The sequence below is a fragment of the Bufo bufo genome, chromosome 6 (genome assembly GCF_905171765.1).
Source record: "Bufo bufo chromosome 6, aBufBuf1.1, whole genome shotgun sequence".
NCBI classification, from domain to species: domain Eukaryota; kingdom Metazoa; phylum Chordata; class Amphibia; order Anura; family Bufonidae; genus Bufo; species Bufo bufo.
The window spans coordinates 363,191,590-363,263,678 of NC_053394.1; the positions used below are offsets into that span (position 1 = coordinate 363,191,590).

Here is a 72,089-nt window from a genome sequence, read left to right on the forward strand (position 1 = left end):
CGCAACTTTGGCCGAGATGAATTACTACGGTATTGCTATCTGCGTATTTAAAAACATTTTAAAATAGGAACCCCAAGTTTGGTACTGAGATACCAAACCTGACTTCAGATTCCTGTTTTTAAATACGCAGATAGGAATACCGAAGTCATTCACTCAAGTATTGCGCAACTTTGGCCGAGAGGAATTTTTCCTCCCTGGAGCCAATACATTTTAATGTTGTATGGAAACAGCATTTCCAACAAAGTTTTTGAATGACTCAACTTCAGATCTATGATCTGAAACTTGATTTGCTCAAGCCCATCATCTAACAAATTATACGTACCCTGAAATGCAGTGAACAAAATAACCATATACATTAAAATTCCTTAAAAGGGTGTCCTCTTGAAGGCAACTTCTCTAAATAACAGCCACCCTGTCAGGCAGCTGACCATCAGAGGTCCTGCTCCTGGGGCCACTGGTGATCAGCCATCATCACTAGATTACGTTTCACCCAGTCACTCATCATGCAGTAGAACCATAGTATTATATGGTGCCCATTTAAATGAATAGATGTACATGTAAATACATGGTTGGACAGAGTCTGCCAGAATAGGAGCAGCTTTTACTTAAAAGTTCTTCCGTCTTGCTGATACAGGGGAACGAACAACATTTATCTAAAAGGTAGATGATAAATGTATGGTCATTGAAGGATTGGCTGCAGGGACCCTCATCGGTCATGAAGATAGGGTTCCTGAGTCTCTTGTGTGAATGGAGTGATAGTGAGCATAGGTGACCACTGCTCTATTTATTTCTATGGGACTGATAGTTAGGCAGGTGCTTACCAGGCAGTCCAACAGACTGGAGCAGTGAACGGAGCAGTGGTCATGCATGCGCACTAACACTATACTCACATAGGAGGACTCGGGGACCCCTGTTCTTGTGAATGATGGGGGTCAGACCAAATAAGACTGCCAGCAATCATGGGAATGAGGGTTCAATGCATGAATATAGTGGTTAATTCTCTTCTATGGGACTTAGTTGGCAGTCCATAAGCAGTGAATTAAAAGAAATAAACCATCTAGGACATTTATGGCATATCGCTAGGATTGTGCAGGTCCCAGTAATATCTTCAGTAAGGAGCCCAGAATGAAAAGATAGTAGGCCGTACATGGGCAGTGCCCTCTCCATTCACTGCTATGGGACTCTCGATAACAGCTGAGTGAGCGCAATCGCTTATTTTTGTAAGTCCCATGATGGTGGTAAATGGAAAGTAAGCCGCACATGTGCAGCTTGTACTCACTTTACTTCAGGCCCTGTTCTGGAGATAGAAGTGGGTCCCAGCAACATGCCAAAAATACCACAAATGGGAAAACCCCTTTAAAAGGTGGAGGCGCATGCAGAGGTGTCTGGCAGCAGCTCATTCCCCTCTTATTATCGAGATCACAACCGTGTCCACAACATATACCTCAGACGTGGCACGCTCTTTTCATCCCACATTTACTGTGTAAACCGAGAATATACACAGGGTGCTATTACAGTCCTTTTGGGATATGTCTGACTAGCATGTGTCAGTATACCTTTACTCCAACTGTACCAGAAAGCATAGTCAACCATGCCTTCCAATACAAGGGAATAATGTGAAACCAAAAAAGTATAACTGGGGGGACCACACTAAATGTAGTGTGAACACAGCCTTACCATTTAAGACCGTGTGCTTAGCACCTTGTCCACGGGGACTGGGAAATATTGCTTAATGATATCTTTATTCTGCCCTTACTTTCCAGGGCTGGTTTCAAATACCATTGCCATTTGCTTGCCAAGGTTGTGGAGAGCAGAATCTGCTGTATTTCCAATGACAGAGCTATTACACATCACACAGCTCTCAGAATATCATTGTTTTTTATTTTTCCATTTGGTGTTACTGATATGGTAGTGGAAGATAATATGGGGACTCGTAGCACAAGTGATCTTCCATACTGTCGTCAGTACTTGTTTGCCATCCTGGAGAATGGTCGGGAGTGAGTGACTGACCAGAAGTTGCGTCGATTCTGCAGAGACTGGAATCCATTTTTGATTCTCCATCTGTCCCGTCGAAATTTGATCTTTTTTACCTAAAAAACAAACAAACGCATAAGCTAGAGTTAGGCTACTTTCATATCTGCGGCAGACAATGCCAGGAATTGGACGGACAAACAAGTTTTCAGCATATTTGCTGGCGAGTGGCTGGATCTCCTCCGGATTCCGTAACAGTCAATGTGGACCACAGACAGACGGCACTATCTGGCAATGCTGGATCAGGACGACTCCAGAAGGCTGTTCTCTGCCGGATAGCACTGCCGCACACTCCTTCTCCTATTACTTTTGCAGTAACTTTACTTAGCCACTTGAGTTAAAGGAGTTTTCCAGCCCTTCAAAAGTATATCTGTATCAGCATAACACATCTAGATCACCCACTTACTAATGTACATGGCATTGCCCAGATTCACAGGAAATCTGGTCACACGACTGCTGCTTTGCCACATTCATCCTATATATGTGACCCTTTGTATATTGATCACGGTCCCTGTTCCCACTTTGAATCCTCAAAATACAAAATGTCACATATCAGGAGGTAAGTCCTTTAGGCATGCTTGAAATCTGATCCAATCTCAAGCAGTGAGAGCTGCAGAGGACGGTGGGGCGATGCCAGTACCATCATTTGAGCTTAAGAGAGTGAACAGCAAAGAGGAAGGTAATGGGAGATGTCATATTCTATGCTCCACGACCCCATTAAAAGGGCCTCTAATGAATGAAATTTAATTAAATTAAAAAAAATAAAGAAGTCAGCTTTATTACCTTTCCCAAGTCAAATTCCTCATCCCAATCATCTATAACCGAGCTATATTTTGCCTCATCGGCATGGTTCTCAGCATCTTGGCCCACAGCAGACTCTTCGCCATTCCAAGTATGCACTGTGACAGAAAACACAACATCTAGTGAGGATTGTGTTCACACATTCTCCATATTAGTTATACCAATATACAGAAAACTACATTTCCTGAAATTGTTACGTTATCACATATGAGTATACAATGGTAGCATATCTTACCTCCTGTCCCGTATGCTTTATTACTGGAATTTTTCAGCAGTTCTTGGACAACAGTCGAATTCTTTGTCCCATCCCAAGCGGGGCGAGGTTTCTTTTCAGCACCGTTAGATGAATTATTTCGTTTGTATCCGCCTTTGATGTGGGTGTCCCATACAAACACGGAATCTAAGGAGGAAAAGAAGAATAGAGTATTTTACTAGATTCATTAAAGGGGTTCTCCAGGCTTTTAATATTGATGACCTATCCTCAGGACTATATCAGATCGGCAGGAGTCCTACACATGGCACCCCCGCCGATCAGCTGTATGAGGATATGGCGCCCATGCAACACTTTTGGTCCTTACCTGTGCACCATGAAACAAAAAACACGTGCCATTCAAGCAGATGTGTCCAATGACGTCTGACTAATTGTCAAAGGACTAAGCCACTTCCTGGTCCTGCAGGACCAGAAGTGGCCAGGAACAGGGTAGCAGTGTGGATATGGCAAGACCGCAAACAGGTGTGTTTTGTTTTATGGGGCACAAGTTAAGATCAAAGAGGTTGCCTGGTTCCTAGTTCTGGACAATCCCTTTAACCCTTTCAGGACTAGTTCCTTTTCCATTTTTGGGTTTCAGTTTTTTACTCCCTGCCTTTCCGGAGCCATAACCATATATTTTTTTTCCGTTCACTGAGCTGTATGAGGGGTTGTTTTTATTTGCAGGATAAGGCTAGTTTCACACCGGCATTGTGAAATCCGGCAGGCTGTTCCAGCAGACTGTGTTCCCGCGTCACCCCATTAAACTATAATTGTGACAACCCGGCAAATATGCAGAGAAGCAGCTGGATGAAACATATTTGCTGGGTTGCGGCCGCATATCCACCAGTGATATCACAACGCTGAAAAGTCTGAAACTAGCCTTAGTTGTACTTTCTAATGGCACCATTTATTATTGCATACAATGTAGTGGGAAGCTGGAGAAAAATTCCAATTGGAGTGGAATTGGGGAAAAAAATGCAATTCTGACAAGTTTTATAGGTTTTGTTTTTCTGGCGTTCCCTATGCAGTAATACTGACCAGTTCCCTTCATCCTCTGGGTCCTTAAGATTACAGCAATACCACATTTGTACAGTGGTCCTTCAGGATACAATATTGTCAACCTACAATGGTCTGCTCTGACCCATCGCAAGTTGAAACTAGACTCAACATACAATGTCTGAGACTCAGATCCAACCAATCAAGACCTCTTCTCTGGTAAAATAGCTGGATTAGTTGCTAGTTATCAGCTATAAGGACTTGTTTTATCTGTCTTAGTTATCTGCTTATTTTTCTTAAATCTTCATTTTCTCTAATCTTGGAGGACATTTTGGGCTTTGGAACAGATTACTCAACATACAATGGTTTCAACATAGAATGGTCGTCCTGGAACCAATTAATATTGTAACTTGAGGGACCACTGTATAATATTTCTTGTGTTTTAAATATCGAAAAAAAAAATAGAACTTTGGAACTTTTTTTTTTATAGTTTTATCGATGAGGGTTCTATTTTTGCAGGGCGATCTGTACTTTTTATTGACACCATTTTGGAGTGTGTATGACTTTTTTTATTCATTTTTTAGGGAGTTGAAGTGATGAAAAAATGGCGAAAGGAACTATTACTGTGGTGGAAGTCCGATTCTTTAGTGGGACCTAGCCTACCACAGCAAAGGTACGGCTTCCCCGATTGCAGACAATATCCCTGGTTAACAATAAGAGAGGTTCCAGCACTATAACATAAGTTTGTTGTAATTGCCTTTATTTACAGTTGTATATTGACACGTGGGGACACATCCTTTCACTCATGCACCGTTGGCGCGTTTCGAACAATCTCGTTCTTAATCGTAACTGTGTGCGGTGCCAAATACCCAGGTTTAAGTAAGGCCTCACCACCCACATGTAGTGGGGAGGGAGGAAAACTCACTCTTTCCTGCAGGGCGCTGCACACACCGTCATGTGCTACACCCTGTGATCAACATTCAATACCATCTTAAAATAAATAAAAATATATATATATCTGTGAGACCAAGCGGAAAACCATGTCTTCCAGGACAAGGGCACGATCCTTTTATATAAACCATAACATAGGTACATACCAAGACCTTGCATGTTACATATAAAGGCAATTACAACAAACTTATGTTATAGTGCTGGAACCTCTTTCTTATTATTGACGTCTGTTCCGTGTACGAGGGGTTATCAGGATACGGTGAGCTGGATTTTGTTTATATTAGCCCCTGTTTGTTTGACACAGCAGAAACCTAGCAGCTATGCCACCGGCTGCACTCGTGAGCGAGCACCTAAAAACAGCAGAAGCCCAGCAGCTATGGCACCTACTGCACTCATGAGCAGCACTATTTTTAAAGAACGGACTTCAGCTGTACATGTGTGGCGGTCCTGAAGGGGTTAAAGGGGTTATCCGAGTTATGGGAAAAAAAATAAAACCTAACAAAATTAATCAGGATATACATATACATTAGTCAAGCTTGATTTTTTTAAAAAAAAACGATCTTTACACCTTTTCTAGGTTCTGTTATTGCTGTGTTTACATGCAGCAGTAACAACAATGACTCATCTCTCCCTCATGAATATTTGTGGGAGGAGATCTGTGGATGGCACTGTTTAGGGGGGAGATCTGTGTGGATGGCACTGTTTAGGGGAGGGGGATCTGTGGTCTGTGGATGGCACTGTAGGGGGATCTGTGGATGGCACTGCCTGCCATCCACAGACAACAGATCCACCTACAGTGCCATCCACAGATCCCCCTCCCCGACGCTCACAGCAGCAGTACTAATCATTCACTTCATTTTTCTATGCAGAGCTATTTTATTATTATTTTGAAATCTATGAGTCTCTGACTCTTACTTTGCTGAGCTCCGGTAACAACAGCAGGCAGTGCAGGCAGCGTTCATTCACTGACGTCACGCGCCTGCTCCGCCTAGTGGGAGGAGCAGGCGCGTGACGTCAGTGACAGTGAGTGAGCGCCGCCCCCCGAACTGCCTGCTCTGCTATTACCGGAGTACAGAGGCAAGAATGCAAGTAAAGAGCTCACTACAGCTCCCTGTATATTCTAATCCCCAGGCAAGCGTCCCTGTCACCATGGGAACGCTTGGGGGTTAGAATATACAATCGGATTTGAGTTTTTTACGATCTCACTGAGCTCGAAAAACTCAGATCCGATGGTATATTCTAACCAGGCAAGCGTCCCCGTCACCATGGGAACGCCTGGGGGTTAGAATATTTTATACCATTGGATGGATCTTCTGACTGTCACTATGCTTGGCCAGCTCGGGGCCCCAACCAGTTCGGGGCCCCAAGCTATTGCTGGTTTTGCCTGACCTATTAGCCGAAGGGAGGAACTTTGAGGTAGCCGCGGCACAAGTGAGGATCGCGCATGCGCGATCAACTCACAGCCGCACGGACTGTAATCCAGAGAGGTGGGGGCGTGGCCAAGGCTGATGACGTTCCGTTTACATGGCTTAGTCACTCCGACAAGCAGAGAGCTCCATGTAAACGGAACGTCACAGCTGATGACGTGGGCGGTCACATGACTCTTTAGTGTAGCAGAGAAACGGCACAAGATAGGTACTGCAAGTTATTTAGGAAAACTAATGTATAGGGGAAATAAAGCCATAGAGAGAAATTAACTTAACTCGGATAACCCCTTTAAAGATTAGCTTGCAAATGCCCCATGACAGTTCTGCAGACCAGTGACAAAGCTCTTCTGATGAACTCATGAATTTCCTTGCATCCTTGGAGGTTATCAATGAAAAGCAAAAATCAGACTACAACAAGGTAAAGAATTGTCATTGATGAGGGGAATGGTAGCTTCCAGTTGTCAATTTAGTCACACATTTCTGTGAGGAGCAACAGAAAAATGGCACAAAGCAGAGGATTGTAGAAGAAGCATTTACTAAGACATGTGACCTAAGTATGCTACAGCAAGTACAACGCAATTCTCTGTGGCTAAAACAGTATTTCTCTAACAGAGATCCAAAGTAACATCTTACCAGAATTTTCTTCCCGAACCATCTGCTTCTGTTTACTAGATTCAGCTTCCATCTTAACACTGTTCTCTTCTTGAAGCTTCCTTTTCTTTGCTTTTCTAGCCACACGGTCCACTTCCTTGTCAACAATTGGATGGTCAGTGGTACTAAGAAGAGGTCAGTACATAAAATTAGTATATGTATTATAGCTGGGTTATAATTTCCTATTGACAATTTCAGGATATATTTTTGAAAAAAAAGTTTACATTTTGAAGTTTTTAGTATTCCAATGCAATGGATTTACATTTGCTCATTTATGCATTAATTTTAAAGTCACTGTATTTTCACACAATTCCATTTAATAGAGAATGGTGTAATTAGTACACTTTTATTTAAAAATGATTTTAATAACTTTATTTAAAATAATAATAATCTGCCTGCAACTACCTGAAAGAATTGCTGTAAAGTCATGGACACTAGGGGTCTCACTTCCACCTAATTTTCAGTCCACTGCCTGCTGTCAGGCAAGATCCGTCCCTGGTAACGTACAGTCAGAAGACGGTTCACAGGAAATGGGGGCGTATAAGAGCTAGCTGAAATCCTGTAGTTGATAAAACTGCATATGAAAAGCAGAGAAGCCCATGTGTCTGTAAGTCTGACCTCTCCCTCCTTAGCAGCTATCTGAGCTTCCTAGAAGAAAACAAACATAGTAGTAAGTAAGGTCACTACATACAGTCCCGGCAGATTCAACAGAAGCGAGACATCCACTGCTTCTGAATGAAATGCATCTAGCTGTGCAGCTGAATCAGGGAATAATAAGGCTGAAAAATTCTTTACAGAAGCCCAAAAAACACCAGTTCTTTCACAGTTATAATTGTACAAAGTAGCACAGCCTTTATGCTAACTGCAGAGCCCCTTGGTGAGGGAAGCTACACTGGCAATTTTATTGGGGCCTACAGGGGGGGGGAAATAAAAAAAAGGGGGACGACGTGAATGCTGGTGGATTATGGCAGATTTGGCGGTGTGCCGTACCTCCTTGCAATCTAATTGTAGGGAATGGGCAGCAGGTTTGATGACCTGCTGGTATCCCTCCTCGGTAGTGGGGAAACGGGGCTTCTAGCTCCTGTATTCCCAGGTGGAAGACCAAAAATTAAAAATAATAAAAAGGATAGCAGACCTGCCAGCAGGCATGTCTGCCTCCTAAGGACACTGAGCTAAAACTGATTAGCTCAATGTCTGCAGGAGGAGCTAACTTATTTTTTCCACTGTCGCCTCCTAATGGCATCATCTATACCCATGGTCTTCTGTGCCCCAATGACACGAGCAAGAAATCCAGCTTTAGATATATATATATATATATATATATATAAAATATATTTTTTAAGTAAAAAAAAAAAAAAAGTAGACTGTAAAAATTCTAAGTGTGAAAGTAGCTTCAGACGGATCCGTCCAGACTTTACATTGAAAGTCAATGGGGGACGGATCCGTTTGAAAATTGAGCCATATTGTGTCATCTTCAAACGGATCCGTCCCCATTGACTTACATTGTAACTGCAAGCAGCGTTCAGGTGTCTGCTTGCTGAGCGGAGCGGAGGCTGAACGCTGCCAGACTGATGCATTCTGAGCGGATCCGCATCCACTCAGAATGCATTGGTAGCTGGACGGATGTGTTCGGGGCCCGCTTGTGAGACTCTTCAAACGGAGCTCACAAGCGGAACCCCGACGCTAGTGTGAAAGTAGCCTAAGGCTTTCACACTGGCGTTTCTGGGTCCGCTTGTGAGACCCGTTTCAGGGCTCTCACAAGCGGCCCAAAATGGATCAGTTCAGCCCCAATGCATTCTGAATGGCTAAGGATCCGTTCAGAATGCATCAATTTGGCTGTGTTTGATCTCCGTTGCGTTTTTTAGACGGTCACTAAAATGCAGCTTGCAGCATTTTGGTGACAGTCTGACTATGCGGAGCCAAACGGATCCGTCCTGACTTACAATGTAAGTCAATGGGGACGGATCAGTTTTTCACTGACACAATATGGCACAATAGAAAACGGATCAGTCCCCCATTTACTTTCAATGTAAGTCAAGACGAATCCGTTTTGACATAGATTTTTTTTTTAATGAATAATGCAAACGGATCCGCTATGAACGGATACAAGCGTTTGCATTATTTGTGCGGATCAGTCTGTGCAGATACAAGACGGATCCGCACCAAACGCGAGTGTGAAAGTAGCCTTATATTTACATGTTCTAGGCCAATATAAATCCACAAGTGTAAAAATCTAGAAGAGCATGCTCTCAAAATCAGAGGTATGATTATTTTCAATTTTAGCTACACCATTTTGGTGTACATATCACTTTAACTTTTATTATTGCTAAATGGGAAGTAAAGCAGTTCTGCCATTGTTTTTTGCATTTTAAATGCAGAACGTTCACCGTGCAATACAATTAGCATGTAACTTTTATTGTACTGTCAGTATGATGATGGCGATAATATGCATAGTTTTTATTTTATTTTTCTAGTTTAGCACGATAATAGCATGCTTAACGCACAGACATTTTAGGGATGACGTGAGAGGACAAGTCGCTTCCTCCTCCTCCCTCTGTCCTGCCCTTGCATCGCTTTATCGCTTGCTGCGATCGGCTCTGTGACGCCTATGCTTTGGCCCTGCGTGTGAGCAGGGATCGGCGTGTGTAAACGCCGGCGTCCCTGCTGTTGGACTGTGGTCACGCTTCAGCGCCAGCCTCGTCCCTCCCTCGTCCCTGCCTCTTTCTCTTTTGCCCTCTGCTTTCTGCCTTCCGGTGCCACCTGGTCCTGCTCTCCGGTTGCGGTCACGATCTCCTGCCTGCCTTGCTGGAGGTGTGACGCCTCTGCACGTGGAAGCTGTGGCATTGATCTAACAAACCCCCAAGGACTTTGCTGTCATCCTGTATTAAATACAGAGAAAGAAGGAAAAAGGAAATAAAAGGAAGAGAAAAAAAAAAAAAAAACACAAGTATCAAGAAAGACCAAGAAAATAAAATCCAGGGACTTGTGATCCTCTGTACTTGGAGACTCTGGTGAGATCTACCCACATTGTTTTTTTTTTTTTCCTTTCATTTTTGTGTTTTGTCTCCCCCCCCCATGGTCCCTTTTATATTATTATTGTTATAACACTACATTGAGAAAAGGGGACAAAAAAAAAAAAGAGGCAGCTAAGGAGGAGAGAAGCGGAAGAAAAGTGAGTAAAAGAAAAAAGGAAGAGAAAGAGAGGGGAAAATGTCGCCAAAGCAAATTCGGCGCTCTACAGACCTCTCTAAAATAGGGCAGAAACCCGCAGATACTCTAAAAATTTATCAAAATTTGAAATCCCCTAGTGTAAGTACAAGAACTGCACAAAAAGGGAAGCAAGATGTAAATTCGAAAAAAAAATGCTATCGGTTTTGGACTGGAAGAGGCTGCGGCAGTTAATGATCATTCTCAGGAGGGAGAGAGGGCGGATGAACTTGAGGACCCTACAATGGAACTTTCTCCATTAGAATAAATTTGTCACGGTTAAAAATAACGGAAAATTGGTACAAAACATTGCTACTCAATTGGGGGCAGTTCAGTCTGATGTTGCGGTAACAAGAGACAGAAAAATCTGTGGGTTCCCTGGACTATGAAGTAGAATTACTAAAATCTGACCCTGCCACTTTAAGGACTGACCATAATTATTTAAAAAAAATAAAAATAAATTGTGGATTTGGAAGACAGGTCCAGACGATGCAACGTGAGATTTATGGTGTCACGGCCTATGGTGTACGCTGTGACACTGTTGCTGTGAGAGCATGCGTTGGCAGTGTCTTGGCCTTCTGGGTGATTGCCGTGACATGGTTGCCACGCATGCTGTTGCCGGTGGTTACATGTTTGGTATGCTTGTGTGTGCACTTCCCCTTTAAGTTGTAGCCTCCCTTTGTCTGGTGTTGTAAGGGTTACTCCCTGACTGGGTGTGGTCACTTGGCTTATATCTTCAGTGGTTTCCTGGCTGGAGTCAGTTGTACTTCAGCTTTGGTTGGTGCTGGAGCTCTGCTCCAGTCCAGGGTGTTCCATCTGTCCAGTGTGAGGGCCACCTAGAGGGACATCGATGTCTCCAGCGATGTCTTCCCATTCTATCCTCCATGTTCCCCTACCTTACCTGTGTGGATGTTTGGTGTCTCGTCTTGTTGTTACATGTCTGGTAAGTTGGCGTTTTATGTCCAGCATGTATGCAAGTCGTACCCTGTTAGTTGTGCCTCCGGAAGGGGGCTCCATGGTTTCCCGGAGGGGTGAACCAGAAGCCAAGTCTGGGTGCTGTTGCTGGAATGGCGGTTACTGTGTGTCAGTACGTACTGCATCCGCTTGGTGTTTGGATTGCAGTATGTTTGTATGGGTTCCAGTTTACCTTGGTGTGGTGTTTATCTGTCATTCCACTTGGCTTCCTTTCCCTGCTGCTAGGCCATTTGAGACTCCTGTTTATCCGTGTCTGGGAAGAACAGGTTGTCTCTCCCCTGCTCCTATGTGAGGGATTATCAAGGCAACTCAGGGCCAAAGGTATCCTGGGTATGAGCCGTCCTACCATCCAGTTCCGCTCATACGGTGAGGATTAGGGACGCTGTAGGAGGTGACCTGCTCCGTGATCCTAGCGTCCTGGCCTAGCTGCTTCCCTATTATACCTTACATTGTACGGTGGGGGGTTTCCCCCACTCCCCACCGTGACATATGGGCCTGCCTGAGTGTGCAGAGGAAAAGAATCCTGTTGGAATGTTACAGACGCTAATTTTTGATAATTTTGGAAAGGAGCACTTTTCTCCTTTTTTCTTGAAAAAGAGCACACCGAATCCCTGGGGGGGAAACCAATTCCTGGAAACCAACCACAGGTGCTTTTGGCAAAGATTCTTGTTTCCCAGGACAGAGACAGGATCTTAAAGCGGGCCAGGGAGTGCTCTCCAATAGTATATAATGGGAACAAATTATCTTTTTTCCAGATTTTTCAAAAGAAATTAGTTTTTTTGCTGTTAAAAAACTATTACAGAGCAAGGACATTAAGTATTCCTTTTTGTACCCATCTAAATTGCGTATTATTTTCAATGGAGTAACTTTTTTGATACTCCGGCTTGGCCACTGGATGGCTAGACCGGAATAATGTTGAAATTTTATGGCTTATTTTCTGTGCTACTGTGTGAGCAGGATTGGTGGGGAGGGATGGGCTAAGTGGAGAGGTCTGCTTCTGGATAGTAGTGGATAATGGGGTTTATGGGATGGGGGGGGGGGGGGGGAGGATTGTGGTGCGTTCTCTGGGGTTGATGGAGGTGTGGTAGGTAGGAGTTCAGATTTGGTGTGATTTATATTAGGTTATGTCGGTTAGGGTATTTACCTGAAATGTACAGGGACTAGGAGATAAATTAAAAAACAAGCTGTATTTGACTTAATTCAGAGACATTTACCAGCAGTGGTTTGTTTGGTGGAGACACACTTTACTGAGGAGGCGACACAACGGATCGGCAGGGGATGGGTCTCGCAGGCATTCCATTCTACATTTACTAGCTACTCCAGAGGAGTGTCAGTCTTCTTTCATAGAAGGGTTGACTTTGCCTGCAAGGCATCCTCTATCAATAGTCAGGGGAGATATGTTTTCCTTTATGGGAAACTTTATGGTAGATTATGTATTTTGGCATTTACATTCCCCCCTCCTTTTTTCTTTTTATGTACTGAATATCCTGCTGACCTTTATGGAGAAATGGCCAAAGCGCCCCACCTTGGTAAGTGGGGACTTTAACTGTGTCATGAATCCTAAGGGTGACAGGATTAGTACTGAAACTGATCCCCAAACTACTAATTCTCTTCAGGGATCTGAATCAGAGTCTGGTCTTCTAGATCTCTGGGAATTACTAGGTCGGGGGAAGAGGGCGTTTTCCTGTATAAGTAATTCTGGGAGATGTATGTCTAGGATTGGTTTAGCCTTAATAAATTTAAATTATATGGGTCTTGTGAAACAAATCAGATATGAAGCCAGGGCCCTGTCGGATCATGTATCCCTATTTGTAGAGATATGTATGAATCCCGAGAAAGACACAGACCACCCTTGACTCATCTCCTGTATCCGGAGAGGAGTCAAGCGGAAAGGAGCCCAGCACCGCCCCGCGTCCTCCGAATCTCCTCCTTGCTGGGCTGGCTGACGTCACAGAGCTGGAGCGCCGAAATCTCGCGATGCGCGAGCTAGCGCATGCGCAGTGTTGGCATCATGTTCATTCCCTGTACTGGCATCAGCACAGGGAACGAACTACGCATGCGCTAGCTCGCGCATCGCGAGATTTCGGCACTCCAGCTCTGTGACGCCAGCGAGGAGGAGATTCGGAGGACGCGGGGCGGTGCTGGGCTCCTTTCCGCTTGACTCATCTCCGGATACAGGACTCATATCAGGTCATTTGCATATTGATCAAAAAGGTTTTTTAACACAATAAAAGCGCAGAGAGCTGTGGGGACTGGGTATTGCAGATGTGCTAGCGGCCATCTAGCAGCCCATGTCCCCAGCTCTATGCACAAAATCCTGGTGACAGGTTTCCTTTAAGGACCAGTTCAGGCCTGAAGTCACTTTGTTGGGCGTACATAGTGGATACCCCCATAAATGACCCCATTGTAGAAACTACACCCCTCAAGTTACTTAAAACCGATTTTACAAACTGTTAACCCTTTAGGTGTTCCACAAGAATTAAAGGAAAATGGAGAACAAATTTATAAATTTCACTTTTTTGCCAGATTTTCCATTTTAAGCCAATTTTTTTCTTTACCACATCGATGGTTAACAGCCGAACAAAACTCAATATTTATTACCCAGATTCTGCGGTTTACAGAAACACCCCACATGTGGTCATAAACTGCTGTATGGGCACACGGCAGGGCACAGAAGAAAAGGAACTCCACATGGTTTTTAGATGCCATGTCCCATTTGAAGCCCCCCTGATGCACCCTTACAGTAGAAACTCCCAAGAAGTGATCCCATTTTGGAAACTAGGGGATAAGGTGCCAGTTTTATTGGTACTATTTTTGGGTACATATGATTTTTTGATCATTCATTATAACACTTTATGGGGCAAGGTGACCAAAAAATTGGTTGTTTTAGCACAGTTTTTATTTATTTTTACAGCGTTCACCTGAGGGGTTCAGTCAAGTGACATTTTTATAGAGCAGATTGTTACGGACGTGGCAATATCTAATATGTATACTTTCCTATTAAAGTTTTACACAATAATAACATTTTTGAAACAAAAAAATTATGTTTTAATGTGTCCATGTTCTGAGAGCTATAGTTTTTTTTTTGAGAGATTTTCTTATGTAGGGTCTAATTTTTTGCGGGATAAGGTGACTGTTTTATTGGTACCATTTTTTTTCTGGACATACACCTTTTTGATCACTTGGTGTTGCACTTTTTGTGGTAAAGGTGACAAAAATAGCTTTTTTTGACAGTAACTTCTTTTATTTTTCTGGTTATTGGACTGGGTCGATTGTGATATATTTATAGAGCCGACAGTCACGGACGCGGCAATACAAAATAGGTCTATTTTATTTTATTTTTTATTTTACACTTTTCGTTCCCCATAAAAGGTCATACAAGACCTCTGGGGGACATTTACTTCACTTTTTTTCATTTTTTTTTCCACTGTTGATTTCTCCTGTAACTGGGGCTGACATAGTAGCCCCAGTTACAGCTCAGAGTGCGCTGTGTATGCAGCGATCCAGAAGGCAGGGACACCTGGGCACTGTCTCTGCCCAACCCGATCAGCGTGCAGCTGCAGTTTCTGAACGGACGTTCTGGAACGTCCATTCAGAAATAGAGAACCACCTCCCAGTCGTTTATAGTCAACGTGCGGACGGGAGGTGGTTAATGGGAACCTGACCTCCACCTTCGTATTATCTAGAGGTACTAGACAAGGATGTCCACTCTCCCCATTATTATTTGACATCTATATTGAACCTTTAGCTGTCAGTGTGAGAGAAGATCCTCTAATTAAAAGGTTTGGACTATTGGGGGCGGAGGAACGTATCTCCCTATACGCAGATGATGTGTTATTTTTCATAGACCATTCTAATTCCATATGACTCTACCAAGAATAATTCAAGCAGTTAGTACATTTGGAGAAGTTTCTGGCTTCGATACTAATTGGTCAAAAACCAACCTGATGCTATTAGATAGATTTGATTTAGCTAGTGATGGGTCTTTAAGTATGATTAATGTTTCTGAGTCATTTGAGTACCTAGGGGTGAGTATTTCTTCCAAAGTTAAAGATTAAACAGGGGCGTACATAGAAATCATGGGGCCCCATAGCAAAACTCAGAATTGCCCCCCAATAAAAAGTCCAATTATTAAAGCTGATTAGTTAGGGTGCGGGGAACATTAGGGGTTAAATAAAAGGTTAGGCTGTGTTCACATCACGTTTTTTACCATACATTTTTATGTATATGTTGGGGGGGGAGTGCAGCACCCAACGCTTTTCTATCCTGCAGAGTCCAGTAGAAAAAACGTATACGTTAACATACATTTTTCTTTCAAACTATGATGAAGGATGCCACTGTATGTATACATGAAACGGATAGCAAAAATGGGATATGAACTCGGCCTTACCCTTTAAGTTTTATTTATTTTTAGATCTGTTTAAAGCAGAGGAGAGCCTATAGGGTTAATTGCTGCAGCAGTCTCTCCATTAATTTAAAGGGTTTCTGTCACCCCGCAAAACTCTTTTTTTTTTTTTGGGATAGTTAGATTCCTCATAGTGCGATATAGTAGAATATAATGCTCTTACTTAGGCCTCATGCACACGACCGTTGTGTGCATCCGTGGCCGTTGTGCCGTTTTCCGTTTTTTTTCGCGGACCCATTGACTTTCAATGGGTCCGTGGAAAAAACGGAAAATGCACCGTTTGGCAGCCGCATCCGTGAGCCGTGTTTCCTGGCCGTGAAAAAAATATGACCTGTCCTATTTTTTTTACGGCCAACGGTTCACGGACCCATTCAAGTCAATGGGTCCGTGAAAGAACACGGATGCACACAAGATTGGCATCCGTGTCCGTGATCCGTGGCCGTAGGTTAGTTTTTATACAGACGGATCCGAAGATCCGTCTGCCTAAAAGCTTTTTCAAAGCTGAGTTTTCACTTCGTGAAAACTCAGAACCGACAGTATATTCTAACACAGAAGCGTTCCCATGGTGATGGGGACGCTTCTAGTTAGAATACACTACAAACTGTACAAGACTGCCCCCTGCTGCCTGGCAGCATCCGATCTCTTACAGGGGGCCGTGATCAGCACAATTAACCCCTTCAGGTGCGGCACCTGAAGGGGTTAATTGTGCTGATCACGGCCCCCTGTAAGAGACCAGGGCTGCCAGGCAGCAGGGGGCAGACCCCCCCCCCCTCCCCAGTTTGAATATCATTGGTGGCCAGTGCGGGCCCCCCCCCCCTCCCTCTATTGTAATAATTCGTTGGTGGCACAGTGTGCGCCCCCCCCCCCCCCTCCCTCCCTCTATTGTAATAATTAGTTGGTGGCACAGTGTGCGCCCCCCATCGGCCCCCCCTCCCTCTATAGCATTAACAACATTGGTGGCCAGTGTGCGGCCTCCCATCTCCCCCCCCCCCCCCCCATCATTGGTGGCAGCGGAGTTCCGATCGGAGTCCCAGTTTAATCGCTGGGGCTCCGATCGGTAACCATGGCAACCGGGACGCTACTACAGTCCTGGTTGCCATGGTTACTTAGCAATAGTACAATAGTAGAAGATTCATACTTACCTGCTGCTGGCTGCTGCTGCGATGTTCGTGTCCGGCCGGGAGCTCCACCTACTGGTAAGTGACAGGTCTGTGCGGCGCATTGCTAAATGAACTGTCACTTACTAGTAGGAGGAGCTCCGGACACGAACATCGCAGCTCCCAGGTAAGTATGAGGGGGGGGGGGGGGGGCCGCACACTGGCCACCAATGTTGTTAATGCTATAGAGGGAGGGGGGGGCCAATGGGGGGCGCACACTGTGCCACCACCGATTTATTACAATAGAGGGAGGAAGGGGGGGGGGGGCACACTGTGCCACCAACGAATTATTACAATAGAGGGAGGAAGGGGCACACTGTGCCACCAACGAATTATTACAATAGAGGGAGGAAGGGGGGGGGGGCACACTGTGCCACCAACGAATTATTACAATAGAGGGAGGAAGGGGGGGGCACACTGTGCCACCAACGAATTATTACAATAGAGGGAGGAAGGGGGGGGGGGGGGGCCGCACTGGCCACCAATGATATTCAAACTGGGGAGGGGGGGGAGGGTCTGCCCCCTGCTGCCTGGCAGCCCTGATCTCTTACAGGGGGATATGATAGTACAATTAACCCCTTCAGGTGCGGCACCTGAGGGGTTAATTGTGCTGATCAAGGCCCCCTGTAAGAGATCGGATGCTGCTAGGCAGCAGGGGGCAGTCATGTACACAGTTTGTAGTATATTCTAACTAGAAGCGTCCCCATCACCATGGGAACGCCTCTGTGTTAGAATATACTGTCGGAAATGAGGTTTCACGATCTAACTCATATCCGACAGTATATTCTAACATAGAGGCGTTCCCATGGTGATGGGGACGCTTCAAGTTAAAATATACCATCGGATTGGAGAAAACTCCGATCTGATGGTATAAAAGGGACTCCAGACTTTACATTGAAAGTCAATGGGGACGGATCCGTTTGAAATGGCACCATATTGTGTCAACGTCAAACGGATCCGTCCCCATTGACTTGCATTGTAATTCAGGACGGATCCGTTTGGCTCCGCACGGCCAGGCGGACACCAAAACGACTTTTTTTTCATGTCAGTGGATCCTCCAATAAACAAGGAAGACCCACGGACGAAAAAACGGTCACGGATCACGGTAAAACGGAACCCCGTTTTGCGGACTGCAAAAAAATACGGTCGTGTGCATGAGGCCTTACTTTCATGCGGCCGATTCTTTATAAAACGAACTTTTATAATATGTAAATTCGGGCTCTACCAGCAAGTAGGGCGTCTACTTGCTGGTAGCTGCTGCAGAAATCCGCCCCCTCGCCGTGTTGATTGACAGGGCCAGCCGTGATCTCCTCCTCCGGCCGGCCCTGTCAGTAATTCAAAAATCGCGCGCCTCGCGTCATTCGGCGCAGGCGCTCTGAGATGAGGAGACTCGTATCCTCAGCACTCCTTCAGTGCGCCTGCGCCGATGACATCACCGAAAGAGAAGACGTCATCGGCGCAGGCGCACTGAGGGAGTGCTGAGGAGACGAGCCTCCTCATCTCAGAGCGCCTGCGCCGAATGACGCGAGGCGCGCGATTTTTGAATTACTGACAGGGCCGGCCGGAGGAGGAGATCACAGCTGGCCCTGTCAATCAACACGGCGAGGGGGCGGATTTCTGCAGCAACTACCAGCAAGTAGACGCCCTACTTGCTGGTAGAGCCCTCATTTACATATTATAAAAGTTCGTTTTATAAAGAATCGGCCGCATGAAAGTAAGTAAGAGCATTATATTCTCCTATATCGCACTATGAGGAATCTAACTATCCAAAAAAAAAAAAAAGGAGTTTTGCGGGGTGACAGAAACCCTTTAAAGAAGAGAGTAAGGCTGAAACTAGAGTACATGTATAAGTCCCTGGAGGGGGAATGGTTAAACCTTCCATACTTCAAGGGGTACTTTATTGCTGCGCAATTATGGATGTGGAGTGAGTGGGAAAAAAAGTTCCCTTTGTAAATTCTTGGTAGATCGTTCTCCATATGATAATATATTTACTTTGTTAGAATCCGGACAATTACCTAATGGGGAACAAGATGATTAGATTGCTTTTCTCCAAATCTTGGACCATGACTAGAAAGTGGTTGGGGATTAAGGGTTCAGTTTTTTGTACCCCCCTTTTGGTATAATTTTTATTTAAAGAATCTTTTTGAAATATCGGGTGATCCTTTTTGGAAAAAGAATAATATTATATATCTTGCACAGGTGGTGGAAAAATGGGGAGGTTCTTCCTTTACAGCTGGTAGTTGAAAGAGGCAACTTGGATAGTCTAAGTTGGCTTAGATATTATCAGTTGTGGTCATTAATAGCCGATGTTAAGGAAAAATCACGATTAATAATTGAACCATGTATACTAATTGAAGACTTAGTGAGAAATCCAAGACGAAGATTGCGCAATTTTATAAGAAACTGTTTAAGAAGACAGTCTCTCCTGGCCAAAAAGCTTGGGGACTGTCTTAATAATGACATGATAAACTGTGAAAATATATGTAAAAGTTTAAGATTTGTATCACGTTGTAGTACAGTTTAATATTATGCACAGATTATATATTACCCCGAGATGGTTAAATAAATGTGGGTATAGGGAAACTTCTAATTGTCCAAGAAGTGATGCACCTGATGCAGATTTTTTGCACATGTTTTGGTCCTGTTTGGAGATAGGTAATTACTGGAGTTCAGTTTCTGAATTTATAAAACAGAGACTGAGGGTATCGATTCCGCCGACCCCACAACGTTGGTTATTGAATGGTATCTCTGAGGTGAACTGGACTAAAGCTATAAAGACTCTCCTGACTAGAATCATTTTCTTGGCTCGACTGATGATCACAAGATTGTGGTTTTCCTGTAATTCCCCAAATTTAAAGATGTGGGTGAATTTTGTGAATAAAGTTAAGATATGAAAATATTTTATATAAGCAAAGAAATATTGAGCAAAAGATGGAAGACTATATGGCTGGTATGGAAATTTTAGGGAGCAGTTGGGGCCTATGTTATTCTCTTTTCTGTTCTCCTTTCTTTCTCCTTCCCCTTCCATCACCCTTTTATTTTCAGAGACACATCGCAAAAGGGAGGGTTGGGTGGTGTAGGGTTGTTTAAGTGCTTAAAGTGATAGAGATGTATCATTTTTTTTGAAAGATTGTTTTGTGAATTTTTACTAATAAAATTATATAAATAAATAAAAAGCATGCTTAACACAAAATCATTTGTTTATGTCGCTGCATTCCAGGAGTCAGAACTTGTTTTTTTGCAGGACAAGATGTGGTTTCATTGGTGCCATTTTGGAGTACATGGGACTTACTACCATTTATTTTTTGGGGGCAGTGTAAATAACATGTTATCTTTATTATACAGGTTGTGGCGAACACAATGTGATACAATAGATGGTGGGGTTTTACCATTTTTACAAATAAACTTTTTTATGGGGAAAAATTGTTTATTTTTGTTTACATAAATAGACTTTATTAAAAGTTAACGTATTTTCTACTTTATAAGACGCACTTTTTGCCCGCAAAGTGGCAATTTCATTTGTTTATTTGAGGTTTGATATGTGGTCTGATGGGAAAAAATATATATTTTTCAGACTTTCCTGCTCTAAAACCTAGGTACGTCTTATAAAGCAAAAATATACAGTCATTTTTATTTTATTGCTTTTATAAACGCATTGGTATAACGCTACATTAGTCTATCACTGTAACAGTGACAGTGTAATAGATATACAGTATGGCGGGCCTAGGGACCCCTTTTAGACCCCAGGATGCCATGGCAACGCACTGGCTTCCTGATATTGTGTTTGCAGGGGGGAGGGTGGCATGGTGACAGGGAATCTCTGTGTAACCACCTAGATGCCACAGACGCTACTGAGCGCAGCATCTAAGGAGTTTAGCAGTTGGCATCAAAGTTATCTCCTACTCGTCTGTTAGGCCTCTTTCACACGGCCGTTTTTTTTTTCCATTTTGCGGGCCGTTTTTTGCGGTCCGTATACGGTCTGTATACGGAACCATTGATTTCAATGGTTCCGCAAAAAAAACGGAATGTACTCCGTATGCATTCCGTTTTAACATAGAACATGTCCTATATTTGGCCGCAAATCACGTTCCGTGGCTCCATTAAAGTCTATGGGTCCGCCAAAAAACGGAATGCATACGGAAGTGCATCCGTATGTCTTCCGTATCCGTTCCGTTTTTTGCGGATCTATCTATTGAAAATGTTATGCCCAGCCCAATTTTTTTCTATGAAATTACTGTATTCTGTATTTGCCATACGGAAAAACGAAACGGAAACACAACGGAAACAAAAAACGGAACAAAGGATCCGTTTAAAACGGACCGCAAAACACTGAAAAAGACATACTGTCGTGTGAAAGAGGCCTTACAGTGGGAGCCTGGCTACAGTCAGTGCTGGGATCCCACTGTGATCCAAAGTGCTGTATCAGTGCAGCCTGTGCATGGTCTCTGGCAGGGACTGAAGAGAGTACACTGGCTGCGCTGATACAGTTAAAGAAAAATTGATTATTCGATTTTAAGTTGTTAGGCACTAAAAGGGCAAATTAATCAAATTCATTTGATTAATCGCCCAGCCCTTGTCAGGGGCCATGTAAGATTAATAAATGTGTTAAATATATACTGTACACTGCAAACCGCTGCTATGCAACCAAAATCTATTTTTTTTCTAAGCGAACAAAGCATACTATGTATAAAAATACAACCGAATAATTACAGTGAAACCTCCCTACAAGTCCACCCCTTTGAGAAAACCCCCTATGTGGCAACATAAGATGATAGACAATAATTTACAATCTACTGGCCAGATAGCACATAGCAGACGAATGTTTACCCTGCATTTGTCACTCCTAGGGGTCACTGACTGCAAGACACCCTGAGGACAGACTTCTTTTCTCATATGCCACACTGAGGAATTGCAGCAATGTACAGTAAAATACATGAACATGGGGGTCTTCAAAGTCCGCACCATACTTTTTTTTTTTAATTGTTTTACTGAAAAGAAGGTGAAGTCAACCATTCAACAAACTTGTATTAAGACATACGAGAAAAACATACATAGAAATGTGAGTAACCATGTCCAACAGAAGTAATCAGTAATATTACAGTCAAAACAGACGTGGTAATCAAAGTAAGCCAACACCAATCAGGGAAAACTACACTGAACTGAGAATATGAACAATGCAAATAATACTGGGTCACAATGAGGAACCAAGGGACCGAGTAGAGATTCTTGTTGAGAAATACAAATCGGCATATACAATATCTGGATCCTCCCTCCCGTGATGCCGCAGTCTCCGCTGCGGGCTTTTCCGCCCAGATATGGCCTCATTATAGTCAATGCAGCTGAACAGGAAAATCAGCGGCCACGGGGAGCGAAGGAGGGCAAGTACTATGTAAAAGAGCTTTCCTCCACAGGTTAGTGACAGCTGCTAATTAGACAAAATGCCCAGAGAACCCCTTTAGGCCTCTTTCCCACAAACGTATGCATTACATTCCATGCATTGGGGGACGCAATTTGCGGTCCCCAATGCATGGTCAACGTCCGTGGGGCGGCCAGGACTGATCCAGACCCATTCAACTTAAATGGGTCCGTGATCTGTCTGTTCCGCAAAACGATAGAACAAGTTCAATCTTTTTGCGAAACAGAAGCACTCCGTAGTGCATCTCTGGATTTGCGGACCCATTAAAGTGAATGGGTCCGCATCCGTGATGCGGAATGCACACGGCCGGTGCCCCATGTATGCGGGCCGCAACACGGCCACACGGTCGTGTGCAAGAGGCCTTAAGCAAAACACGCATCCGTAAAGTACTATAATTTGTTAAGGAAGAGCTAATCCACAATCCCCATATTGGAGCTAGTTTATTGGGACAATTCCTGTTGTTCCTGAAAATGACCACCTCATATGGGATAAGCCTACATTCACAGGATAGTGGAAAAAACGTCCATTAAAACCGGACACAGTCAGCTTTTAACAGACTTTTTTTCACTGATGCCTTTCTAAGAAACGGACGTTAACATGGCCCCCTTCAATTGTATGGGGTCTGTCGGTCAGTGAAAACGGACAAGATAGAACGTGTTCTATTTTTTGACATCCGTTATTCACTGACCATCAAAAAAAAATGCTGTGTGAATAACCCCCTAGACTACCACTGTTCTTAAAACAAACGTGTAATGGCTGTCACAGGTCCGTTTTTCACTGTTGTGTGAATGTGGGGGATTTCCACATAGCTAGTAACTGGCCTGTGCCAAAGGAGCGCTATACACTTCCTATGAATTTTTCTTTTAAAAATATTTTCATATAATGTGACCAGGAGACCTAGGAGGCAGACCTAAGAAGAAAATGGTACCGACAGTGCCAGAAGATTGGACAAGATCTGGCCATCGGAAAACATGAAGGTAAGATAAGAGAACCTGTCACCACAAAATACAATGCAATCTTCAGGCAGCAGGATATAGTGCAGACATAAAATAAATATATATATATATATATATATATATACATACACATACAGTTGCAAGAAAAAGTATGTGAACTCTTTGGAATGATATGGATTTCTGCACAAGTTGGTCATAAAATGTGATCTGATCTTCATCTAAGTCACAACAATAGACAATCACAGTCTGCTTAAACTAATAACACACAAAGAATTAAATGTTACCATGTTTTTATTGAACACACCATGTAAACATTCACAGTGCAGGTGGAAAAAGTATGTGAACCCTTGGATTTAATAACTGGTTGAACCTCCTTTGGCAGCAATAACTTCAACCAAACGTTTCCTGTAGTTGCAGATCAGACGTGCACAACGGTCAGGAGTAATTCTTGACCATTCCTCTTTACAGAATTGTTTCAGTTCAGCAATATTCTTGGGATGTCTGGTGTGAATCGCTTTCTTGAGGTCATGGCACAGCATCTCAATCGGGTTGAGGTCAGGACTCTGACTGGGCCACTCCAGAAGGCATATTTTCTTCTGTTTAAGCCATTCTGTTGTTCATTTACTTCTATGCTTTGGGTCGTTGTCCTGTTGCAACACCCATCTTCTGTTGAGCTTCAGCTGGTGGACAGATGGCCTTAAAGGGATTCTGTCATCAGAAATTACTCCTATAACCTAAACATATGGCAATGTCCCTAGTAATTCAGTGAATCCTAAAGTGACTTTATCAAATGATCCTGTGGCTCTATAATCATAAAAAAGACGTTTATATCACCTGTCAATCACTTCAAAATGTGTCCAAGGGGACGTCTCATGCTGAAAGGTGCCCAGCTGCAGCCATCTCGTTTATGTGCCCAGCGCCGCCGCCTCAAGTGAAATCGCCGCCCTCCCTTTTATTATATCCCTTTTATCTATATGATTATAGAGCCACAGGATCATTTGATAAAGTCACTTTAGGATTCACTGAATTACTAGGGACATCGCCATATGTTTAGGTTATAGGAGTAATTTCTGATGACAGAATCCCTTTAAGTTCTCCTGCAAAATGTCTTGACAAACTTGGGAATTCATTTTTCCTTCGATGATAGCAATCCGTCCAGGCCCTAACGCAGCAAAGCAGCCCCAAACCATGATGCCCCCACCACCACACTTCACAGTTGGGATGAGGTTTTGATGTTGGTGTGCTGTGCCTCTATTTCTCCACACATAGTGTTGTGTGTTTCTTCCAAACAACTCAATTTTGGTTTCATCTGTCCACAGAATATTTTGCCAGTACTGCTGTGGAACATCCAGGTGCTCTTGTGCAAACTGTAAACCTGCAGCAATGTTTTTTTTGGACAGCAGTGGCTTCCTCTGTGGTATTCTCCCATGAAATCCATTCTTGTTTAGTGATTTACGTATCGTAGATTCGCTACCAGGGATATTAGCATATGCCAGAGACTTTTGTAAGTCTTTAGCTGACACTCTAGGATTCTTCTTTACCTCATTGAGCAGTCTGCGCTGTGCTCTTGCAGTCATCTTTACAGGACGGCCACTCCTAGGGAGAGTAGCAGCAGTGCTGAACTTTCTCCATTTATAGACAATTTGTCTTACCGTGGACAAACCTTTCCAGCTTTATGCAAGTCAACAATTCTTAATCGTAGGTCTTCTGAGAGCTCTTTTGTGCGAGGCATCATTCACATCAGGCAATGCTTCTTGCGAAAAGCAAACCCAGAACTGGTGTGTGTTTTTTATAGGGCAGGGCAGCTGTAACCAACACCTCCAATCTCATCTCATTGATTGGACTCCAGTTGGCTGACACCTCACTCCAATTAGCTCTTGGAGAGGTCATTAGTCTAGGGCAGTGATAGGCAAACTGCGGCTCTCCAGCTGTTGCAGAACTACAACTCCCAGCATGCAAAGACTGCCTACAGCTTTCAGCCTACAGCAGGGCATGGTGGGAGTTGTAGTTTTGCAACAGCTGGAGAGCCGCAGTTTGCCTATCACTGGTCTAGGGGTTCACATACTTTTTCCACCTGCACTGTGAATGTTTACATGGTGTGTTCAATTAAAACATGGTCACATTTAATTCTTTGTGTGTTATTAGTTTAAAGGGACACTGACAGGCCAAATCAGCATATATAGTTAGATATATCACATTACAGGTCTTATAGAGTCTTTTAAAAGCATATAACTATCCCCCCTGTCCACCTTATAAAGAGCGAAATATAAAGTTTTATAACCTGCATCTGCGGTCAGCAATCTGCCCAAGGGGCGGCGTTTCATGTGAAAATGCGCCCAGCCAGCCTTCCCAACTGCCGTTTGTAGCCCCGCCCAGCTCATCATTATTCACTTCGCTGGGCGGCGGCTACAACTCTCCCCAGTCCCGATCCTGCGCAATTCAATCCTGCGGGCATCGTTCATGCCCATTCTTCTGCGCCTGCGCCCCGCCGTGCCGTCGGACGCACTATAATTAACCCCTTATATGATGTGAGTGAGCAGCGCTCTGAAGCGCTGCTCTGAACAGTGCATGGCTGCAGCCTCAGCCATGCACTGTTCAGAGCAGCGCTGCTCACTTACATCATATAAGGGGTTAATTATAGTGCGTCCGACGGCACGGTGGGGCGCAGGCGCAGAAGAATGGGCATGAACGATGCCCGGAGGATTGAATTGCGCAGGATCGGGACTGGGGAGAGTTGTAGCCGCCGCCCAGCGAAGTGAATAATGATGAGCTGGGCGGGGCTACAAACGGCAGTTGGGAAGGCTGGCTGGGCGCATTTTCACATGAAACGCCGCCCCTTGGGCAGATTGCTGACCGCAGATGCAGGTTATAAAACTTTATATTTCGCTCTTTATAAGGTGGACAGGGGGGATAGTTATATGCTTTTAAAAGACTCTATAAGACCTGTAATGTGATATATCTAACTATATATGCTGATTTGGCCTGTCAGTGTCCCTTTAAGCAGATTGTGATTGTCTATTGTTGTGACTTAGATGAAGATCAGATCACATTTCATGACCAATTTGTGCAGAAATCCATATCATTCCAAAGGGTTCACATACTTTTTCTTGCAACTGTATATTTTTGGGGAAAAATTCAGCTGTTTGAAGAAAATGCAGTGCTCGTATGATCGTTATGTTCTCTTCTCTATTTACCTGCTCGCCATGAACTATGCAACAGCAAGCAGGTGTAATTATAACTACGCTGTCCCCATTCACTTTAATGATACGGCTCCTTTCTATTCAAGTGAATAGGACGGAGCCGTCCTGTTTAAGTGAAAGGGGACGGCGATCTGATATTGATGACCTATACTGAGGATAGGTCATTAATATAAAAAAAAAAAAAAAAAAAAAAAGCAAACCACCTCTATAAGACCACCCCCTGTTAACAGCTCTTATTACTTGTGGGAAGTGTTATCAGTGATTGATAGCATTCTGTGTGTCAGTGCGTCACTGAGAGCTGTTCACAGGGGTGGTCTTAAAATGTATAAAATACAAGTTTTAATAAAACTTTTCGCACAAAAATATACATTTATCTGCTCAGCTCCTCCTGCTCTGTAACCTGCTGCCCATAAATTACTCTGCATTTTGTGGGACTGGTGTGCTTTAACCAAGTTCATGCGACCAGCTACAGCTAAAGGTAATGTCTGCATATGGGACTTTGGCGATTCTGGTATTGAGATCCACCAGAGGATCTCAATACCGGAATTAAAGTGATCCGTTATAACAGATACGTCACTAAATGCATTGAAAGTCAATGCGTGACTTATCTGTTTTTTTAGGCTAAAAAAAAAACAAAACTGATCCGTGACTATTAACTTACATTGTTTTCAGTGCCGGATGACTGGACACAAAACTGCAGCTTACTCAATACCGGAAAACAACAACGCAAGTGTGAAAGTAGCCTAAATACCTTTAGACCGGAAATAAGGGTTAAGACATCCCCCCTCCCCATGTATGTACACAGATTTATCCCTATTCATCCAGAGTAGTCTTTAAAGTTGTTAGTAATGCAGGCAGCTTGTGGTAGAGAAATATGAGAACCATATCATCGGCGTGCAATCTAAAGCCCTTATTTACTCATCAGTGTTTCACGGACGTATGCTGTACATTTTCTCCATGGACAGCACACGTCCCCTTTCACTTTAATGTGTGTATTCACACATCAGTGTTTTTGCACGGTCCGTAGGTCTGTGGTTTTAGCACAGATGCATGCTCCATTTTGTCGGCGTTTACAGATTCATCACGCCCATTATAGTCTATGGGTCCATGAAACACAGACAGCAAAAAATGGACACACGAACCATGAACCTTCACGGATGCATCACTAACCACCTTCTCACGGATTTGAGCACAGACGTGTGAATGAGGCTTAAGCCTGTCCTTCCAGGAACTATGCTCATTGTTGCACAGAAATCTTGTGGATTTTCAGTGACTTTAACCCTTTAAATGCACAGGGTAAAATCTGTAACACGTCGGGTCAATAAAAGGTGGAGTACTTACCCATTTAATTGTATGATGGGCTCATCCTCCACATGCTCGGCACATGGCGCACTCTCCCTCTTCTTTTTTTTGCCGGTTATCTCTCGTGAAGTTTCCGATGGAGGTTCTATACTTCTGCTGCCCTCTGGAGCTCTACATTTCTTATGCTTTATTTTACCCTCCTTTATTTCATGACTGTTCAATGTCCGTGTCTCCAAGTGAGACAGAACACTTTCTGTCCTGCCTTCCTTTTCCAAAGATTTCCTTTTCTTCTTCTTTTTCTTCTTTACGATATTACTTTCCTCGCTGATTCCACTGTCCCCATTGCAGCTTATGTAATGAGCTCCCAACTGGTATTTGTCTTTTGCATTTGAGGACCTTGTACCCAGGGTTTCAGTACTTTGGAAGGATTTGGACGGTGAGGATGTACTATCTGTAGAAAGGCTGACAGGGTGGCTGAGTGGAGGGCCGTGTTGGGATGATTCGACACTGTGCTTTGTATGTTTGACATGTAATTTCATAGATTTCTGCTTGGAAGTATTGCTACAAGTCCCAGGAACGCTGTCTGCAGCTTGAAGTGATTTCCTGGAAGACAAGAAAGGTTTTAGATGTCGTTACCAAGCAATCAGCCACATTAACATTACCAGCAGCTTCGGTGAATACACAGAACAATAATTTATGGCTATGACCCTATAGACCACAGCCTCTATCGGCTATATCTCTTTGCTTTTACATGAGCAAAATATAGAGGTGATGCAGTGTATATGTCTACTAGAAGGGTGACAAAGAGAAATACTGGAAGTATCAAGACTACCATTGAAATTCTGTACTGGTTTGGTATATCCCTTCATCTTTTGTTATCAATACAGATATACAATTGGCATATGGGGCCATGACAGTGTCAACATTTTATATCGTACCTGATGCGTCAGGTGACTGTTCTCAAGCAGAGATTAAGTCAGAGCAGAGACTAGCTGAAGTGTGTGTGTGTGTGTGTGTGTATATGTATGTATATATATATTTATTTATTTATTTTTTTTCTTGTTCCTTACCTCTCCCTAGCGCATCGTTCGCATCAGTACTGGGCGCTGTGGACTGCTCCCTCATTTTCCCTCTCTAAGGCCTTGTTCACACTTCAATGTTTGGTCAGTGATTTCCATCAGTGATTCGTGAGCCAAAACCAGGTGCGGCTCTAAACACAGAACAGGTGCAGATCTTTCCCTTATATCTTATGCCTGTGCAGGCTACACTTCTGGTTTTAGCTCACAAATCACTGATGGAAATCACTGACCAAACACTGAAGTGTGGACGAGGCCTAAAGAAATCTATGGGCAGCAGCTGTAATCTGATCCCTCAGTGAAGCTATTAATCCATCTCATCTCTGCCTCACTAAACATGGATTTCATCAGTGAATTCAGTGTGAATTATCAGTGCATATGTGACAGTCTGAAGTGTCAAAAGCGGCCTTTTTATGTATTAAGATATACATCAAATTTTCTTGTCACCTGTATAAGGGTCCATTCACACGTCCATAGTGTACTGCGGATCCGCAATACACCCGGCCGGCACCCCCACAGAACTGCCTATTCTTGTCCACAACTGCATCAAAAGGGCCCGTGATGAGAACATAGTCCTACCACTTTACACATCACTAGTCAGACCACACATGGAGTACTGTGTACAGTTCCAGGCTTCTGTGAACATAGGCAGACATAGCAGAGCTGGAGAGGGTCCAGAGGAGGGCAACTAAAGTAATAACTGGAATGGGGCAACTACAGTACCCTGAAAGATTATCAACAATAGGGTTATTCACTTTAGAAAAAAGACTGAGGGAGATCTAATAACTATGTATAAATATATCAGGGGTCAGTACGGGGGGACATCCTCTGCGTTTGGAGGAAAGAAGGTTTGTACACAAACATAGAAGAGGATTCTTTACGGTAAGAGCAGTGAGACTATGGAACTCTCTGCCTGAGGAGGTGGTGATGGTGAATACAATAAAGGAATTCAAGAGGGGCCTGGATGTATTTCTGGAGTGTAATAATATTACAGGCTATGGCTACTAGAGAGGGGTCGTTGATCCAGGGAGATATTCTGATTGCCTGATTGGAGTCGGGAAGGAATTTTTTATTCCCCTAAAGTGGGGAAAATTGGCTTCTACCTCACAGGGTTTTCTTTGCCTTCCTTTGGATCAACTTACAGGATGACAGGCTGAACTGGATGGACAAATGTCTTTTTTCGGCCTTATGTACTATGTTACAAGAATAGGACATGTTCTATTTTTTTCCGGAGCCGCGGACCGGAAGATTGGGGGCGCTGTCCGCATACATTCCTGCCCCATAGAGAATGAATGGGTCCACACCCATTCCGCAATTTGCAGAACGGATGCGGACCCATTCTACAGACGTGTGAATGGGCCCTTATCGATTTATGGGGAAAAAATAAAAAATACTTTCACTTTAATTTTTATTAATCCCACCGACTCCCTAAATCTTCAGAGATCCAGGATTATTTTGGGCTCCAGTACAGACAATTTGTGTAATTCCTATAAATTTCCACCATGTCCAATGACAGTTGAGTCAGAGGTTTCCCATATCACTCAGATATGCAACTTAGAAATCATTAAGTAGAAAAATGTAGATGCTGCAAATCTGAGGAAATAGCCAACTTACTGCACTATTAAAATTTTGTTAAAGGGGTTGTGCCACGATATTAATTTATCTTCGATCCACAGGATCGGGGGACAGATTGCTGGGACCCCTTCCATTTACAAGAATGAGGGCTTTGGGTCCCGAGTCAAGGATGCACTCCATTTATTCTCTGTGGGACTAATTGGTGTGAGTCCTAGTGGTCAGACCTCCAACCAATCAGATACTTATCCCCTATGCCGTGGACAAATGGTAAGTTAATATGGTGAGACAACCTCTTTAATAACAGCGTTATGCATGTATGACTGCACCTGCGTGATCTTGAAAGTGATGATTATGATGTGGGCTTTGTCCTTTCTGTGATATCTATTCCCACACGAGGCCGCTTCACTTACCGATGCGTATGTAGCAGCTTGATTGTGGTGGGACCAGGGGAAACAGAGATGGGATGAGTGGAGCCAGCAGTGATGGAGTGGGGAGGAAGGGAGCGGGCGTCATTTCTGCTTCCCTTCTGCGGCATGCTGCCCTGTAGTTATCGACATAAATAAAATCTTGGTGGTGTAAAGAAAAAGGGAGGTTTGAGGCAAATTAAAACAAATGAAAAAGAAGGGGGAAAAATAGAGATTTTTTATATACTTAAGCCACATAAATAAATATGAAATATGCGAGTACAGGGATGAGTAAAAAGGATATAGGATGAGAGAGAAAGGATACCGACAGGTTCAAATGGTAGAGCATAGCCACAGCAAAAACAAGAGACATAGTTTATGGGATAATAAAAGATTAGGAAAAAAAACAAAACCGAACATGACATAAAAAGGATCTGTCACCTCTCCTGACACGTCTGCTTTAGTAAATGCTCATATTCTCCATGAAATTGTTCTGGAGCATCTTTTCTTAGGACTCCGTGTTCTGCCGTTCCACTGTTATTCTTCCTGATTATATATGAATTAATTGACAAACGGGTGTTACCATTCCCCTTGTCAGAGGGCTGTGTCCCTACACAGTGGACCACTGGAAGCACAGTGCAAGACTGTGTAGGGGACACACCCCAACAGGTAAGACCCAGTTGTCCTTTTATTCATAAATGTCTAGGATCGGGATAAGCAGATTTTCCTAAATATATTTGTCACTATTTAACAAGAATGTAACAATTATATAATGTATATGTGCTTAAAGAGTTTGTGTCATATACTTTAGAGTAAAAAGTAGTTTAATCTTCATCAATTACTCTAGCTCCCATTCCTCCTTGGATAATTTTATTTATTTTTTTAACCTCATTTGCAGTTTTCTCTTATCCCCATGTTTGAATCCTACTTCCTGGTTTATCATGTGACTGCTGTCCCATCATGCCTTAGGCGAGATGTTTCCTGACATCAGCAGTTCATGTGACACTACATTATAAGGGTGCTTCCTACATCGTACATTATATGCACCAATGCAGGAAATAACCAACAACAACTGAAAATCCAGCTGAGGATCAGGCTACCCAGAGCTCATCGTATCCAGTGTTGCCAGATACGATAGTGTACCGCCGGATCCCCACTGACTATAATGAAGTCTGGCCACTTTTCTGGCATAAATGCCAGGTTTCAGTCGGACAAGGTCTCTGATAACATTTATAAATGCAAATCAACTAGTGTCACTGTAACTAAAAGCCTATCGCTGCTGCAGCTCCTTTAGGCACATAAGGTCACGGTCTCTAACATGACAGGTGTTAGAAGATCTAAGAGACTGGCTGCACGTGATGTGATCTGACAGCCTCTTCTGGTTTCACTTGTTTCAGTATTGTTGTCTCAGGTGTAGCTTAGTGGTCATTCCTACTCTCCTATTTAATCTGGCTTCACCCATCATACTATGCGGTTGATAGCTTCAGTTTAGTATTGGAAGCGCTGGTGCGTGGTCCTCTTCTGAGTTCCTGCTCGTCCATTTACTTCAGAAGTTAAGTGTCACTTTGCTTTTATATTTTATCGTTTCCCCTCTGTCCCCTTTTGATTCTAGGCCTCAGGGAGACGCTTGTTCTTTCTTATTGGAAGGAACAGGTAGTCTCAAGCCCTGACACTATTCCAGTGCAATTCAGGGTCATAGGTTCCAGTGTATGAACATTCCTACCCTCAAGGTCTGTTCATACGGATAGGAGTCAGGGCTAGGATTAGGGTTTGTATAGAAGGTGTACGTTTCCCTTTCCCTAGCTTTGAGGCCTAGTTCCTTTTCCCTTCCCTCCTGTTGTCGGTGTGGTGTTCCCTCCCACATCACTAACATGACACATAAATGCTGCAGCCGTGACTATGAAGTTCCTACCTTTTTATCATTTTATGCAGCTATATGCCCCCTTTGGTGCTACTGCTAATCTGTGCAGCTATTACAGTTTCTAGGTACAATCAGTCTCCTTCTCCCTATGGCAGCGGACAATATAGTCCCTTTATTTTCCTGCAGGCATCCCTGAGAAGCAGGACCGAAAGTTATTTCGATTGGCTGCTCTGCAGTGAATAGAGGATCACTATGTGGAGACCTGGCTGGGGGGAGAGTATCTGAACAGGTGTGTCCACAGCACTCAGTTCATTAGGTGGTAGTGCACGCTGATAACACTCTGAACATCAGGTAGTGCACGCTGATAACACTCTGAACATCAGGTAGTGCACGCTGATAACACTCTGAACATCAGGTAGTGCACGCTGATAACACTCTGAACATCAGGTAGTGCACGCTGATAACACTCTGAACATCAGGTAGTGCCATATTATACAATGGCTAACACTGTTCATTTTAATGATCTGTACATGATATTTAATGGCTGAGCAAACCCTTTAAAACAGGGCAGTGGGTTGTAATTTTGGCCCCAGCCACCACATCCAACTTCATTAATCAGCAAATTTAGGCATTAATGTGTGACTGTACAACATGTAAGTTCTTAGTGACTATCTGCTTCACAAACTCACCTTTTTAGCTGATAGGGCTAGTTTTTTGGCCGGTGGTGGTGACATTGTAGTCAAAGCCTCGCATACACTAGCCAGCATGGGCGACTTCGATTTCATACTACTGCTTGTCCCAGGCTGTTCGGCTTCCATTGTTGGAGAGCAGCATGGAGAGGTCATATTGCCAGATGTCGGGGTGCTCTGCGTTGAAGACTGACCATTCATGTGAGATTCCTGTTGCTTTCCGTTTTCCATGTCTTCTTGCTTTATCTTGTCACTACTTTCCAGGGTTTCAACATTCTTGGCTTTGGCGACGGAAGATGACAGATCCTCATTATCCCAGTTTGTCTTAGAATAATCTTGCATCACCGCTTCATTAGGGGGGCATGCGGCATGAGAAGCCTTTAACTTGGCATGAAGGGGTTTTTTCATTCTACTCAACGGATCGTCCAAAAGACAAGGGGCATATGATGTTTTACAGCCAAGCTTAGGAGAAGGGCCTGCGCTAAGAGGCCGCGTACGGTGAACTCCATTATGGTCCTTGCTGCATGGTAAAATGTGTGTCTGACTGACTGGGATCCCAATATCTTCCCCTTTTTGTGGCTTCTTCTCATGTAACCACTCGGGCTTCTGGAAACAGATAAGATTTCTGTGCATAAAATGTTACAAGACAATGCAGTAAAACCCATTCCTGACCTTCTGCATCAGTATCTATAGTGCGGAGCCTCAATAACAGAGCTCACCTGCAGTAGCTGCTGGGTCTTAGCAACCCAGAACCTGCTCTGCCGTGCAGTCAGGATGCTGTATTCCAGGGTTCAGCAACCTTCGGCACTCCAGCTGTTGTAAAACTACAATTCCCAGCATGCTCCATTCATTTCTGAGAGAGTTCTGAAAAGAGCAGAGCAGGCATGCATGCTGGAAGTTGTAGATTCACAACAGCTGGAGTGCCGGAGGTTGCCTACCCCTGCTGTATTCTATCTGGAACTGTGGCTAATAAGTCAGACCCAGTCACAGGTCGAATCGGCAATCAATGCCACTCCTAAAGGTCCTTTACAGGTTTAGGGCTAGTTCACACAGCGGATTTTGCCGTGTATTCTGTAGAAGAAATCGCCGTTGTTTCTGCAGCAGTTTTTCAGTTTGTATGCCGCCGACCTGCTCACAGTTTAGCACCAGTGAATGTTGTTAAAGGACGTGCGGACAACTGTGCAGGTTCCAGCAGCATCTGTCTGGACACCACTCCCAAAAAGGCCATGTCCATTCTCAGTGCGGTTGTGACTATAAACTGCGATTACATGCGGCCTCCCTTTGAGAACAATCGGAGGCAGATTTGGCGTGGCATCCGCTCAAGATTTCCACGTCTGGGGCATTATGGGAACACCATGCCTAAAATAAATAAATGCAAATAAAAAAAAACTCCACCAACAGAAATAATCTCTGAAGGAATCACCTTCCCAATAAGAGGGGAGGACAGACTGCCATTGGACTGGGTCTTCTTTAATGTAGGAGGGACAGAGCTGGGGCGAGGCATTTGCGTTTGTGACACTTTACAGACAGAAGCATCAAAACTCTTCTTGGACTCTGGAACCCTGCAGAAACAGGAGAAAATGGAAACAAAGGAAATGTGAAGGCGAGCAGGGTGAGGACAGGAGATCCCCATTCTTGTAATTGTGGGGGTCCCAGTTGGCTACACCCCAATCTTACAGTTAAGCCACCCCTATTCAGTGGATAGAATATAAACTAGTAACAAGGATACTTCATCAATATCAGGAGAGGTCATCAATATCCCAGAAAACCCCTTTAATTATTTTTTTTATTTTTTTTCGATGAAGAAAAAAAAAACCTACCTCAAGTAAAAGAGAACATAAGCCTGCTGATTCAACACAACTTTGATGTTACTGGCGTGAACAAGCGAGTCGTTCATTTGATACCACTGTCCATTACTAGCCTGCAGAAGAAATTGTCAAAACATTACTGCTATCAAATTTTGGTAAATGCATTTTAATAGCCAATTTGTCTAAACAAATTTACTGGAACCCAATACATACGGCGCCGATCATTTCTAATCAGGCTTCATGTATTGCTGCTTGTACTGAAGCACTTTGGATGGATTTGAGATATTAAATGGATAGTGTAAGGAGACTTGCAGACAGTGCTCCTTGATTAAACGTATGCAAATGAACCCTCCTGGAAGGGTGACTTGTAAGTACAACAGAGCTCTGATCATTAAGAGATTTTATAAAATGGATCAAACTTTTAGACCCATTAATTTATATACACATGCACACAGTTACAGAAGGAGGTTATCTTCATTACAACTACCCCTCGGTAGAACCGCCAGCAAGCACACTAGTTGGTTGCCCTCAGACAGACGACACTAACCTTTACATAACAATAGTAGTGTCCAGCATGGCAACTGTAACCAGAATGCACAAGAACAGCATAGAGCGCGTACATGACAGGGTCTCCATTAGTCTGGGACATGTATGGACGGATATTTAAAAATTCCGGGTATCCGACATCCTACAAGGGAAACAGGTAATGATTAGTGAGAATGTCTCCATTATTAGCTGAACCCTACACTATCGGAAAATACGCACACATTTCAGTTTCTCACCTTTGTTATTTTGCCGCCACTGAAGTTGGCAAATCTTTTCAGGGACAGAGTGAGAACATTTGAGGTTCGATGAACACTGAATCGTTTAGTGGCAGGAACTTTTTTCTTACATCTTGAAAAGAGTAAAAGAATAACAGATATAAACCATAAATAAGAGGAACTGTAAGCAGGCAATCACTGCACAACTCACTGTTGAAGGGAATGTATTGGCAGAATACAACCTGATGCTTAAAGGGGTTGTCTCATCATAGCCAATAGGGAGCATATCGCTAGGATATGCCCCAATTGTCTTATAGGTGCGGGTGCCACCGCTGGGACCCGCACCTATATCGAGAACGGAGCCCCGCAAGGTGGTGGCTGGAGGACTCCGGTCCGGCCACCACCAAGCTGCCTCCCCATAGAAGTGAATGGGAGCGTACCGCGCATGCACGGCCCCCGCTCCTATTCATTTCTATGGGGCTGACCGAAATAGTCGAGCCAGCACTCCCGCTATTTTTGGTTACCCCATAGAAAATGAATGGAGGGCAGTTGCGCATGCTATGTGGCTACCGAAAATAGCTGGCTATTTCCTTAGGCCCCATAGAAATGAATGTGAGCAGTGGCCACTCAAGCGCGGTGTGCTCCCATTTACTACTACAGGGAGAGCGCTTGATGGTGGCCAGACCCTGGAAAACACGGGGTCCTCCAGCCACCAACTTCCCCGCTCTGTTCTTGGTGTAGATGTGGGTCATAACAGACAATGGTGGGAAAACCTAGCAATATGCCCCTATTGTCTGAGATTGAAAAATCCCTTTAATCACTTATCCACAGGACAGGAGATAAGTATCTGATCAGTGGGGGTCTGACCACTGGGCCCCCAGTGATCACAAGAATGGGGGTCCCAGATCAAAGGGAGCAACTGTTGTGCATGTGTCACATTGCTCCAGTCATTCTCTATGGGACTGTTGGAGGTAGCAGAGTGCTGTAGGATCCACCAGTCACACAGCTCACCACCTCCTCCTCCCTGCACCATGACACTCCCATGGGAGTTGATAAATCATATCTACTTTCCAAGTTCCTAAGGTCACTGTAGCTGCTGTAAAGCATATCTTTTCATTTACTATTTGATTTTTTTTTTTATTCTGCTTTGCTTATTTTATCTATTGATTGTTTCTCCCGATTGTAAAGTGGTGGAGGTAGTGTTCAGCCAGACAAGATTATTGCATATAACTAAAGCTTCCAGCCAATACTTTACAAACACATATACATAGAACTCTTACTTTGCACACATGTAGGCGTTTTCTCCACTTAAAACATCTGATCTTACAAACTGCTCCAGTGCGCGAATTATGTTTGCCGAGTGCTGTCAAGACAACCAAATCACAGGTTAAAAAAAATAATAATAAGGCAGCATAAAATAGAAAACAAGCATGTTCTGCCAAACTGAATGTGGATAGATCATCAGTTAAAACAAACTGCAGAACCCCTTTAAGTATATGGACACCTTTGCACAGTTTTATTGTCCATTTGCTTTCTAAATGCGAACTAAAGCAACTTCCTATATAGGCTTTTTACGGTGTATAACCCTTATAATGTACCTCTCAGTGCCAAGACAGAAAGCAATTTACGGAGGCGAACAGGAGACTAGTGTATACAAGCATTTAAATAAGAAGAGTAAGGGCTCTTTCACACTTGCGTTGTCTGGATCCGGCGTGTACTCCATTTGCCGGAATTACACGCCGGATCCGGAAAAACGCAAGTGAACTGAAAGCATTTGAAGACGGATCAGTCTTCAAAAGGCGTTCAGTGTTACTATGGCAGCCAGGATGCTATTAAAGTCCTGGTTGCCATAGTAGTAGTGGGGAGCGGGGGAGCAGTATACTTACAGTCCGTGCGGCTCCCGGGGCGCTCCAGAATGACGTCAGAGCGCCCCATGCGCATGGATGACGTGTCCATGCGATCATGTCACCCATGCGCGTGGGGCGCCCTGACGTCACTCTGGAGCGCCCGGGGAGCCGCACGGACGGTAAGTATACTGCTCCCCCGCTCCCCACTACACTTTACCATGGCTGCCAGGACTTTACCGTCTTGTCAGCCATGGTAACCATTCAGAAAAAGCTAAACGTCGGATCCGGCAATGCGCCGAAACGACGTTTAGCTTAAGGCCGGATCCGGATTAATGCCTTTCAATGGGCATTAATTCCGGATCCGGCCTTGCGGCAAGTGTTCAGGATTTTTGGCCGGAGCAAAAAGCGCATCATGCTGCGGTATTTTCTCCGGCCAAAAAACGTTCCGGTCCTGAACTGAAGACATCCTGATGCATCCTGAACGGATTTCTCTCCATTCAGAATGCATGGGGATAATCCTGATCAGGATTCTTCCGGCATAGAGCCCCGACGACGGAACTCTATGCCGGAACAGAACAACGCAAGTGTGAAAGAGCCCTTAGGGTTAATCACAGGCATTCAAAAACAAGTGACTGCAAATAGTAATAAAATATAGCTGCATAGATTATAGACAAAAAGGTAAATAATTACCCGTATCTCTAGCGCAATATCCAGATACGGGTCAAACGTGTCCGAGACGCTCTTACACACTGAACATTTTACTAAAAGAAAAACGTAGAAAATAGTTTGTGACATGTCATAGGACCGACACAGCCGTAATACTGTACATTTACGCTGTTATTTTCATCAAAAACATTTTCCTTCCTCACTCACCCCGAGAGCGCAGGTAGCCCCCAAATATTTGATGAACCAAAGTTGTTGCCTGACTTTGGCGATCCAACCTAGGAGGAACATGACATTTTTATTCAGTCCTATTCCAAAAAGAATTGCAACATAAAGTATATCACTGTCGTTTGGAACGCTATTTTGCTGCTAAAACTGATATTTTATTAAATCAAAAAAAGGGGGGAAGGGGAAACTACCTATATTAAAATTCTAGGACACCATCTAACCAGTATAAATTCGATGAAATGGACCATATGAGACCGCATGCGGTGCATATAACTGTGGATGGGGTCACTGGAAATGCCGCAACTAGTGCTATACTAAAGGCTGAATCATAAGGCCATGAGGCCGTACTAGATCCACTCCACCAGAAGTATGCACTGTGGCGCGGTCAAGGTGCTCTGAACCATTGCCAGCTAGTGTGGCCCTAGGCTAAAGTTTAATCAGTTGGGACTAATCCGTTGATAAACATCTACCTGCAGAAGCCGACCTCACTGTAAGCATCCGTTCAGGTAGAATCAGATGTCTGAGTGTCAGCCCTGCAGGCACGAATCAAGGGACCTAGACTAAGCTGGATAGAGCAGAACGGCCTGATTGCATATACTCATCAGCTGCAGAGGGCTGGAATCCACAGACCTCAACTGCAATGTGAGCGCGTTACAGGCACTATAGACATTAGTTCATCCCCACAACACACTCGACGCGTTTCGCCATACTCGGCTCGTCAGGAGCATAGTTCTGTGGGTATTTGGACAAACAATCAGAGCTGCTAAGCCTCCATGACAGAGGCTGCAGCTGTCAGTACGAGGTGGCCGAACGCGGCCGCTCAAGTGCACGATATATAAGGAGAGTCCTCCTCCCCTGTGCTGAGTCACGCCTTCAGGACGGCCACTGGCAGCGGGTATTTGCAGTGAAAAATGGGATGAGGAAGCCAAAGTGGTTTTTTCAGAAGCAGATCTACCCCCGACCAATCGCACTCTTAGTATCACTGGTTCGTTCAAACTGCTCACCAAAACTTATAAAGACCAAGTCAGAGGGTGGTGGGAAATTCAAACCCTTGAAACATATATCCAACACCAAATAGTTCCCAGGGGTATGCGTATCCCTTTCCTCCCATCCAACAGAATTCAGTCCTCAGAATTCCGTAAGAAATGGGAAAAAGAGGCTGTTGAGAGCTCCCTTAGGCTCATGGCATTGTTGCTAGAGGAGGAAAAGACCCTGCACGTTAAGAACACCACATTGTTGCAGGAGCAAATCACTGAAGTGAGCAAATTCTGCAGCTACTCTGAGTTTATACGTAAGGAGGGCTTTTTGCAACAAACGGTGGAACGATTCACAGCCCAGCTCAAAGAGCGTAAACATTCCCAATTCTTAAGGGATAAGGCGGATTTTAAGGAAGGTCGCATTCTTGAATTTGCGACCAAAACCGCGAGGACCCTCGCGGTCGAGACAGAACCCTCGTCCTCAGAGGGTGAAACTGAATTGGAGGGTACCTCCCACCAAAATAATCAATACCCAATCTTTCAGCCCTCTAACAAGGGACCTAGAGGGAGAGGAGGTAGAGGTAGGAACCCCGGATCACGGGGGCGGGGGGGGTTTTTAGGGAACCAGATCACGAGACCCTACAGTCTGAGAAATCGAAAAAACCAGTAGCATACCATCACAGGATGGGGGCTGCTGGTTGTCCGACTGGAGACTCTCCAGTAAAAGACAGGTTTATGGATGAGTTACAAATTATCAATTTATCGGATAGGTCCCTTACGGAGGTAGAATTGAAACTACTTAGTAAGGGCTTATCATTTGTTCCCACGTGTTCCTTTAGCTCCTTCGAATGGGTTAAGGATCTAACCTTATTTGTAAGGAGACTTAAATGGAAAAAATTCTTTGCAACACATAATCAACAACAATGTAATGAATTGGGTATTGACATCCATGACCTGCCGGATATTCAACTACTGGTATCCCTTATGGAAGAAGGGGAGAGGGATGTTGGTGAGGGCCCATACACGGATCTGAAATTACCCTCCACAAAAAACCCACCCCTAAGTGATGGTACACCGCCTGACATTTTTCTTAAGGTCGTGACTGACCAATTGAGAATGTTGGACACATCCAGAGGGATTGAGTCCAATCTCCATAAAAGGGAGATTGATGCACTAATCTCACTGGAACGCGACAACTCCCTTGTCATTAAACCATCGGACAAGGGAGGTAACATTGTCGTGATGAATTGTGAACAGTACAAGACCATGTGTCTTAACATTCTCAGTGATGATGCTTGTTATCGTGTGCTGGAAACGAATCCAACTGAGACATTCAGGAGACAATTGAAGGATCTTTTGGATACAGCACATGATCATGATCTTATTAGTCGGTCTGAGTTTGATTTTTTGTTCCCCAAATATCCCCAGATCCCTTGCTTCTATGGGTTACCCAAGGTGCACAAGGGACTTTCCCCATTAAAGGGACGTCCCATTGTTTCAGGGACTGGGAGCTTGACACATCCAATCAGTACATACGTGGATAGGATTTTACGACCCTTTGCGGTGGCCCTATCCTCGTATGTACGTGATTCTATGGATGTGATCAAGAAACTGGAGGGAATTCATCTTGGTGAGAACGTTATGCTGGCCAGCTTGGATGTCGAGGCCTTATACAGCTCTATACCCCATGATAGGGGATGTGGAGTTGTGGCCTCATTTCTTAAACAACGTGGCATCCATTGCTGGCAGCATAACGAGTTTGTCCTTGAACTAATGAAGTTCATCCTTGAACACAACTGTTTTATCTTTGATCACCGTATGTACCACCAGCTCAGGGGAGTGGCGATGGGGAGCCCTTGTGCCCCGACCTTCGCCAATCTCTACCTGGGCTGGTGGGAACGGGAAGTTGTGTTCGCTGACAACCAGAGATGGGCTAACCACATTAATTTGTGGTTACGCTTCATCGATGATGTGCTGATTTTATGGTCGGGGAGTGTAGATGATTTTAATCGGTTTGTCTCAGACCTGAACATAAACACTATGGGACTATTCTTCACATCGGAGATCCAGGAATCTCAAATCACCTTTCTGGATTTAACCATCTTCAGGGACAAGATGGGTAACATTGGCACACGACTGTTCCGCAAAGAGACGGCGACCAATAGCCTCCTTAGGTGGGACAGTTGCCACCCCTTGCCCCTGAAGAGGGGAATTCCCAAAGGGCAATACCTTCGGGTAAGGCGCAATTGTTCCAGCATGTCGGACTTCAGAACGGCATCCAGTGATCTACAGACCAGGTTCAGGAATAGGGGGTACCCGCAACATGTATTAACTAAGGCATACCATCATTCGCTGGCCCAAAATCGGGATGCCCTTCTTACCCCTAAACCAGGATCGTTGGAAAGGGAGCAGTTGCGCATCATAGCCACGTATGATGAAGCGCATAACACAGTGAGAGAGCTGTTGACGACCTACTGGGGCATTTTAAAATCAGACCCAGATATTGGACACATGATAGGCGACACACCTCTAATCACATATAGACGTGGACGTAATTTGAGAGATCGCCTGGTCCACAGCTTCTTTCAGGCCCCTACCACATCCACTTGGCTGAGTACCAGCCTCAAAGGTACCTTCCGTTGTGGAGGGTGTGTGGCTTGCCCTGCAATTCGGTTGGGCGCTACATTTGTTTGCAGCGTTACTGAGCGGAGATTCACTATTAGATCGTTTGTAAATTGCAAAACCAGAGGTCTGGTATACCTGGCCACTTGTGTTTGTGGAAAACAATACGTGGGTAAAACCACAAGGGAATTCCGCAGAAGAGTAGCAGAACATCTAAATGACATACGCAAAGGGGCTGACACCCCGATTGCTAGACACACATCCACTGTACATGGTGGTGATGTGGATGTCATTAAATTTCAGGCTGTGGAGGTGGTTAGAAGATCGCCAAGAGGAGGCGACTTTGACAGGCGTTTATTACAAAAAGAGACACAGTGGATCTACCGCCTGTATGCACTCCAACCTTATGGATTGAATGAGTATAACTCTTTCACATGTTTTCTCTAGATTTTTTTCTAGAGAGTGTAACAGGAAAAATATTTCTTCCTAAAGAGTGCAACAGGTGGAACATCAGGAGTAATATTATCTCTCCGTGATGCATGTGCCTCATAAATACGGATCACTAGAGATTATTGTCAGGAGGCCATCAGTAATGTGATTCTTAGAGCGCTTAATAGGGCCACAATGATAGCAGGGGTATGGGAGTGTATTTATTAAGTACAGGTTGTACACACCATATCACATCCGAACCCTAGTTAGGCAGGGCTCACCATCACATTACGTATTGACCTGATCGCTGTGATATCGCCCATGATGAGAAATGCTACAGGGTCTTTTCCATGACCCTGCAGCGATACTCTGACCACAACTGAATGACGTCTTTTACATAATATACCTGAGACCGCTTTATAATCCTTGTTCCTACGGCTGCTATACCATGCTGTCGGATTACCAAGTCGCCGTATGTATCAACTTTGTCTTTAATGTATGAATGTTGTGACATTCATCTGGGCCCGCCTCACAGAGGGGGCGGAACAATGGGGGCGGGATGGATGATGCGGCGGTGCCGCGCCTCCTACCTTCTCATTGGCCGTCCTGAAGGCGTGACTCAGCACAGGGGAGGAGGACTCTCCTTATATATCGTGCACTTGAGCGGCCGCGTTCGGCCACCTCGTACTGACAGCTGCAGCCTCTGTCATGGAGGCTTAGCAGCTCTGATTGTTTGTCCAAATACCCACAGAACTATGCTCCTGACGAGCCGAGTATGGCGAAACGCGTCGAGTGTGTTGTGGGGATGAACTAATGTCTATAGTGCCTGTAACGCGCTCACATTGCAGTTGAGGTCTGTGGATTCCAGCCCTCTGCAGCTGATGAGTATATGCAATCAGGCCGTTCTGCTCTATCCAGCTTAGTCTAGGTCCCTTGATTCGTGCCTGCAGGGCTGACACTCAGACATCTGATTCTACCTGAACGGATGCTTACAGTGAGGTCGGCTTCTGCAGGTAGATGTTTATCAACGGATTAGTCCCAACTGATTAAACTTTAGCCTAGGGCCACACTAGCTGGCAATGGTTCAGAGCACCTTGACCGCGCCACAGTGCATACTTCTGGTGGAGTGGATCTAGTACGGCCTCATGGCCTTATGATTCAGCCTTTAGTATAGCACTAGTTGCGGCATTTCCAGTGACCCCATCCACAGTTATATGCACCGCATGCGGTCTCATATGGTCCATTTCATCGAATTTATACTGGTTAGATGGTGTCCTAGAATTTTAATATAGGTAGTTTCCCCTTCCCCCCTTTTTTTGATTTAATAAAATATCAGTTTTAGCAGCAAAATAGCGTTCCAAACGACAGTGATATAATTTAATAGGTGGAACGTATACCGTGTACCAATTTATTCCAGTGAAATTTGCAACATAAAGTAGATTTAATCAAACACAATTTTTGAGAGCCTCTGACATCAGCAGATATCCAACAAAGGGTTAAACTAGTAAGTGATAGGAGCTTCCAGAATGAGAATTTCGGGAGCCATGTATGTGGTGCCTGGCATTCAGCCAGAGAAGACATTAGGAAAGCAGCTCACAATGCCTCACCCAAATGTCCTTTTCAGATGGATTCCGGGCACAGCATAAAGCTCTGCATCTGGGAACTGGATGGAGGGAGCTCTCAGAATCCACTAGATTAAAGGGGTTATCCTGGAAAAGATGATGACGACTGAGGATAGGTCATCATTATTACATCGGCGGTAGTCAGAGTCCCGACACCTCTGCCGATCAGCTGTTTAAGGAAGCCGCAGCACTCACCGGGGCTCCGCCTGGCAGTTTACCAAATCACAGTGTATATTGGCTGTGCTTGGTATCGCAACTCGGCACCATTGACTTTAAGGGGGCTGGACAGCAACTAGGCGAAGTGACCGATGTACGGTGACATCACTGGCCCAAGAGGAGCACACAGCTGATTGGTGGGGGTCCCGGGTGTCAGACTCCTACCGATCTGCTATTGATGACCAATCCCGAGTATAGGTTATTAATATCTTTTCCCCAGATAACCCCTATAACCCTGTACCGACAACATAATATTACAATCCTTTACTAAGACCAGGCTTGTGGAGGCACCTCTGTCTCTTTCGGTCAGAAGATTTTTTATATTTAGACATCTGATTTAACAACTTGTAAGAAAGGGGCCATGCAGATCATTTATCATCTATCCTCGGGGAGGTGATAAACGATGTCGGTGAGATAATCACTAAACATCAAAAAATCTCTACAAAGGATATTTGGGCCCTTACTTGGCGTATCCATTTAAACAAGCTTTTTGCATGGCGTCAATCGTGTACCGCAGGAACTCATGTGCGTCTTCTTGGCTCCCAAATCGGAAGTGACGGGCGATTTCTAAATTAAGAATAATAGAAGTCAAGGAATAGCATTAGCACAGGAGTATATCGCAGACATTTCATCAACAGTGCTGGAATAACACTCATGCCTGACTTGATTTCTGCACTATGTATAGGTGTTCTGGCACTGCACGGGTTGGAAAAGGGGGGTGGTAGTCATAAAGTATACATATGTCCGTATCTATAAGGGATGATTACATGCTATTTATTTTCATCAAGCTTTGCTCCTTGACGGCTTATTACCTCCGCTCCCCTGGGACAGAGCTGTGATCTGTGACTACAGCTTAACTACAGTGCCTATAGGAAGGCTGACGTAGCCTGAGACACATCCCATCTCATGATTGGTTCAGGCTGCTGCTCTGTCCCTCCCCCAAGCAGCTCCAGGTTCTCTGATAGGCTTGTGTAAAACACAGCAGCCAATCACAGGCTCAGCAGGAAGTCAGTTCTTACAGAAACAGAAATGTAAGGTCATGCTCTTACTCTTCAGTTCACGAATAAAAGAGACCGGCTTGATAGAATTTCCGCTGTTGGCAAAGGCTTGAATCAGATGGTTCTGCATAATGCACAGCATACAGAATCCACCCTGCTGACCTGAAAATAAGAAAGGGACTGTAAAAGATTGTCGCATCTAGGGAACAGGACCGTAATCGAACACCTTGTGTAAGGGTCCATTCACACGTCCGCAATTCTGTTTCGCATTTTGCGGACCCATTCATTTCTATGGGGCCGCACGATGTGCTGCCCGGATCCGGAAATGCGGACCCGCACTTCCAGGTCCGCAATTCCTTTCCCGAAAAAAATAGAACATGTCCTATTCTTGTCTGCAATTGCGGACAAGATTAGGCATTTTTTATTAAGTGCCGGCGATGTGAGGATCCGCAAAACACACACGGATGTGTGAATGGACCCTTAAAGATGCCGCCAGTCACCGAACAGGCTAATGTCTGTCAAGTGATTGCATCTTTTATGTTGCACATAAAATCCTCAGACAAGGAAACTGCCTGGAGATGAACAATCGTAGTAATGATTGTTCAGCCCCATACAGTTCTAATCACTGATGTAAATGCAGCTAACAAGCAGGTAATGATTGAGAACGAATGTTCATAGGCCCACGTGAAAGGGCCTTTATGTCTAAAGGGGTTGTGCAAGTATGGGGGTGTTTTTAGCAAACCGCCCCATCCTGCCAGAACTTCTAAGAAAAGAGGAGTTACCTGCTTTCCCAGTGCCGATTCCCCGCTCCTTCTCCTCCCGGCCCGCGATGCTCCGCTGGGCTCCATTGATGTCAACATCCGGTTTGACATCATAACAGCCGATCACTGGGCATACCGGTGTCCGGATCCTCTTGTGTCATGACAAATGGTCACATGGTTGCAATGGAATCTGGACACCGCCATAGCCAGTGATTGGATGTGGTAATGTCAAACCAGATGATGACATCGATGGAGCCCAGCGGAGCATCGCGGACCTGCAGGAGGAGTGGGGAGGCGGTACCGGAAAGCAGGTAAGTCAACTTTTCTTTGCAGGTCCAGCAGAATGGGGGGAGGGGGGGGGGGGTTTGCCTTCACCAATATGTCAATGGTAAATATAAAATACATGAGACGCAAGTATTTCAGGTGCACATGTACTTACAGTTGCGGCTATGCTCCTTAGACAGTAGGTAATTAGCTAGCGGAGGGGTGTACGTCAGACACTGCACTGTAGAATTTAGAAAACAAGTGTTTCCCAGATTTTGAAGGCCAGCTCCCACCCTGGAGACTCGCTCCCACTTCAAGGATAACTTCTCAGTTGGAAAGAGAACCTTCTGTGGATGTGGAATTCCATCCGAGCTGCTCGACGCAAGGTCGTTGCCTGCAACAAGAAGGCAAACAACAAAATAAGACATAAACCAAAACGGTGTTAAATAAAACAAGACAGCACCAGCATGGGTCATCTCTTTCCTCCACCAGTCATAAAACAGAAGTGTAGGTAATGGACCCGCAACTGGCACCTTTATAAATGGGGTTTTACTGATGACCTATTTTCAGGATAAGTCCTAAATATGAGATCACTGGGGTCCAACTCTTGGCGACTCGTTGATCAGCTGTTTCAAGGGGCCAATATGATAGCATGATTGCTGTGGCTTCTTCATACTATAGTAAGCACAGCGCCAGACAGTGTATAGTGGCTGTACTTAGTATTGCAGCTAAATCCCATTCAGTTGTATAGGACAGAGATGCAGAACAGCCATGTGACCGATGGACGTGACATCACAGGAGAACCTAGTTTTGCTATAGCGCCGATATGTCAGTAGATTTCCTCCTACTACTACATACCCTGCTTCTGGCGCCCTTCCAGGCTCCTCTGTGACACGGTAGGTTGAAGAGACGGACTTAGCAGGATATATTTGCTCTTCAATGTCTCCAGCTGGTAATAGAAACTTTTACTTGCAGGCTCAAACTCTATTTTTTGCAAGAGTATCTTTTTAGCAGAGGAAGTCAGCAGCTTCCCAAGTTCTACATCATCAGAGTACTTCCGACTCGGCTTCAGGGCGTCTTTTAGTTTCTCCACAATCGGCATGTTTGCTCTGTAATGGGAGAAGGGAAAGAAAACACAAAGCGTCATATTTTACAGCACTAGTGCCTTATCCTCATGGACGTAGTCAGGATCCTGAAGGTTGCTGAATATTAGTAGTAGTTTGTGGTCAGCACACAGGTAGAGGTGCTGCTCACAGATAGGGAAGGATCCACAAATAGTGGTAACTGGTCGCTCCATTCTTTTCGGGGGGGGGGGGGGGGGGGGGGGGGGGGGGGGGGGTCCCAGAGGTACAAACACAGCTGTGGATAGGGGATAAAAATCCCTTTCCTGTCATACATTTACAGCTGCACCTTCCTCTCTGTCCCCTCCCTGTTGTACATTTACAGCTGCACCGTCCTTTCTGTCCCCTCCCTGTTGTACATTTACAGCTGCACCGTCCTTTCTGTCCCCTCCCTGTTGTACATTTACAGCTGCACCGTCCTTTCTGTCCCCTCCCTGTTGTACATTTACAGCTGCACCGTCCTTTCTGTCCCCTCCCTGTTGTACATTTACAGCTGCACCGTCCTTTCTGTCCCCTCCCTGTTGTACATTTACAGCTGCACCGTCCTTTCTGTCCCCTCCCTGTTGTACATTTACAGCTGCACCGTCCTTTCTGTCCCCTCCCTGTTGTACATTTACAGCTGCACCGTCCTTTCTGTCCCCTCCCTGTTGAACATTTACAGCTGCACCGTCCTTTCTGTCCCCTCCCTGTTGTACATTTACAGCTGCACCGTCCTTTCTGTCCCCTCCCTGTTGTACATTTACAGCTGCACCGTCCTTTCTGTCCCCTCCCTGTTGTACATTTACAGCTGCACCGTCCTTTCTGTCCCCTCCCTGTTGTACATTTACAGCTGCACCGTCCTTTCTGTCCCCTCCCTGTTGTACATTTACAGCTGCACCGTCCTTTCTGTCCCCTCCCAGTTGTACATTTACAGCTGCACCGTCCTTTCTGTCCCCTCCCTGTTGTACATTTACAGCTGCACCGTCCTTTCTGTCCCCTCCCTGTTGTACATTTACAGCTGCACCGTCCTTTCTGTCCCCTCCCTGTTGTACATTTACAGCTGCACCGTCCTTTCTGTCCCCTCCCTGTTGTACATTTACAGCTGCACCGTCCTTTCTGTCCCCTCCCTGTTGTACATTTACAGCTGCACCGTCCTTTCTGTCCCCTCCCTGTTGTACATTTACAGCTGCACCGTCCTTTCTGTCCCCTCCCTGTTGTACATTTACAGCTGCACCGTCCTTTCTGTCCCCTCCCTGTTGTACATTTACAGCTGCACCGTCCTTTCTGTCCCCTCCCTGTTGTACATTTACAGCTGCACCGTCCTTTCTGTCCCCTCCCTGTTGTACATTTACAGCTGCACCGTCCTTTCTGTCCCCTCCCTGTTGTACATTTACAGCTGCACCGTCCTTTCTGTCCCCTCCCTGTTGTACATTTACAGCTGCACCGTCCTTTCTGTCCCCTCCCTGTTGTACATTTACAGCTGCACCGTCCTTTCTGTCCCCTCCCAGTTGTACATTTACAGCTGCACCGTCCTTTCTGTCCCCTCCCTGTTGTACATTTACAGCTGCACCGTCCTTTCTGTCCCCTCCCTGTTGTACATTTACAGCTGCACCGTCCTTTCTGTCCCCTCCCTGTTGTACATTTACAGCTGCACCGTCCTTTCTGTCCCCTCCCTGTTGTACATTTACAGCTGCACCGTCCTTTCTGTCCCCTCCCTGTTGTACATTTACAGCTGCACCGTCCTTTCTGTCCCCTCCCTGTTGTACATTTACAGCTGCACCGTCCTTTCTGTCCCCTCCCTGTTGTACATTTACAGCTGCACCGTCCTTTCTGTCCCCTCCCTGTTGTACATTTACAGCTGCACCGTCCTTTCTGTCCCCTCCCTGTTGTACATTTACAGCTGCACCGTCCTTTCTGTCCCCTCCCTGTTGTACATTTACAGCTGCACCGTCCTTTCTGTCCCCTCCCTGTTGTACATTTACAGCTGCACCGTCCTTTCTGTCCCCTCCCAGTTGTACATTTACAGATGCACAGTCCTTTCTGTCCCCTCCTAGTTGTACATTTACAGCTGCACAGTCCTTTCTGTCCCCTCCTAGTTGTACATTTACAGCTGCACCGTCCTTTCTGTCCCCTCCTAGTTGTACATTTACAGCTGCACCGTCCTCTCTGTCCCCTCCTAGTTGTACATTTACAGCTGCACCGTCCTCTCTGTCCCCTCCTAGTTGTACATTTACAGCTGCACAGTCCTTTCTGTCCCCTCCTAGTTGTACATTTACAGCTGCACCGTCCTTTCTGTCCCCTCCTAGTTGTACATTTACAGCTGCACCGTCCTCTCTGTCCCCTCCTAGTTCTACATTTACAGCTGCACCGTCCTCTCTGTCCCCTCCTAGTTGTACATTTACAGCTGCACAGTCCTTTCTGTCCCCTCCTAGTTGTACATTTACAGCTGCACCGTCCTTTCTGTCCCCTCCTAGTTGTACATTTACAGCTGCACCGTCCTCTCTGTCCCCTCCTAGTTCTACATTTACAGCTGCACCGTCCTCTCTGTCCCCTCCTAGTTCTACATTTACAGCTGCACCGTCCTCTCTATCCCGTCGTACATTTACAGCTGCACCGTCCTATCACCTCCTTGCAGTAACCTGACTAGTAGCCTCTAGACCCAATTAGGCAGCATTAAGGGGGTAGTGCAGCCTTTTTTTAAGTAATGGCCTATCCTTAGGACAGGCCACCACTAACTGATGTGTGGAGTAGTGGACCCACTCCCCCCCTGCTGAACAGCTGTTCTGTGCAACGCTGTCGCCAGAAGTCAGCGCCGGAGCTACTGAGCACTGTTAACATTGTAATGGACAGCTGCTCAATAAGAACAGTGCTGCAGTGATGAGCGCAGGCCACTACAATGTTGACGGTGCAGTGTAGTTCCGGCGCAGAAACTACACAGAACAGCTGATCAGTGGCGGTCCAGGGTGTCGCTGAAGATAGGCCATCACTTAAAAACTAAACAACCCTGGAAACTCTGTTGCAACCATTTCACATTAAACACCGCAGAATTGCAGACGGATAATCCTCAGTATTTACAGCGGCAGCGAAGCAGATCTCATCCACACTCTGCGGACATTTTTGGACATGCGGTCCGCAGCGTTCACTTCATATTGTGGATTTTATGCCTTGCAGTACAATTTGTGGCCCAGATCTGCACGATACGCTGCTGACCTGCAGGGTATGCCATATGCTTAACACGTTTTGGATCTGACGCAGGTACGGCATCGATTCTGCGCCAAAATCCAAATGAAACCCGACAAAATTCCACATGGCGCCCCTGCGGATAATAACATGCTACTTGTTTTTTTTGGGTGGAAACGCTAAGGATTAGACTGATTGAATGACAATGGGGTTAACCCTCAAGAATCTGCTGCAGAAATGCAGGTGGGATTTTTATCGGCAGTGTGAACACACTCTTACTGGTCTGCACCCACTCCGCTGGCTTCTTGGAGAAGCAGTGGGCATGCTGTGTCTGTATCTTATGGAGCATGCTCTTACATGCAGCACATGCCGCCATACTGCTCCAGTGGGCACATGTGTGGCAGTGTGCCAGGCTCTGCACAACAACCCGCCCAGCCTGCCTGGGAGCTCTGGCACTACCAGTAATGGGCGCCATACAGAGGGGGGCACACCACAAGCAGCAGCAGGTTATATTTCTGGCTCCAGCACTTACCCGGCCCCACTTTCTCCTCTCCGGACTCTTTGACTTCCTGCTCCGCCCCTAACAATATCCGTTCACAGCACGGAAGGCTACCTCATGTCATACAACGTTACTAAACGGAAGGTGACATGTTCCTGACTGCGGTCACACAAGGCTCCGGTTCGGTGCCTGCTGGAAAAAAAAAAACGCCTCTAACACGGTGGTGAGTCCGCCATGATGGCGGAGCCCGGCGTTCTAGTGAGGCGTCTGGAGGCAGCGTTGCTGTAGACTGGAATGTGACGCGGAGCAGCGGCCTCTGGCGGCTTGTGATGGAAAGCTATTTACGAGAAGTACAGGAGCCTGTGACGTCCGCCATTTTGTGGGCTGTACGTGAAGCCAATGGGCATGGAGCAGCTGCTCTGTGACGGGGCTGTCGTCAGCCGGTCCATGTGCTGCATTGTAGAGGGGGCTGACAACAACAACATGGAGGGCTGCAAGGGCAGGACCGACTGTAGTTGTCAGTGTCAGATCTGTGGAAAAAGGCAGGAGGTATTCATTCACCTTCTCTACCGTTTGCTTTATGACATTTAAAGCAATTTTTTCTTTTTGCATGATGAGTAGAGATGAGCGATTTTATATTTTGAAATTCATTAATGCGTTTACTGGTAAAAGATGAATTGCGTTATGGATTCAGTTACCACGGACCATAACCCAATTCTATGACAGAATCGCTTTAGAGGTATTGAAGGATTCTATTTCAGTTCAAAACCTATTTTTATATAAGTTTATATTACATCATGTCCCATACATAAGCATGGACACGTAATGGGTCAAAGTCTATATGATAAAGCTATTACTAAGGGGTTTTTCTCGTATATATGGATAGATAGAGATAAGATAAAGGTGTAGCTGGCTAAAAACATGTGTTACTGTTTAATGTAAAGATCACGTCATTGAATACTATAAATATGTGTCATGAGGATAATAAAATTCAGAGTCATTTTGATAATTGCACAGCACTGTGTATGACTCTCTCTGGTCAGATCAAGGATCAAATCAAGCTGAATACCGAGGTCTTGCACATGGGTTACACATTTGGGGGAAAGATAAGAATAATTCCTTACAGGTATTACAGTATTCATTCCGTCATAATAGAAGTCTATGGGCTGCAAAACGGATCCGTCCCGTTTCCGTTATGCAGGAGAGGACTCAGGATCAGGCCTCTTGCACACGACCGTATGGCTTTTTCTGTATTTTGCGGTCCGCAAAAAATGGATCCGCAAAACCGTTATGCAGGAGAGGACTCAAGATCAGGCCTCTTGCACACGACCGTATGGCTTTTTCAGTATTTTGCGGTCCGCAAAAAATGGATCCGCAAAAAATACAAATGATGTCCGTGTGCGGTCCGTTTTTTGCGGAACGGAACAGCTGGCCCCTGATAGAACAGTACTATCCTTGTCCGTTATGCGGACAATTATAGGACATGTTCTATCTTTAAATGGAACTGAAAAATGGAAAAACGGAAGGCATACAGAGTACCTTCCGTTTTTTTTGGCGGATCTATTGAAATGAATGGTTCCTTATATGGCCCGTATACGGAACGCAAAAACAGAACCTAAACGGCAAAAAAAAACGTTTGTGTGCAGGAGGCCTCAGGAGAGGACTCGGGATCAGGAGAGGACTCCCTTGCATAACTGAAACGGGACGGATTAGGTGGTTTAGGTCAGGCCAGTTTGCTGACCATTCAAGCACTGTGATACCATGGTTATTGAACCAGGTATTGGTACTTTTAGCTCTAAAAAATTTTGGGGTTTTGGTAGAAGATTGCACTGACTTAGGACTTGATATAACACAGTGGACCAACACCACTAGATGACATGGCTCCCCAAACCATCACTTCACACTGAACCTCAAGCAACTTGGATTGTGTGCCTCTCCACTCTTCCTCCAGACTCTGGGACCTTGATTTCTAAATGAAATGCAAAATTTTGGCTACTTTCACACTAGCGTTCAGAGCGGATCCGTCTGATGTCTGCACAGACGGATCCACTCCTATAATGCAGACGTTTGGATCCGTTCAGAAGGGATCCGTCTGCATTATAGCTTAGAAAAAATTCTAAGTGTGAAAGTAGCCTGAACGGATCCGTCCAGACTGTACATTGACAGTCAATGGGGGACGGATCCGTTTGAAGATTGAGCCATACTGTGTCATCTTCAAACGATCCGTCCTCATTGACTTCCATTGTAAGTCTGGACGGATCCGTTTGCCTCCGCACGGACAGGCGGACACCCGAACGCTGCAAGCTGCGTTCAGGTGTCCGCTTGCTGAGCGGAGCGGAGGCAGAACGCTGCCAGACTGATGCATTCTGAGCGGATCCGCATCCACTCAGAATGCATTGGGGCTGGACGGATGCGTTCGGGGCCGCTTGTGAGACCCTTCAAACAGAGCCCCGAACGCTAGTGTGAAAGTACTGTTACTTGTATCTGAAAACAGCACTTTGGACCACTGAGCCACAGTCCAGTCCTTTTCTCCTTAGCCCAGGTTAGGCTACTTTCACACTGGCATTTTGGCTTTCCGTTTGTGAGATCCGTTCAGGGCTCTCACAATCGGTCCAAAACGGATCAGTTTTGCCCTAATGCATTCTGAATGGAAAAGGATCCGCTCAGAATGCATCAGTTTGCCTCCGTTCCGTCTCCATTCCGCTTTGGAGGCGGACACCAAAATGCTGCTTCAGGAAACTGAGCCAAACGTTTTCTATGACACAATCTGGCACAATAGAAGACTGATCCATCCTCCATTGACTTTCAATGGTGTTCAAGACCCTAAAGATAATATAAAAGGATCCGTTCTGACTGGATGCAGTCGGTTGTATTATCTGAACGGATCCGTCTATGCAGATCCATGACGGATCTGTACCAAACGCGAGTGTGAAAGTAGCCTAAGATTCTTCTGAAGTTGTCTATGGGGCATGAGTACCTTGACACAAGGACAATTGTAGGCCATGTCCTGGATACATCTATGTGTGGTGGCTGTTGAAGCACTCCACTCCTTGAATGGCCCTCTTGACAATCCTTTCAGGGCTGAGGTTATCCCTGTTGCTTGTGCACCTTTTTCTATCGCACTTTTTCCTTCCACTTAACTTTCCATTAATATGCTTGGATACAGCGCTCTGTGAACAGCCAGCTTCTTTAATAATGACCTTTTGTGGCTTACCCTCCTCGTGGAGGGTGTCAGTGACCGTCTTCTGGACAACTGTCAAGACAGCAGTCTTCTCCATGATTGTGTTGCCTACTGAAGGACCATTTAAAGGCTTCAGAAAACTTTTCAGCTGTTTCGTGTTGATTAGGTAATTAGAGGGCGACACCATGAGTCTGAAGTATTTAACTGTTTTACAATATTCAAATTTTCTGAGATACTGACTTTTGGCTTTTCATTAGCTATAAGCCATAATCCTCAACATTAAAAGAAATAAACACTTGAAATAGATCACTCTGAGTGTACTCAATCTATAAAATATGAGTTTTTTTTATTGAATTACTGAATTAAATTAACTTTTTGATGATATTCTAATTTAGGCTCCATTCACACGTCCGTGGTGTATTGCGGATCCGCAATACACCCAGCCGCAACCCCCATAGAACTGCCTATTCTTGTCCACAATTGCAGACAAGAATAGGACATGTTCTATTTTTTTCCGAAGCTGCGGACCGGAAGATCGGGGCCCCGCTCAGGAAATGCGGATGCGGAGAGGACACTGTGTGCTCTCCGCATCCATTCCTGCCCCATTGAGAATGAATGGGTCCGCACCCGTTCCGGACATTGCGGAACGGATGCGGACCCATTCCACGGACGTGTGAATGGAGCCTTATTGAGATGTATATGACTAAATCTACGAAGTTATGTGAATCGGTAAAGTGGCATGTGAATACAGAAACCTTTAATATGAGAACATGTAAAAAAAAAAAAATTTTAATTATTTTGTTGGAAGCTGATATTTCTCCTCATCAACATGAAGTGGAGTTGTGATGAATCACTGATGAAATGAGAAGCCCTGATTCCTCCACCCAACTTTTACCACTAGATGGCAACCTTCTACAAAAAATTTTGGAAATCAGGTTCGATATACACCATAGACACTTTTTGCACCAGTAGACCCTATAAAAGCCCCCTCCTACATTTATTTTTGTCCTTTACATTTATTGGCCGCAAATACACCAAGTGGCCCCTTTAAACAACGTTCTAGTACTGTCCTTCACAGTGCTCACAACATCCTGGAAACATTCGTCCATGCCGACATAACAGCATCACCTAGTTGTGGATTTTGTGTGTTGCAGATTTCTTTTGGAATATCATTTTTCACCACATCTAAAAGGTGCTATATTGGATTAATATTTCTTGAGTTTGCACCAGGGGATTTTCAGGTTCAATGGAAAGTGGGAGTGTAGTAGGTAAGGCTGTAATTGAGTTACTAGAATACTAGGTAGGGGCACACATTTTTTCCCCTATAGTCCTACTTTACCACAACCTTTAATTTTGCCCCTCCATAAATAAGTATTGAATATCTCTAATTGACCTGGAAGCCGTTTCAAGCTGGACAGCGAGAGTGATGGCGGACTGGAGGCTTGGAGTGGCATGCCCATTGGAGAGACTGGAGGCAGGAAGACATGGTGCGGGGTCTGAGAAGAAGTGTGTCAAGGTTAACCCGGTGTGCTAGAACAAGTGAAGGGGTTGACTGCTTTGCTGAGCAATGCCTGGATGTCACAGGAGTGGATGGTGTGTTAACAAGTGACCCCTTGTGAGACAGGGACTACGAAAGCTGGCGATGGAGGAGGAAGGTTTGCGGTGTTTGTTTTTCCGTGATTCATCCACTCTATATCTGTATGCCATCGCCATCTTCCGTCCATTGCCTGTCATCTCCTTCACACGTATTGTCTTTCGTTTGCCACTATCATTTGGTTCTTGTCATATGACGGTGTGTTTACTTCTGAGTACTGGGTACCGCCAGTGTTGATACACGCTTCATAATATTAATCTGGTGACCATCTGGTTGTTATACAATTTGACCCTACTGTATTTGAGGATATTTGAGCTCTGGGCGACATTAGTATGCGGGAAAGGTGACTGCTATAGGTGAAGTCCAGTTCTGAAGTCTTATCAACAACTGGCATCGTTACAGGGACTGTGGTTGGTACTTATGAAGGTAATGTGACTTGTTGATGGAAACATCTGGACATGAGGCACTATGATTTGCATTTATTAAATCATTTTGGCTGGGGCCACTCCATTTAAATGGGGGAACACGGAGTCCCTGTTCTTGTGTTCGGCAGGGGTCCCAGCAGTCGGATGCCCTCTGACCAGACACATCCCCTATACTGAGCACAGGGGATAAGTGTATTTCCTGGGATAACCCATTTAAAGGGGTTCTCTAAGACCGTGAACCCCTGTTGAGAAGGCTGGGTGGGGTAAAAAGTTAAAAACAAAAAGTCTCACCTGTCACAGGTGCCCTGGTCAGTTGCAAGCTTCCTTCTCATTCGCTTCTGGGTGCATCTATGTGCAATCAGTGGCCTCAGTGGTGGTAGCGGTCATGTGCTGTTCCTGAACACGTCACTGCTAAGACTACTGATTGGCCGTCAGCAATAATGTGCATGTAGATGGGACGTCTCATTTCCAGTCCAGTCCAGCAAATAGGGGATCTCAGCCCTGGACGCGTGTGACAGGTGACACTTTTTTCTTTCATTTTTGCACCTTGCCAGGTTAACAGGGGTTCACGGTCTCGGAGAACTTCTTTAAAGGGGTTGTCCGGGTTCAGAACTGAACCCGGACACAACCCGATCTGCACTCATGCACCATGATGCTCCCCCTTGCCCTGTGCTGAATTACACAGGGCAAGGACTGTTTATTTACATCTGGACACTGCTAGGTGGAGGATTCTGCCTAGCAGTGATCCTAGTGACATCACCGGTAAAAACAGACTAGGGCAGCGCTAAAGACCGCCCATTAGTGATGGTGACATCACTGGGCTCACTGCTAGGCGGAAGCCTCCGCCTAGCTTACCCATGGAGAGCCCGGTATGCAGGGGCAGATTGGCCATAGACCCTACAGGGAAATTTCCCGGTGGGCCGATGCCTAGGAGGACCACCCAAGACCCCTTACGGCCGCCAGCCAGGTACCTAATGATCTTATTCTCTCTTATGCACCTCGCCAGCAGCCAGGTGCCCTCCTGAATCCTCAGGACAGCGATACATTTCAATACTGTGGCGTAGATGGTAGTATTCTGTGCTACACTGTGGTATTTGGTTCAGCTGGGGTATATTGCTCTGCCCTGCCTAATTATTTAGCACCGCCTTCAGTCAATTTGGACCCACCTGCAACATGGGGCCACTTTTACTTTCTTTTTCCAGGGCCACTTTTAGTTCCCAGTCTGCCCCTGCCAGTATGTGACTAGATCTCAAGAAAATTCCCTTGCCCTGAGTCTCACTTCCTTCTGGGATTCGTGTCCCCACCTATCCCTTGGTTGAACTTGACTTATGTCTTTTTTTCAACCGTATTAACTGTAACTATGATTCAGCGCAGAGAAAGGGGGAGCGTTGGAGCATGAAAAGCTTTGATGCTCCACTCACTCATGGAGAATGAGTGCAGATCTGAATCCGGACAATCCCTTTAAGCTCAGTGACAACCCCAGTGTTGATTATGACCACATTTATGGATATTTACTTTTCCCAAGAACAGAAAAAAACTGACAGAAGAAGACAATTCAAGGTTCTGTTTTGCTTGAAGGGGGAATAATGGTAATTCTTTGGTTAAAGGACAATCCATCTCATGTTATTTACTCCTGTTTTATTTTATTTTTTTATAACTCCTTGGAAACTGCTCTACCACAACCGTAAAGCCTCACAGCAACAACTGCGCAAAATCTAGGATAAGGAACAGATGGAGAGTGAAATTTGGGTCCAGGAGCAGTACAGTGCAAATCAGAAGAATGGGGGAAAACAAATGTATTTTTAGTCACATATTTTATGAAATGATTCAGTTTAACGTCTTCAAAAGCATTCTGGAATAGTGAACAGTACTGTGTATGAGCCGTCCGGCTCACAAAATATGCCAGGCGTTTTGTTTCGCAGAGAAATCGGTGCTGGAATTAGGAATGTAATGTATTTTTAGAGCAAATTCAGATTGGAACAATATGACACTTTAGTCAGGGGATTAGTATTTGTAAAATATCAAAAGCTGAAGTTCGTAGGCTTGAAAAAAAAACTCATTAGTCCATCCAGGGCAACCTTTTCTCCTGCAGTGTTTTCCAATTTTCCTCATTTTAGTGGAAAATATTTTCTAACTCCCAGCATGTCAATCAGAATAACTCCCTGGATCAACGACCCCTCTCTAGTAGCTATAGCCTGTAATATTATTACTGTCCAGAAATACATCCAGACCCCTCTCTAGTACCTATAGCCTGTAATATTATTACGCTCCAGAAATACATCCAGGCCCTTCTTGAATTCCTTTATTGTACTCACCATCACCACCTCCTCAGGCAGAGAGTTCCATAGTCTCACTGCTCTTACCGTAAAGAATCCTCTTCTATGTTTGTGTACAAACCTTCTTTCCTATAGGTGTAGCTGATTTATAAGCCTTATCCATCTCCCCCCCCCCCCCCCAAATTAAATAACCTTACCCATTCCATTCATTTTGCCCACTTTTGAACACCCTCCAGCTCTACCATTTCTGCTTGTTCACCAGTGTCAGAAACAATATTCTATGTGCAGTCTGACTAAGGGCTCGTGCACACGACAGGATGTATTTTGCGGTTCGCAAAACACTGGTTCTCAAAAGAAAAGAAAAAAAACGCATGACATCCATGTGACATCCGTTTCTTTTGGCGGATCCATTGTAACAATGCCTGTCCTTGTCCGCAAAACGGACAAGAATAGCATATGTTGTATTTTTTTTGCGGAACGGACATGAGGACACGGATTCATTTCAGTTTTTTTTTTAACGAACCCATTGAAGTGAATAGTTTTGCATACAGACCTGTAAAGAAACTGAAAAAAAATATGTTCATGTACACGAACGTATTTTTTGCCCATGTCCGTTGCGTTTTTTTTTTACGCTTGCTAATAGCCTTCAGTTCTTTTATGTCACTTTTAAAAAAATTTCCCCCGTTTATTATTATTGTGAGTTCACAAAATTAAAGAGTAAAATGATCTTGCACTCTACTGGTGATCAGGCATTTACAAAGTAGTAAAAATCCAAATTTAGGTCTGTGGCTTCAGAGTTATAAAGGGCAGACCCACTGCCAGATCTGATCTTCCATTTCACCTCCCTGCTTCAATCCAAGAAAAAAAAGACGTAACGCAGACCAGCGTTCAACTTTAAAGTTGACGTGGCAAAATCCGTGGCAGAAAAATCTGAAGCAGACCAGTGGCTGAAAACAGGTCGCTTTTGGTGGCGGATTTCTAATTTGGTGGCGGATTTAGAGAAGTGTTTTAAAAGGGTTTTGGTTAAGGATTTGGAAGAGTTTTTAGAAGAGGTTTAGAAACATTTTTTCAGTGTTTTTCTAATCCAGCCCTTGGGTGGGATAATTCAGAAAGATTTTTGGTTGCGGAAACGCAGCTAAAAATGCTTCTAAAACCATTTCTGTACTTACTGATGAAGGGAGATTCTCCCGAAACGCGTCTAAGTAGAAGCCTATAGAGGATTGTCAACTACTAACCTAGGTGCATCATTTTTACTACACCATAAGGAGCGCTCCGAAATAATTGCAAAGATCGCTATCACATGACCATCTGCGTCATACTACAGACGCGCGAACCACGCCCCGGGAGCCACGAGGAACGCCGAAGACTCCACCACCAGATCGCGTCGGACCTCGCAAATTCTCCCAGGAACAGCTGACCGTCATCGGAGGATCTGTTCTAGCAGCGCCGGTTGGTGGGTAAGTGATCTCTGTAGCCGTAGACAGCGTGGGACGCCGCGCTTAGGCACATAGCACCTTTTCTTCCCACAGCACCGTGCAGCATCACAGCGATTTGACTGTATATATACTGATTCTATGCATACAGCCCTAGGTCGAGGAAGATCGTTCCTGGTCCATTACAAGACCATTATTAACCATTGCACATCTTCACTTGTCTTGTGAAGGACTATCCCACGGTGGACTATTTTAAATTTTTTACTATTTTTATCTACTACATACCCATTCACCATATGTGGCTATTTTATTATACTTCATTTTTATTCCTCATTTTGATTTTTTTATTCCAAGGAATATTTGTATTGACTCATTTTGGACTATTCATCTAATCTACTTTATCATCAGCAAATCTTATCTATACCTAATACCTATACTATTCCCATAAATAAACTAGATTTTATTACAAGACCCGGAGGCTCGTATTGCTATTCTCCTTCTTTACTCTGACCAATAGCAGCAAAGACAAAAATATTGAAACATTTGAACAGCCCCTCCCCATAGTCCTAGTATAACAGGCCACACTTCCTGTAAATCCTCCTCTTTCTTTGCTGCTGACCGCAGAGATAAGTACCTATGATATATGTGGGATTATTATTATTACTATTATGTAGTTTTTTCCCCCCTTTTTGGGTTGATGGGATATACTGTTGTGTTGCAGGTTTAATTTACAGGCTCTCCCCTATTTCTTTTGCCGTGTAACTCTTTGACACAGCTCTGGTGTCCCTGTTATTCAGGAGAACCCCCCTATGTGACCGATTATCTCCTCATGGGGTTATGTATCCCCTTCTGTCTGTCCCTTCTTGTGGTGATTGTCTCTTTTGCTTCTGACTGAGTTTTTCCTCAGTCCCTTCAATCAGCTTGCTCCCCCACGGTCCCCCCTTCCCCCTCGGCTGTTTTCGCGCCGCGGCTCACCTCTGATCTTGCTGCCGGCTCTCCTGCTTGCTGCGCTTCGCTCCGCCCGAGATCTCGCGAGATCTCGGGCGCTTCCGCTTCCGGGTTTTCAGTGCGGCGCTCCGGAGTCTCGGCGTCCCCTGCTCGGCATCTGCTCTCCGGCTCCTGTGCATCGGCGGCCTCTGCTGCTCTCCGGCTCCTTCCTTTTAAGGTTTTTTCTTTCCCCACTTTAGCTTCTCCCTGGCTGGGGAAAATTCTCACCAGCGGAGCTCATAGGGTAGGATTCTATTTATAATTAACCCTATCACTACCAATAGTGAGGCAGGCTGTGTTTATCATGCCTAATACAAGTCACAGTGGGAAAGGCCCTATTGAGGAAGACATGCCTCAAGTTGATTTAACCCCTTCTGGGGATGATGGTGACACAGTGATGTCCCCTGTGGATCAGTCCCTGGTTTTTCAAAACACATTTTCAAGCCCGTGGTTCGGGCCGAGGCTCCTTCGCCCAGAGACCTGCATTCCAGGACCAAAGGCGAGAGACACCATCCTTTTCCCGCAAAGGGGCCATAGAGCCGGCACCGGCATCCCCGGGTGCGATAATCAGCAACATCTTCTTGGTGGCGAAAAAAGGGGGCCAGCTGCGGCCCGTCATCAATTTACGCGCCCTCAACGCGTTCGTCAGGTACCGCCATTTCAAGATGAAAGGCATCCATCTCCTTCGGGACCTTCTTCAGGTGGGCGATTGGATGGTCAAGTTGGACCTGAAGGACGCTTATCTTACCGTCCCTGTCGAGGACGCGTCCAGGAACCTTCTATGCTTCTCTTAGAAGGACAGGATTTGGCGGTTTACTTGCCTCCCTTTCGGCCTCTCTTCAGCTCCATGGTGCTTCACCAAGCTGATGCGCCTGGCCATGGCCTGGCTGCGCAGTCGGGGAGTTCGCCTCATCGTCTATCTGGACGACATCCTGATCATGGCACAGGACCATTCGGTGTTACTGAATCACCTTCGCTGGACAATGGATCTCCTGTCGGATCTGGGTTTCCTCCTCAATCAGGAGAAGTCCTGTCTCACTCCGGCGCGCAAGATGGAGTTCCTGGGGTTTCTGGTGGATTCCACGGCAGGAACTCTCAGCCTACCACCGGCCAAGGTCCGGTCCATACGGAAGGAATTGTGCAGAGCCAAGTCATCTTCCCAGATCCCTTTGCGCCAACTAGCAAGGATCATAGGCCTTCTTGCCTCATCCATTCAGGCGGTCTTCCCCCTTCCCGGGGAGGATCCTGGAGACCTAGAGGATACAGAGGACACCCTGGTTCCAGACGTCCCTACGGTAAGACCAATGCCTCATGTCAATTCTTTAACTGTTTGCGTAGGGGGCAGACTCCGGCTCTTTTCTCGAGCTTGGTCACGCATCACCTTGGACCAATGGATTCTATCCACGGTCAGGGGTTTCCACATAGAGCTGACGTCCTCTCATCTACCCATTCCGCCCCCACACCCTGCAGTGCTGTCGGTAGAAAGCCGCTTACTGGTGGACTCAGAGTTATCAGATCTCTCGGCCCCACTACATTACCGGGCTCTCCAACGACTGAAGATCTCCCACCTGCGGACGGGGGCTTCCTATGCGGATTGGATTTCCCTGGACGAGGAAACCAAGGAGGAGCTATCCTGGTGGATCCTCAATTTGCAGGCTTGGAACGGCAAGGCCATTTTCGGTCATCGTCCGGACTTCGTGGTAGATTCGGATGCCAGCCTGTCGGGCTGGGGTGCTCATTGCGAGGGGATCTCAACCGGAGGCGGCTGGTCAGCGGACGAAGCGGGATTCCACATCAATGCGCTGGAACTGTTGGCAGGTTTGTTTGCAATCAAGAGTTTCACGAGAGACACGGCCAAAGCCTGCATTCAACTTCGCATGGACAACGTGTCGGCAGTGCGTTACATCAATGGCATGGGCGGATCCCGTTCCACCATTCTATCTCGGTTGGCGAAGGATTTCTGGGACTACTGCCTGGACAAGGAGTTGATTGTCTTAGCAGAATATCTTCCAGGCGTCCAGAACTTTCGGGCGGATTGGAGCTCTCGATATCTCTCCGACTCCAGCGACTGGCAGTTAGATCCAGCGGTGTTCCGTTCCTTAACATCTCTGTGGGGACCTTGCTGTATCGACCTGTTTGCCTCCCGCCTGAACACGCAGATACCACGTTTCTACAGTTGGCGCCCGGACCCGGAGGCCGAAGCGGTGGACGCGTTCCTACAGGATTGGTCCAGGGGCCTGCTGTACGCATTTCCTCCTTTCCAGCTGATTCCCAGGACCCTGATTCAAGTACGCCGTCATGCAGCGGATCTGGTTCTTCTGGTCCCGTTTTGGAATTCCCAGTCGTGGTTTCCTCACCTTCTGAAGATGATGATAGAGACCCCGTGCCTGCTCCCGACATCTCAGACTCTCCTCCGAGGTCCGAATCACCAACCACACCCTCTTCTCCTGGACGGATCCCTGCGCCTGTTGGCATGTCGAATTTCAGGGGACCCTGGGAGGTCCCGGGAGTTTCGGGAACAGCTAGAGTCCTCTTGGAGAACGCTTGGGCCCCAGGAACCAGAAGATCATACAGATCTGCCTGGGGATCTTGGGATCGCTGGTGCGTGGCTAGGGACTTGGATCCCGTTTCGGCACCTGTGACGGAGATTTTGCATTTCCTGTCTTCTCTTTTCGACCAGGGTAAGGCCTATCGCACGATCAGCCTTTTCAGATCGGCCATTTCTGCGTCCCATCAGGGATTTGATGGTACTCCCGCGGGCCAACATCCTTTGGTATGCCGTCTCTTGCGGGGCTCTCGGATGTCTCGTCCTCCTAGGCCTAGATTTTCTTCTACTTGGGACGTGTCTTGTGTCCTTTCCTTTTTGTCTTCTTGGCCTCAGAATACAGACCTTTCCTTAAGGCAACTGTCGGCGAAGCTTGTCACTCTTTTCTGTCTAATTTCCTGCAAGCGGGTGTCCGACGTCCGGGCTTTGGATTATGATGCCCGCTCGTACACTCCGGAGGGGGTCTCTTTTGACATCTCTAGGAGGACCAAGACTCACATTCGTTCAGTCGCTTATCCTGCTTTCCCGGCCTCGCCTTCTCTCTGTCCGGTGGAATGCCTCAAGGAATATGAAGCTCGCACGTCACTTCATCGTTCGCGAGAATTTTCTCATCTCTTCCTCTCTACCATTCGTCCTTTTGCCCCAGTGACCACTCCCACGCTGGCTAGGTGGATGAAGTGGATCATGGAATTGGCGGGCGTGGACACTTCTATTTTTTCGGCGCATTCCGCTAGGGGGGCATCGGCTACCTCTTTGGCGGTTTCTGGCGCCAGACTGGAGGACATTTTAAAATTGGCGGACTGGTCCAGAGTATCTACGTTCAGGGAATTTTATTTTCGGCCAGGTCCTCACGTTTTCTCATCGATCATTGAGAATTTATCTTAAACTTTGAACTTGCAATACGAGCCTCCGGGTCTTGTAATAAAATCAGGTGATTTTCCTATTTCATGACGTAAAGTCATGATTTTATTAAAGACACGGAGGCGAGTATTGCCCACCCTATGGTCCCTCCCTATATGTATGTTTATTATTATGAAGGATGTTTATTCCGAAAGATATTATTGATTTGTGGTCATAATGCATATTGATTTTAACTCTATGAGTTTTTCCTGAGTAGGTTTGTCGCAACCAGTTGATTTTGGATACCATGTCCCTATTGGTTTCTATCATTCTCTGTTTTCACCTTTTCAGGTTGAGACCGGCCTTGTGTGCTGCATCCATTTGTCTACGTCGTCGACAGTTCGGTTCCAGACGATCGTTTGATATGGACAGGACGAGGAGCATCCTGCGGTGTTGTTTCCAGTTGTTCCCGTTTCGCTTCTGGACGGAAGGCGGTGGTTGTTCCATGATGTTCTGGGACTCTTGATTTTTCCGGTTCAGTTGGACTTTCGGTCTCGTGTTACAAAGAAAGAGGAGGATTTACAGGAAGTGTAGCCTGTTATACTAGGACTATGGGGAGGGGCTGTTCAAATGTTTCAATATTTTTGTCTTTGCTGCTATTGGTCAGAGTAAAGAAGGAGAATAGCAATACTCGCCTCCGTGTCTTTAACCACCTCCGGACCGCTGTACGCACAGACGCGTCCTGGAGGTGGTTGTTTCATTCCGAGTGGACGCGCCGGCGCGTCTTCTCGCGAGACGCGAGATTTCGGTCACAGCCGGCCCGCGCATGCGCATCGCGGGCCGGCAAAAGTTCGAGGAGAGTTGCATCAGCAACCTGCCAGCCAATGATCGTCGCTGGCAGGTTGCTGATTTTTAAAAAATCGAATCACAAACCAGATAACAGATCATATTAGTAAATATGATCTGTTATATGGCTTCTCTGCTCCTCTGCTGGTCCTTTTCGTCGGTTGGATCCAGCAGAGAAGCAGACATCACTGTGAGTACACCAAACAGCACACCTTAGCCCCAGATCACCCCCCTGCACCCCAATTAACCCTTTGATCACCCCTTTGATCGCCCCTGTCAATCACTAGTGAAAGGAAAAAAAGTGATCAGTGTAAACTGTCACTTTTTTTTTTTCACTGGTATTGGCTGTTAGGTTTTAGGGATAGTTTAGGCCCCTTGGTTAGGTAGTTAGCGTCAGTTAGCGCCCACCCCACCGCACCGCAGTCACTTTTATTCGCTGATTAGCGTATCGCTAATCAGCATTTGTACTTTTATAGTATCTGTAAGTGATCAAAACTGATCACGGTCAGATCTATAATAGTATTAGTGTCACTTTAGTTTGCCCTCCACCCAAAACGCAGTGTTTGCCCGATCAGGCCTGATCGGTCGCCCACACGTGCGTTCACCCACGCCCGCCCCACCGCAGTGACAAAAAATTATTATTTTTTGATCACTGCACATTCACTTTACACGCACTGCGGCGATAAAAAAATCTGTTTTGATATTTTTTATCAACCGCAGCGGCCTCCGGTACTTCGCTAGCCTCCCCTTTGTAAGACAGGTTTGCTTTTTTTCTTGGGTAGTCTCAGGGAATACCCCTAAATTTAGTAGTCCAAAATGTCAAACAGGGGGTATTCTTCTGAAGAGGCCTACAGGATTCTGACCCAGTCGGATGAGGAGTGGGAACCCTCATCTGACGAATCTAGCGGGTCAGAATATGAACCTGTAGAAAGCAGTGGCTCTCTGACCCAAAGTTCGGACGAGGAGGTTGAGGTCCCTGGCAGCACCAGGCGTACCCGGCCCCGTGTCGCTAGACCACAGGTTACGCAGGATCCGCTTCAAGAGCAGCAGAGTGGGGCTGTTGCTGTCGGATTACGTGGTGAGGCATACACCAGCAGCGCAGCCCTTCCTGGACCTAGTACCAGCACTGCCGTACAACCTGGTGAAGTAGCGAGCACCAGAAGGGCAGTTGAAGCTGGTACGGTGGCACGTGCAGTAGTTACCCCGTCGCAGCCACCGCGCAGACAGGCCCGTAGACCCCCTAGAGTCCCTGAGGTGCTGGCAAACCCTGATTGGCAGTCACCAACTTCAGCCGCACCTGTAGTTCCCCCTTTCACCGCCCAGTCTGGAGTTCGGGTTGAGACGGCTCAAATCGCTTCGGCCCTGGGATTTTTTGAGCTGTTCTTGACTGCGGAGCTCTTGGACTTAGTCGTGGCAGAGACCAACCAATATGCCACACAATTTATAACCGCAAACCCGGAAAGCTATTATGCCCAGCCTTTCCAGTGGAAACCAGTCCAAGTTTCCGAACTTAAAATTTTTCTGGGCCTTCTCCTCAACATGGGCCTGACAAAAAAGCATAAATTGCGGTCATATTGGTCCACGAACCCAATTCATCACATGCCCATGTTCTCTGCTGCTATGTCCAGGACACGATTTGAGACCATCCTGCGTTTTCTGCATTTTAGCGACAACACCACCTCCCGTCCCAGAGGCCACCCAGCTTTTGACCGGCTCCACAAAATTCGGCCCCTCATAGACCATTTCAACCAGAAATTTGCAGATTTGTATACCCCTGAGCAAAACATCTGCGTAGACGAGTCCCTAATACATTTTACCGGGCGCCTTGGCTTCAAACAATACATCCCAAGCAAGCGTGCCCGGTATGGGGTCAAATTGTATAAGCTCTGTGAAAGGGCCACAGGCTATACCCACAAATTTCGGATCTATGAGGGAAAAGATCAGACCCTGGAGCCGGTCGGTTGCCCTGACTACCTGGGGAGCAGTGGGAAGACAGTCTGGGACTTGGTGTCACCCTTATTCGGCAAGGGGTACCATCTTTATGTGGACAATTTTTACACAAGTGTGGCCCTCTTTAGGCATTTGTTTCTAGAACGGATTTGCGCCTGTGGCACCGCGCGAACTAGTCGCGTGGGCTTCCCCCAACGGCTTGTAACCACCCGTCTTGCAAGGGGGGAGAGGGCTGCCTTGTGTAACGAAGAACTGCTCGCGGTGAAATGGAGAGACAAGCGTGACGTTTACATGCTCTCCTCCATTCACGCAGACACGACAATCCAAATTGAAAGGGCAACCCGTGTCATTGAAAAGCCCCTCTCAGTCCACGACTATAATGCGCTCATGGGAGGGGTGGACTTCAATGACCAGATGTTGGCTCCCTATTTAGTTTCCCGCAGAACCAGACGCTGGTATAAGAAGGTGTCTGTATATTTAATTCAATTGGCGCTGTACAATAGTTTTGTTCTCTACAGTAAGGCTGGGAGAACAGGATCCTTCCTCAAATTCCAGGAAGAGATCATCGCGAACCTCCTTTACCCAGGAGGTTCCGTGGCCCCATCCACCAGTGTAGTTAGCCGTCTACACGAGCGACATTTCCCCAGTGTCGTTGCTGGTACCTCAACCCAACCGCCACCCCGAAAAAAATGTTGTGTCTGTAGCAGGAGTGGAATAAGGCGTGACACCCGCTATTTCTGTCCTGACTGCCCTGACCACCCTGCCCTATGCTTAGGTGAGTGTTTCCGGAAGTACCACACACAGGCACACCTAGCATAGGGATTGCATCTCACAGGACAGGCACACAGGGCTATTAGGGCCCTTTTACTCACAGCTGCTGCAAACCTCTCCTTTCACCTGGGATAAAGTGCATAACGTACTTCGCCACATCTTTGGGCGATTTGCGCTTTGCACATTGTCCCATGGGGAAGGAGAGGTTTGTTCTATAAAGGTAAAAAAAACTAAACAAAAAAAAAATTACCGGTAAGTAAAAAAGTTACAAAAGTTAAAAAAAGTTAATATGTTCTGTTCTAAAGTTAATAAAGTTATTGCTTTGCGGCCTGGTTTTTTCTTTTTTTTTTTTTTTTTTTTTACCTTTCAGGTGGACCAACCGATCGACTAGCTGCAGCACTGATGTGCATTCGGACAGAAGCATTGCGCTGCTGTCAGATTACACGCAAGTCAGTGTATGCGGCGCTGCAAGACGAGATTTCTCCTCTGCAGTAAAAGATACGTTTGCCGAGGCATATGAGCTGAGGAGGTGGCGGTGTTCATATACTTTGGCAAACACTTTGTATATATAAAAAAAAAAATCCCGGCAATGATTTATTCATCCACATCGATTGATGTGAATGGAGAAATCGGGTTTGCCAGGGCATACGAGCTAAGTGGGCATGGATGTTGGGCGGAGCTCCTATGTCCTGGCAGACGCCTTTCCCCTCCTTTTTCTTTTTTTGGCAGAGATTTTTTCATCCACATTGATTGATGCGAATGAAGAAATCTGTGCCGTTCATTTTTTTCTTTCAGCCCAGCGGCTGAACGGAAAAAAAAAAATCTCATTACCTGTATGCTCAATATAAGGAGAATAGCAGAAACTCCTAATGCTGGGCATACATGTAATGATTGCGGAGACCCTCAAATGCCAGGGCAGTACAAACACCCCACAAATAACACCATTTTGGAAAGAAGACACCCCAAGGTATTCGCTGAGGGGCATATTGAGTCCATGAAAGATTGAAATTTTTGTCCCAAGTTAGCGGAAAGGGAGACTTTGTGAGAAAAAAAAATAAAAAAATCAATTTCCGCTAACTTGTGCCCAAATTTTTTTTTTTCTATGAACTCGCCATGCCCCTCATTGAATACCTTGGGGTGTCTTCTTTCCAAAATGGGGTCACATGTGGGGTATTTATACTGCCCTGGCATTTTAGGGGCCCCAAAGCGTGAGAAGAAGTCTGGTATCCAAATGTCTAAAAATGCCCTCCTAAAAGGAATTTGGGCCCCTTTGCCCACCTAGGCTGCAAAAAAGTGTCACACATGTGGTATCTCCGTATTCAGTAGAAGTTGGTGAATGTGTTTTGGGGTGTCATTTTACATATACCCATGCTGGGTGAGATAAATATCTTGGTCAAATGCCAACTTTGTATAAAAAAATAGGAAAAGTTGTCTTTTGCCAAGATATTTCTCTCACCCAGCATGGGTATATGTAAAATGACACCACAAAACACATTCCCCAACTTCTCCCGAGTACGGCGATACCAGATGTGTGACACTTTTTTGCAGCCTAGGTGGGCAAAGGGGCCCACATTCCAAAGAGCACCTTTCGGATTTCACAGGTCATTTACCTACTTACCACACATTAGGGCCCCTGGAAAATGCCAGGGCAGTATAACTACCCCACAAGTGACCCTATTTTGGAAAGAAGACACCCCAAGGTATTCCGTGAGGGGCATGGCGAGTTCCTAGAATTTTTTATTTTTTGTCACAAGTTAGTGGAAAATTATGATTTTTTTTTTTTACATACAAAGTCTCATATTCCACTAACTTGTGACAAAAAATAAAAACTTCCATGAACTCATTATGCCCATCAGCGAATACCTTGGGGTCTCTTCTTTCCAAAATGGGGTCACTTGTGGGGTAGTTATACTGCCCTGGCATTCTAGGGGCCCAAATGTGTGGTAAGGAGTTTGAAATCAAATTCTGTAAAAAATGACGAGTGAAATCCGAAAGGTGCTCTTTGGAATATGGGCCCCTTTGCCCACCTAGGCTGCAAAAAAGTGTCACACATCTGGTATCCCCGTACTCAGGAGAAGTTGAGGAATGTGTTTTGGGGTGTCTTTTTACATATACCCATGCTGGGTGAGATAAATATCTTGGTCAAATGCCAACTTTGTATCAAAAAATGGGAAAAGTTGTCTTTTGCCAAGATATTTCTCTCACCCAGCATGGGTATATGTAAAATGACACCCCAAAACACATTCCCCAACTTCTCCTGAATACGGAGATACCACATGTGTGACACTTTTTTGCAGCCTAGGTGGGCAAAGGGGCCCATATTCCAAAGAGCACCTTTCGGATTTCACTCGTCATTTTTTACAGAATTTGATTTCAAACTCCTTACCACACATTTGGGCCCCTAGAATGCCAGGGCAGTATAACTACCCCACAAGTGACCCCATTTTGGAAAGAAGAGACCCCAAGGTATTCGCTGATGGGCATGGCGAGTTCATGGAAGTTTTTATTTTTTGTCACAAGTTAGTGAAATATGAGACTTTGTATGAAAAAAAAATAAAAAATAAAAATCATCATTTTCCACTAACTTGTGACATAAAATAAAAAATTCTAGGAACTCGCCATACCCCTCACGGAATACCTTGGGGTGTCTTCTTTCCAAAATGGGGTCACTTGCGGGGTAGTTATACTGCCCTGGCATTCTAGGGGCCCAAATGTGTGGTAAGGAGTTTGAAATCAAATTCTGTAAAAAATGACGAGTGAAATCCGAAAGGTGCTCTTTGGAATATGGGCCCCTTTGCCCACCTAGGCTGCAAAAAAGTGTCACACATCTGGTATCTCCGTACTCAGAAGAAGTTGGGGAATGTGTTTTGGGGTGTCATTTTACATATACCCATGCTGGGTGAGAGAAATATCTTGGCAAAAGACAACTTTTCCCATTTTTTTATACAAAGTTGGCATTTGACCAAGATATTTATCTCACCCAGCATGGGTATATGTAAAAAGACACCCCAAAACACATTCCCCAACTTCTACTGAATAAGGAGATACCAGATGTGTGACACTTTTTTGCAGCCTAGGTGGGCAAAGGGGCCCATATTCCAAAGAGCACCTTTCGGATTTCACTCGTCATTTTTTACAGAATTTGATTTCAAACTCCTTACCACACATTTGGGCCCCTAGAATGCCAGGGCAGTATAACTACCCCACAAGTGACCCCATTTTGGAAAGAAGACACCCCAAGGTATTTCGTGAGGGGCATGGCGAGTTCCTAGAATTTTTTATTTTTTGTCACAAGTTAGTGGAAAATGATGATTTTTTTTTTTTTTTTTTTTTTCATACAAAGTCTCATATTCCACTAACTTGTGACAAAAAATAAAAACTTCCATGAACTCGCCATGCCCATCAGTGAATACCTTGGGGTCTCTTCTTTCCAAAATGGGGTCACTTGTGGGGTAGTTATACTGCCCTGGCATTCTAGGGGCCCAAATGTGTGGTAAGGAGTTTGAAATCAAATTCTGTAAAAAATGACGAGTGAAATCCGAAAGGTGCTCTTTGGAATATGGGCCCCTTTGCCCACCTAGGCTGCAAAAAAGTGTCACACATCTGGTATCTCCGTACTCAGTAGAAGTTGGGGAATGTGTTTTGGGGTGTCTTTTTACATATACCCATGCTGGGTGAGAGAAATATCTTGGCAAAAGACAACTTTTCCCATTTTTTTATACAAAGTTGGCATTTGACCAAGATATTTCTCTCACCCAGCATGGGTATATGTAAAAAGACACCCCAAAACACATTCCCCAACTTCTACTGAATACGGAGATACCAGATGTGTGACACTTTTTTGCAGCCTAGGTGGGCAAAGGGGCCCATATTCCAAAGAGCACCTTTCGGATTTCACTCGTCATTTTTTACAGAATTTGATTTCAAACTCCTTAC

General features: G+C 45.3%; 1 protein-coding gene across 1 annotated transcript; it reads right to left on the minus strand.

Annotated features, from left to right (window-relative positions):
* Positions 1-1,861: 1,861 nt before the first annotated feature.
* USP36 (ubiquitin specific peptidase 36) lies at positions 1,862-51,573 on the minus strand. The gene is made up of 19 exons (XM_040436055.1): positions 51,339-51,573; positions 47,385-47,635; positions 46,702-46,920; positions 45,553-45,663; positions 44,968-45,070; positions 38,620-38,687; positions 38,437-38,507; positions 37,180-37,262; positions 35,921-36,032; positions 35,686-35,826; positions 35,151-35,251; positions 34,754-34,892; positions 33,331-33,936; positions 30,787-30,917; positions 27,765-28,328; positions 7,090-7,232; positions 3,068-3,232; positions 2,815-2,930; positions 1,862-2,090 (listed from the first exon to the last, which is right to left on the minus strand). The coding sequence occupies exons 2-19, from the start codon at positions 47,626-47,628 to the stop codon at positions 1,962-1,964; spliced, it is 3,246 nt and encodes a 1,081-aa protein (XP_040291989.1). The 5' UTR covers positions 47,629-47,635; positions 51,339-51,573; the 3' UTR covers positions 1,862-1,961.
* Positions 51,574-72,089: the final 20,516 nt, after the last annotated feature.

What these genes read in the sequence shown, in the direction of transcription:
- USP36 (XM_040436055.1), bottom strand. Translation starts at nt 47,628, where the DNA reads ATGCCGATTGTGGAGAAACTAAAAGACGCCCTGAAGCCGAGTCGGAAG. An exon ending in GGAAGGGCGCCAGAAGCAGG is followed by an intron (nt 46,921 to 47,384) that starts GTATGTAGTAGT and finishes TTCTTGTTGCAG; the next exon opens with GCAACGACCTTGCGTCGAGC. An exon ending in GGTTCGGGAAGAAAATTCTG is followed by an intron (nt 3,233 to 7,089) that starts GTAAGATGTTAC and finishes TTTCCTCCTTAG; the next exon opens with ATTCCGTGTTTGTATGGGAC.